This window comes from Amia ocellicauda, chromosome 1 (genome assembly GCF_036373705.1).
Source record: "Amia ocellicauda isolate fAmiCal2 chromosome 1, fAmiCal2.hap1, whole genome shotgun sequence".
NCBI lineage: Eukaryota > Metazoa > Chordata > Actinopteri > Amiiformes > Amiidae > Amia > Amia ocellicauda.
Window position 1 is genome coordinate 23,060,054 of NC_089850.1, and position 72,089 is coordinate 23,132,142.

At 42.7% G+C, this 72,089-nt stretch overlaps 1 long non-coding RNA gene across 1 annotated transcript; it reads left to right on the forward strand.

Annotated features, from left to right (window-relative positions):
• Positions 1-36,506: 36,506 nt before the first annotated feature.
• LOC136759881 (uncharacterized) lies at positions 36,507-46,621 on the forward strand. The gene is made up of 3 exons (XR_010820123.1): positions 36,507-36,583; positions 45,358-45,712; positions 45,924-46,621. It is a non-coding gene; the product is annotated as an uncharacterized LOC136759881 (long non-coding RNA).
• The last annotated feature ends 25,468 nt before the right edge of the window (positions 46,622-72,089 follow it).

Genomic DNA, 72,089 nt, shown 5'->3' on the forward strand with positions numbered 1-72,089 from the left:
CTGTGGCCTGAGTAGATGTTGGGGGGTCTCCAAGACCACCGTGGGGGATCCTCTCGGTGATCTCTCCGGGGAAGATGTTTGATCCCACTTAAATGGGGTAATTGTCCTCAATAGCTCATCCACAGAATGACTATCCCAAGAGTCTTGGGAAGAATAAAAATATACATTACATTTACATCTTTAAACGGCGACAGAAATCAAACTTAAAACATCATGTCCAGGACCTTCAAAACCTTTAGCTTTTTTAGACCTTTGAAAATAGGCTTAGACATTCACTACAACGCCTTATTATTTACAGACAATATATTTATTAGGACTTGATAATAAATGTAAAACAGAGAAGCCTCTGTAAATAAACTGTTTCTTAAATGTTTCTTTAAAAACTGTAATATTGTTAATAAAACACTTTTTATACACACACCACATTTCATTTTTAAACGAACCTTCCAAGTGTAAACGCTTCCTGATCCCGGGACTTCCTGTTTCACAAATGTTTTCATGATCTGTTTAAATATTAAATACAATGAACACCTTCAAGCCTTTTCCTACAGCCACTTTAAAACAGAAGTATAATTGCGGGAGATAAGCCAAACAACTTACTAAAACCTTTCGGACAGCTTTACTTCCTAACCAGACGGTCGGGTAATCGGTCATTTCTAAACACATGCCCCAGAAACAAGCCTAGACCTGTCCGGACTTCTAAAGATCTTTCCCAGAACCCCCACGTCCATTCAGGCAATGGGCACCCCTCGCTTAAATATTAGCCCTCAACGGGCAAACAAAGCCCTTTTAAAAACATTAAAGTTTGAAAGATCTTACTTACCTCCAAAGAATAATCGTTTCTTATGTTTTTCAGCTGGTTTAGCTTTTTGCACTTCTGTGAAGGTAAGAGACATGTTTAACCTTTAACCACCCCGCTTTATAAAAAGCTTTAACCTCTTACAAGCGGCAGATATATACTCACCGCTATCAGATACAGGGGCTGACGGCCTTTCAGATTCTTGAAAGGTTACGGTTCTCGAAGGTAAAACGAAACAAGCCCTCGATGTGGAAGGCCTTTCGTTGTCTCGAACCACGTTTCTTAATACTGTTAGAAAGGATATTTTTTTTTAATTAACAAAACGGGCCTCAAACATCTTACAGAAACGTTATACAAACAAACAGGGGTTTAGTTCTTACCCGGTCGGCAGACAGCCTGTCTAGGGACAACCACTTGTCTTGGTTGATCCTCGGAGACATTAATCACAGGCCTTTCGATAGTTTCTGTGTAATTAAAGAGACCGGCATTAATATATATTAAAACGTTTTCATAACTCTAATGAGCCGCTTCAAAACCACACACACACCCATACATAAGAACCCATGAGCGCAAAACACAAAAATCTTACCGTCGTTGTTCCAGATGATCTCCTCAGCGTTGGGAATTAACTCCTGTTGACTGGCTGAAAAATAATTTTACAGAACTTAAAACAGATGTTATAACCTTATTTACAATACATGCCCACAACCCGCTCTGAGTCAATGAAAATAATCTGAAGACTTACCTAAAAACTTGTTTAAATCGAAGTCGTTGATGTTGTTTCCGGACATTGTTGATCTTTAGGCTTAAATCGAAAGGTCAGTACGAGTCTGTCGAGCTGAAGACCAGACCTTCATACTTATACTGATGGCCAGATGCCGGATCTGCTTGTAAGGCATTGTTCTGGGCTGGCCTTTGTGCCGTCCTGTTACCAATTAACATATCAAAACCAACCAATAAAATGACCCTGCATCAATTTCAAATAGAAACCAAGATGGCGACGATCTCTCTCCTCTCTACTCTAAACTTTTATTAGAACCTTTTGGTCTCTCAAAAAACATTTTTAAGCATCAAGACCTATAGTCAATAAACACTAAGAATATTTCAGGCCTTTATACGCGCTAAAAAACAACCTGAGCCAAGAAAATAACTATAAAGATCTAAAATAAGTAGCGCTTTTACAGTGATTTTTTTTTTTTTTTTTTTTTTTTTAATAGCGATGCTTTGTTTGGTATTAAACAAGTCACAAACTACTCAGAACAGCGTTTATCCCCGCAAAAGAGATATTTGGGTTTATTTTACAAAGCTTATAAATTATATAGTTTAAAAGTATTCTGAATGTTTTGAGACCACACGCCATACCTACGTTTGTCTGAGCCCACCCCCGCCCCCCATGGTGTGAGTGATTTAGCCTTGAGTGTTGTGATCTATTTAGCATTGAGTGATCAGTTGTTTTTATTTTTTAAATGATTCCTTATCATCAGGGATTGAGACTGCTAAAATACCTTAAAAACATATCCTTATCTTAAGTCTAACTCTTATGAGCTTTAAGACCCTAGAATGTATTTAAGTAAAACGAATGAACACCTGATGTGTGAGATAAAATATAACCACCGCTTTTTTTTTTTTTTTTTTTTTTTTTTACAAAAACAATTAACCTATACACACAAACACCCCCCACACACACACATCCTCTTTTTTTAATTTTATTTTTAATTAAATTTGAGGGGAGAGACAGAGCCATATACATTGGGGTTAACATAAGTACCCTATGCAAAACAGGCATTGTTAGGACCTGTGACCATTACAGACAACAGAACTTGTTGATCTTATAAAATGATTGGGCGAGAGAGAGAGAGAGAGAGAGACAGACAGAGACAGAGACAGTGTGAATATGATAAACGCACTATTCAAAACAGGCCTTGTTAAGACCTGGGACCATTACAGACCACAGAACTTGTTGATCTTATAAAATGCTTGGGGCGAGAGAGACAGAGAGAGAGACAGACAGAGACAGAGACAGTGTGAATATGATAAACACACTATTCAAAACAGGCATTGTTAAGACCTGGGACCATTACATGTATATTTAAAAAAGACCCCCAACCACTACAGGAAGAGCCGACCCATTCACACTCTACAGTTGACCAACAAGAACAACAAGAACAACCGGTTATGGGTGGCCTTGTTGTTCAGGGTTTTATGGGTGTACACTTTCTGACGGATATGACATAGGAATAATTAAGGAAATAACTCTACCTAAAATCACGCCCCCCAATTATGACGTAGGAATATTAATAAGCTTAGGGCATACGTCATAACAAAATAGGCCGCGCCCAAAAAACCCTACTATCTACTACTGACCATGTTACATTTAGAGTTATTTTGGTAGAATAAAGTAATGGATCACACACCGCAAAATAGTGATCAATAGCTATACAAGCAACGTTCACTTCCCTCAGTCTCTCCGAGTAGGACTTTCCCTTTAGACCTGGAATAAGTCTGGTTGCTCTCCTCTGAACTGCCTCTAAAGCAGCAATATCCTTCTTGAAGTGTGGTGCCCAGAACTGTACACCGTATCCAGATGAGGTCTAAGTAGTGCATTGTACATTGTGCATTGTCTTAACATTTCTTCCCTTGTTTTAAATTCTACACTTTTGACAATATACCCTAGCATTCTGTTTGCCTTTTTTATTGCTTCCCCACATTGCTTGGATGGAGAAAGTGAGCAGTCCACATAGACTCCTAGGTCTTTCTCATGCATTACTTCATCTAGATCTGTTCCTCCCATAGTGTAATTATAGTGGACATTTTTGTTACCTGCATGTAATACCTTGCACTTGTCCACATTGAATTTCATTTGCCAGGTGTCAGCCCACAACTGAATATTATCTAAGTCCCTCTGAATAGCCTGTGCTGCCGAGATTGTATCTGCTGAGCCACCTATTTTAGTATCATCTGCAAATTTGCAAGTTTGCTAACTATCCCAGAGTCCAGATCATTAATATAGATTAGAAAAAGCAAAGGCCCTAGTACTGATCCCTGTGGAACTCCACTAACAACCTCACTCCAGTTAGAAGTGACTCCTCTAATCGACACCCTCTGTTTCCTATACATCAACCAGTTCATAATCCATCTACTTACATTACCCTGAATGCCTACAGCTTCCAATTTGAGGATCAGTCTTTGGTGTGGAACCTTATCAAAAGCTTTTTGGAAATCTAAGTACATCATATCATATGCTTTCACGTGATCTACAGCTGCAGTTGCATGTTAAAAAAATTCTAATAAATTAGTAAGACATGATCTGCCTCGTCTAAACCCATGTTGACTATCTCCAAGAATATGGTTTTCATTGAGATGCTCCTCTATTTTCTGTCTAATCATTTTTTCCAACATTTTACAGGTGATGCAGGTGAGACTGATTGGTCTGTAATTTCCTGGCTCAGTTTTGTCCCCTTTCTTGTGGATTGGTATGACATTTGCTGTCTTCCAGTCAGTTGGCACATCCCCTGTTCTAAGTGTCATTTGGAATAATCGAGTTAGCGGCCTATAAATATTTTCACTAATTTCTTTAAGTACTGTTGGAAATATCCCATCTGGCCCAGGTGATTTGTTTGTTTTTAATACTGCTAGTCCCTTTAGTACCTCCTCCTCATTTATCCTGATCTCTCTTAGGGTTTGACTGGACTGATTGTCAACCTGTGGCATGTCATCTGTTTTTTCTTTTGTAAAAACCTCTGTGAAATACTCATTTTGAACATTTGCCACATCTTGCTCATTTTCCAAGATACCTCCATTTTTGCCCTTTATCTGTTTCACCTCCTCCTTTATTGACCGCTTGCTGTTGTAATATTGAAAAAAGCTCTTTGCATTGGTTTTAGCTCCAAGAGCTATGTTTCTTTCTATTTCCCTCTTTGCTTTCCTGATCCCTTTCTTAAGATCTCTTTGCAGCTCAACATATTCTATGTATTTTGTTTCGTCACCATCCCTTTGGTTCTCTAACTACTGTCCCCCTAACTCTATCTTGGTCATTTGAAAAGATCAAGTCAATACATATGCTCTCTCTGGTTGGTTCCCTGACAAATTGAGTTTGAAAGCAGTCATTTACCATCTCAACCATTTCAATTTCTGCTTCTGTAGTCCCCACTGGGCTTTCCCAGTCTAAGTTTGGGAAATTGAAATCCCCCATTATAACAGCCACATCCTTGCTACATGCAGTCCTTATTACACTGTACAATGCAGCATCTTTATGAATATCTGAGTTTGGTGGCCTGTAACACACTCCTACCGCTAATCCTCCAGATCTCTTGTTCAAAGGTTTCACCCACAAAGATTCTGTTCCGTTACTGGGATCTAATACAAGTTCTTCTGCCTCAATGTCATTTTTCACATATAATGCTACCCCACCCCCTCTTCAATTTTGCCTGTCTCTCCTAAACTGTGTGTATCCTTTCAACTTGTATTCATCCCCATCATTTTCTGTAAGCCATATTTCTGTCACTCTTACAACATCGTAGTCACATGTTAGACTTGGAAGCCACAATGCTAGCATCTTGTTCCTTATACTCCTGGCATTGAGGTACAAACATTTCAGGACTTTCCTACTAGCTGTTTCCCTTGGTTTTCTTTCCTTAGAGGAACATCTCCCATTGTCAGAGCTCCCTGCCCCCCTGGTTCCTAGTTTAAATGATTCTCAATTTCACTGCACATACGCTCTCCCAATGCATTAGCCCCCCTTCTGTTTAGATGTAGACCGTCTGGTTTGTACAGGTCCCATCTATCCCAGAAGAAAGGCCAATGCTCCATAAACCTAAACCCCTCTTCCCTACACCAAGCTTTCAACCACGTGTTAAACTTTCTAATCTCTGCCTGTCTCCCTGGCCTGGCACGTGGTACCAAAAGTATTTCAGAGAAAACTACCATGGAGGTTCTGCTCTTTAGTTTTGTTCCTAACTCTTTAAATTTGTCTTGCAGAACCTCTGTCCTACCTTTTCCTATGTCATTGGTTCCAATGTGGACCATGACCAGTGGATTCCCCCCGGCTTTTGCCAGTAGCCCGTCTACTAGTTTAGGGAGATCTGCAACCTGAGCACCAGGCAGGCAAGATACCTTGTGGGTCTCCTTGTCACTAGAACACACTGTGTGATCTACACCTCTAAGAATTGAGTCTCCTACTATAACTACCTCCCTCTTCTGGGGGGGAGTGGGCACCATGGTGCTCTGGTGCTCAACTGCCACCCCATCACCCTCTGAGCTGTCACTGTCCAACTTGGTGTCCAGCAGTTGGAACCTGTTGGGCAATTCAAGCTCTTGGGGTGTCTCTAGGGGTTGTGCATGCCCTTTTCTGCAGTTACGACCTACTGTAACCCAGGAGTTCTCTACGCTGTCCTGCTCTAAGGTCTCAATTCTCCTAGGTTTTGGCGTGCACACCATCTCTCTCATGGGCTGATTGACCAATTCTTCTATATCCCTAATACAGCGCAGATCGACAAGCTGAGCCTCAAGATCACAAACCTTGATCTCTAGGATTTCAACCTGCCGACAACGTTCACAAATGAAGCCTTCTTGGATGAGTTCATCCAGGAAGGCAATCATTCTGCAAACCTGACACTGTAGTGGCCACATGCTTCTAAATGTTACTTTTTTTTCCAGTTTGTTTCTTTATACTTCTCTTGGTTCCTGCTGCTAGTCAACTGCCTAAATTTTGTCAGCAAGAAACAGCACAGCTCTTTCTCAACAGCTGCTTTAAGTAGCTTTTGTCTACCTACCCCCAATTCACACCTAACTGGCCCCACCTGGCTCCTCCTGCAACAGAATTCCAGCTAGTCCTAGACAAACTCCCTTCTACAACCTGTTTACTTTCACCAACTCAGCAGCTGAACTGAATTGACTTCAATTTAGGCAAACTACAGACAATGATAACGTCAATTTAAGGCAAACTTAAAACAAAATGAGCAATTCTAAGACTATTCTGAAACTAGTCAAACAACAAGATGGCTACCTCTCACCTGTACTCTCCTGTCTCTCTCTGTGACAACTTGTAAATACTTCTTGTAATGATGTCAACATATAATAATAATATAATAATATAATAATAATAATGAATATAATATATCATCTCTTATAGGACATTACTATGAATCATAACTATAGATCTATCAAGTCAACATTAACTTTTAATTTTAATAAAACATGTCTCATTTCACAACAGTATTACATAAGCATTGACTTATTTCAAAAGTGTATTACAATTGTATTTTCTTCTTCAACTGGAACGATAACTAAACTTAAATTGGCTGGATAGCCTACCAGTCACGCTCATAGCTGCAGTGGATTATTCTGCCACTTGTTGCAAACTATGTGCGAAAACTACACATACTCTCCATATCTGTCTGGTGGTCTGACAACTCTGCCACGAGACGTCATGTGCTCTGGAATATGTGGAACTGTGACAGGTGGATCAGCATCGGGAACAGGTATGGGCAACTTTGTGTCACACTTGGGCTGTTCCTCTTCCCCCTCATGAGAAGACTGGAGCACGGGGAATGGCTCTCAGGGGTCGCCGGTTCCTTCGTAGCACTCCCCTGTCGGTCTGGACCGCGTATGACCTTGGTGTGTCACACCGATGAAGAACCAAGCCTGCTTGGTCCATCCATGTTGATCATCCAGCTTAATGGCAACACAGACACCTGGCTGGAGCTCTGGAAGGCCTCTAACCTTGTTTATGTTGTTGTATACACATCTGTAGCTCTGCTTCACTCTCTCGTCGGCTTGTCTCACCTGCTGGAGGTCTGGCCATGCTGACTGCAAGTTAGTCTCCAGTGTGGGAACTGTTGTACGGATCTGTCGACCTAGCATCAGTTGTGCTGGGCTCACTCCTGTGGCTTGCAGTGGTGTTGCTCTGTAAGTCATGAGGGATAGAAACAGGTCAGTTTGTTTGAGGATCTTTTTAGCTGTCTGAATGGCTCACTCTGCCTCACCATTTGCCTGGGCATAATAAGGGCTAGTAGTAATGTGCCAGAAGTCGTAGTCTGTAGCAAACTTTTTGAATTCTTTGCCTGTAAACTGTGGACTGTTATCTGTTATAAGCACATTTGGGCACCCCCACCTGGCAAAGGTATTCTTCAGTTTAGCTCTGACCATTTCCCCTGACATGTCAGTGAGATAGGCAATTTCTATATATCTAGAAAAATAGTCCACAACTACTAAGTAGTTTTGCTTGTTTACTTCACAAATGTCAGCTGCAACCCTTTCCCACGGTTGACTGTGTAGTGGAGTAGTAATCAGAGGTTCTCTCCTCTGTGTAGGTTTAGATTCCTGGCAGTCTTTGCATGTACTCACAACTACCTGGATCGGTTTTTGATCACTATGTAGAGTGAATGAGTCTAGGCCAGGGATGGCGAACCTGTGGCACATACGCCCAGAGTGGCATGCAGAGCCATATGAGTTGGCATGCCAAGTGAGCGACTATCTGCCTTTCATTTGCCTAAACTGATTGGCACTTTAGAAAACTTCTAAACTTAGAAAACCAAGTAATTGAGCAGCACTGGGGTGTGGCTCTGAATATTCATGTCTTAGGTCGGGTTCTTGTGTGCAGATTTTCACAGTTATTCACAGAACTGCAGATCCTCCACTCCCATTCGTGGAGCTGCGCAGATCCACGCAGAACTGCGAAAATCTGTTGAGATGTTAATGCTATGATGACTGTTTGTGCTGTGGTGCGGCACTCTGGGAGCAGAAGAGGATGACCAAAATTGTAAGTCTGTGCTGTTGTGATTCAAATGTGGTCAGCAATGGATGTGTCTGTTGAACACGCGGGTGGAAAGCATTTTGTGTATCGTTAACTCCTGTATCAGATGGAGAAAAGGCCACAATCATTCATATTAAACTCTCCAAAAATTTAAAAACTTAATAAAGTTGGCAAAAGAAAGCTAAATTCTCAAAAAGAAATATAGAGTACATTTGTGCACACTCATACTCACGGTAGATTGATACCACTGCATTATTTTTGTCTTATACATTGTGTGGCACTTATGTTTTACTAATTACCAGTTTTAGTTATTTTACAAAATGTAAAAGCAGTAGATATTAAATAAATATATGTTGGAAAAAATGACGATGCACTGGTAATGATTGAGTGCAAGTACAAACAAAATGCAACGCAATATGGAAGGGTTACTAATGCAGCCAAATGAACAAACTTCTACTTCTTGTATGTAACAGCAGGGCAATGGGAGAATCTGTGGGACTTTATTTTGGGGGTAGATTGTGATTTGAATGGGGTTTTTAAATGTACTTTAGCATTATGTAAGTCTCAAACTTAATGTGTGATGAAATGTGATTCATGCATTTTACTGCACTGTTTCAGTACTGCAACATTTAAATTATGTATTAATTTTATGATGCACTTATTCTTTATTCTTTAATGTTGTGACATGCTTGGTTTGGTGTTCCACTATATACAATTAAGAGTGATTGATTTAATTTGAATGAGGATTAAAGATTCTCATTGTCCAAAATAAAAATGATCAAGCTAGTGAAGAGCTATTACTATTGCTTTTTATATATTTAAATTGACAAACTGTGACCAAAAATGGAACCTGCATATTTATAGTATTTTTGGGGAAGAATATGTGCCTCGCTTAATTCAGCATCATATTCCGCAGCAGACTCCCAGACTCTGCACCTGTTAAAGAGCTATCAGTCACTTTGGCGCTTGTAGGTAGTTTGAAATGTCAGAGCTTCTAGTGTTATGCTTCTCTTTCACCTTGGGAAGCATAGGCACTGACACACATCTAGCTGTGTGGACACTGTATGGCAAGGTATCTTCTTTTGATTGGTTTTATTTTTAACACGTGCAGTTCAGTATTGCATGTGCTGTTCAAGCCTCATTACCAACCCCATTGCAACAGCTACATTGTGGCCTAGTAGGTTACTCACAGCAGATCCTGATATTACATATGCTTTAAATCTAAACCACTGCCTTTTTACTGTAGTGGGTTGCAGTAAATTGTCCAGTGCAGTTCAGTTTCCCCCCTGGGCTCTCTAGATTAGCTGCAGATTTTGTTAATTGTGGTGGATTAGCTAAATTAGCTAAAGTCGGAAGCACTGCCCAAGTGGGAGGGGTTTCTGTGCACTGCCGTAGGTACCTGATCGAAACGTCACTCTATCAAAGCTGCCATTGGCCCCTGCGCTCATCACTCAGAACAGGTCCCTTCCCACATCCTGTTCCATAAAACATGACGTCAGTGCAGGTTCTTCCACTTTTGCCACTTCGCCTGGACAGAGAACGTGAGCTCTCTGTGTCTTGTCTGTGCATTAGACATTATTATTATAATTGTTTTTACAATAATTATTATTATCTGGTTGGTTGACTTCACGGCTGTGCTGTCACCACCGTTTACTTCTGTATCCATTTGTATTGTTTAGTTATTATTATTGATAGCTAACCTGACTCTGTTCTGTCCGCGCTTCGGTTTCAGTTTCGGCCACAAATAGCACACTTTAAAATAATAGTCGTGTTTATATAGTGCATTATATATTTTCCGACTGCTTGCTGTGTTGGTTTTTTGTCCACAGGGCTTTTACCTCCATAGCAGGAGCGCTAGCAGTGGCAGTAAAATCCGAGGCCCGGCTGCCCGGCCTGAGCCTCGGTGTGCCGTAAGAGATCTCACCCGCGTGAGGTGCTCCTCCGCCGGCTTGTGCCCGCACTACAGACTGCGATTGTGGCTGTAGGAGATCTCGCTCTCTCAATTCGCTGAGAACGAGCACTGCTAGCCCTCCTTGTCCGTGCATGTAGGCCCGCCGCTGCCAAATATACGGATTTTCTAAAGTCTAGTTTTCTAAAGTGCCAATCAGTTTAGACAAATGAGAGGCAGATAGTCGCTCACTTGGCATGCCAACTCATATGGCTCTGCATGACACTCTGGGCATATGTGCCACAGGTTCGCCATCCCTGGCCTAGACTCATTCACTCTACATAGTGATCAAAAACCGCTCATTCCACTTATTAACTGATAAGACCTTGACACAGTCCCACTATGGTGCCAAAGACTTTTAATGAGAATGATGTGTTATAACCCTACAGCCCGGGCACACACGGTGTGGTTAAGCCTACGGGCCTACACAACGCTTGTATCCAGCACCTGGTGTTTGGTATACACAGTGTTCAGTCTGGCAACAGAAAAGTTGCATGTGGTTGGTGTCGCAGCACCCCCATGTATATAAACGTTGCCGGGTGGAGACACTAGGTGCTCCACTTATTGCAGAGGCATTCCAGTTGTTGTGTTCCCCAGTGCAAACACTGATCAGCACCACTGCACGTTTCCCTGTGCAATCGCGTGTGTGCTCGGCTCAACGATGATCTCCTGTCGCCCCCGCCACTGTGCCGCTTGCGGCCAGCGCACCTTGCCCGCCTGGAGTGGGGAAGTCTTATACCCCGTCTGTCTGGGCACCGACAGCGGGCGCAATTTGGCCGCGACTTTCAGGTCTGCTACGGCATGCCCGCTGTCCCCCGCGGCAGCCGTGCCCCTCCTGCCTGCAGTGCCGCTACAGCTGCGCGCACCCTCCCCGGGAGTGCACGTGACCGACAAGGAAGAGCGGTGGAACAACTCCCCGGGGCTCCCTCCCCCTCTTCGGTGTCATCCCTCGCCTCCTCCCCGTCACGCCATCAGCGACGGAGGTCTGGCTCTGCAGACAGGAAGTGCGATCAGGCAATCCTGGCTTTGAATAGCAGGATGGACCAGATCTGCACTCTCCTGGCCAGGCAGGCAGCGCAACTGGTGCCGCCCCCCCCCACACCATGACGCTCCACCGTCGGTTCACACTGCGCCAGTGGAGACTGAGGGGAGTCTATCTGCCCCATCCCAGGACAAGGGCAGTGGACAGGCCACCTGAGAGGAGTACCGCCTGTCTCACGAGGACTCAGAGCTGGAGCCGGAGCTCATGGAGGAGTTGGTCGCTTCTACCCCTCCTCCTCCGTTGAGCATGGATATCCCTCCTGCTCCCATGGGACAGGACAGGGAGTTCTGGGTGGTCATTCAGAGGGCCGTGGAGTCTCTCCAGCTCCCCTGGCCCTCTGACCCTGCACTGCCACGCTCCAGGTTTGAGGGGTCAGCGCGCACAGTGGCCCACAGAGGCCCTGACTGACCTCCTTGAGGAGCTGAGAGCTACCTGAGACCCAGGCAACAGCCCCCACCCTGGCCAGGAGAGGGTATGCTTATGCCAGGACCCAGGGCATGGCAGAAGCTGGTTTGGTGGAGTTCCTGCGTGTGAATTCCACCATAGCCGCGCTGGTCTCCCTACCTCTGCTGTCTGCAGAGCCACGCGACCTGACCTGCCCCAACAGGCAGTGTTGCATCATGGAGATGCTACTCCGGAGGGCGTATGAGGCTGGAGCTCAAGCAGCTCACCTCTGAAACACCGAGAGCCTTCTAGCCCTGTACTTGGCACAGCTGGAGGAGCCCTCGGAGAAACATGGCACAGGAGGAACAGGGCTCCTGCTCTCCCCTTCTCTCCTCTGTCCCCCCCTCTCTCTCCTCTATCATGACCCACAGTTTTGAATTCCATGCAGTGGAAATCACCTCTCCCTCTCACCTCTTCCATCTAGTTCTCTACCGTCCACCTGGTCCACTCACCTCCTTCCTGGATGAAATTGACGTTCTTCTCTCCTCCCTCCCCTCGCTGTCCTCACCTACCATCCTCCTGGGAGACTTCAACATCCACTTCTCCAACCCTTCCCACTGTGCCGGACTTCTTCCTCTCCTTCACTCCTTTAACTTCGCTCTCTCCCCATCTCCCCCCACTCACAGGGCAGGCCCCCAGCTAGACCTCATCTTCTCTAGAGGCTGCACCCCTTCAACACTCTCCGTGACACCCATGGACATCTCAGACCACCACTTCATCTCCTTCTCCCTCTCCCTCCCCTCCCTCCACACTCCACCCACTCCCTCTGTCACCTTCCGCCGTAATCTCCGCTGTCTCCCCCTCCACCCTTGCCTCCACTGCCCTCACTCTCTTACCTTCCATTGACTTTTTCCCATCTACACTCACCTAAAGGATTATTAGGAACACCATACTAATACTGTGTTTTACCCCCTTTCGCCTTCAGAACTGCCTTAATTCTACGTGGCATTGATTCAACAAGGTGCTGAAAGCATTCTTTAGAAATGTTGGCCCATATTGATAGGATAGCATCTTGCAGTTGATGGAGATTTGTGGGATGCACATCCAGGGCACGAAGCTCCCGTTCCACCACATCCCAAAGATGCTCTATTGGGTTGAGATCTGGTGACTGTGGGGGCCAGTTTAGTACAGTGAACTCATTGTCATGTTCAAGAAACCAATTTGAAATGATTCGACCTTTGTGACATGGTGCATTATCCTGCTGGAAGTAGCCATCAGAGGATGGGTACATGGTGGTCATAAAGGGATGGACATGGTCAGAAACAATGCTCAGGTAGGCCGTGGCATTTAAACGATGCCCAATTGGCACTAAGGGGCCTAAAGTGTGCCAAGAAAACATCCCCCACACCATTACACCACCACCACCAGCCTGCACAGTGGTAACAAGGCATGATGGATCCATCATCAGACTCATCAGACCAGGCAACATTTTTCCAGTCTTCAACTGTCCAATTTTGGTGAGCTTGTGCAAATTGTAGCCTCTTTTTCCTATTTGTAGTGGAGATGAGTGGTACCCGGTGGGGTCTTCTGCTGTTGTAGCCCATCCGCCTCATCTCTCAATTCTCGCCAGTACACTGAGAGGTAAGCAGCTCGTACTGTTCCTCTTTTTAAAAAATGTAAAATTTCTGTATTTTGAATTAATTTGGATGTGTAACTGGGTTTGGAAAAGGTTTGTTTCGTGGGGTCATGTTACTCGGTGTTGTGACTGTTTATTTTATTATTTTTCTAGAAATGATTTGTGCATTTGCTGTGTGATGTGGGGGAGGGAGAGGAAAATGTTAATTTATTTTGGTAATCTAAAAACATTTTTATTTTAATTAGATTGTATTTTCAAATCCAAGATAAAGCAAATGTTGTGTCAAAAGAAAAATGTAACCTGGTATTTCCTTTGTATTATTTTTAATGTATTAATATTGTAAACCCACCATAGTTCTTCCTGAGGAACGTTTGGTATGCTTGATTTAAAAGTTGATGTATTGGATTTATTTAGTTTGTTTAAAATCTGTTAACCCAGTCTGAGATGTTTGAATTAGTATTTTAGTGTATTGACTTGTTATGTGCTCCTTGCAGCCTGTGACATGGAGAGGTTGGAGCGCTGTCTTGAATTCCTCATTTGAATGTCTCTATAGGTATGTTATAATAATATTCTAAGAAAACAATTATATGTGTATATACATGTAAATGGTGCACGTTTTGAGCTTGCACAGTTCGCGCCACTACACTGAGAGCCTGTGACATGGAGAGGTTGGAGCGGTATCTTGAATTGCTCATTTGAATGTACAGAATACATATTACAACAAATAAAACCAGAAGAACCAGACTCAAAGTGTGCGTGTCCCATTCTTGTGGGGTGCCGTCTTGTAGTCAGAATGAAGGTGGCTATACCCTGTTACACAGTGAAGTAACCCCTCAGTAAAAGTAGTACAGTGTTGAGCCTCCCGTGGTGATAGACCCTGTCTTTTGGTGTAGAGGGCTTAACACTGTACTGCACTGGAGCTGCTGTGGAGGGGCGCCAGTGGTGCATGGTTCGAATCCTGGGCAGGGAGCTCCAACCTCAAACGGCTACATTTGTGTCTACCTTAGATGGAACTAAACAGAATCATATCCCTTCTGACCACACTATGCCTTCCAGTCAAGCACCCATGTGAGCTGCTCCTGAATTTGGTGACTGCCCTGTTGAATCCATTCCAGGTATGTTGCATGTTATTGCATTGTGTCACGGGTGTGCATGCATGTGGCCTGTACCATGCTGTGTATATACTTTGTGCAGAAGGCTGGTCTTTGGACATGTCCTAGCTTGGTTAGTGGAACAGAGGGCTGTTGCCGCTGTCCCCAATGCATGGCACTGAAGCTGATTCTCGCTACCTTGCTGTGTGGATAGTTTTTGGACACCAGGTCTGTGACCGCGCTCTAGCTGTGAGCTAGTAGAGCAGTGGACCACTGATGCTGTCCCTAGCGGAGGGCATTCAAGCAGGCTCTTGTGTATCACTGTCTACGTAGTTAATTTGTTACAACATGTGTTCAGCTGTGGCTAATCCATTGCTCTATCTAGCCCGCTCTGTATATTTGTGAGTCATACAGTGGGTCTGTGGACCTGATCCTGCAGGAGCAGTGGTCCACTGCCACAATGTAGCGTGGAGGGCACAAGAGTTGCTTGGCTTGCCTCACGCCTAGCTGCACTAGTAGAGCAATCAGCTTTTGCTACTGTGTAAGCTGAGGGGTAAGCTGAGGGTGTAAGTGTTAACCTCTGTAGCCCCTCTTTGTACATGCTGGTTGTAGACAGTTCCCAGTAAGAGTGTGGCTGCGGTCCTCACTCCTGGGTAGCCCAGGTGTGGCCCCAAGGGGGCCCTGTGGCTCCTGTCTAGAGTTGTGTTGACGAGGCCCCCCTAGCAGGTACGCCTCGGGGCACACTCCCTTATCAGCTCACTGCCTCCTACTTTGCGATGGTTTTGTTATAAAGTAACCCCTCCCCCTTGAGCATTGCTTCCAACTTGAAATATAACAATAGGTTGCAAATGCAACCCCAGTTACATGAAAAAGGAAGCACTGCCCAAGGGTTGCAAGGTCGTGTGTGGGAGTTCAATTCTCCTGGCAAAAGTGTGCACATCACTTGTCTGATTAAGGAACTAGTGTGATGGAAGAAAGTTTTGGAGTCAGCAAATTTATTTACTTATTATTCAGAATGTATTAATTTATTAATGAGGAACAGCACAACACAGAACTCAAAAGAGTTAGCATGACACTGTTCCCCAAAATTTTCAAGATAGAACAAATCTTATACCACTTCTGGGTTCCATCTTCAGAACAGCTTATCCTGGTGAGGGTCACAAGGAAGCTGGAGCCAATCCCAGCAGGCATAGGGTGCAAGGCAGGAATACACCCAGGATGGGATGCCACTCCATTGCTGGGCAACACACATGGCAGTCAACCTAACCTGAAAGTTGTTGGACATTGGGAGGAAACCAGAATACCTGGAAAAAAACCCATGTGCTGAAAGGAGAACATGCAAACTCCACACACAGGCCCCCCCCAAGCCATGCCTCAAACCCAGGACCCTGGATCTATGAGGCAGCAGTGCTAACCACCACACCACTGTGCCACCCCCCTGATTGTTCATTTCTAATAACTATAGCAGTGAAAATATGAGGAAGAGTATTCTCTCTCTCCTTCATAAGAAGGGAGATCCGAGAGATGTGAGGAACTGGCGGCCGGTCAGCCTCCTGTGCACCGACTACAAGATAATGGCCAAAGCACTGACACTCCGGCTGCAGCGGCCACTCCCTCAAGTCGTGGGTCCCGACCAGATCTGTGGTGCCTGGGGGAGATCGGCGGCCGACAAAGCCATGCTGCTCAGGGATGTCGTGGCCTACTCGAACGATAGAAGGCTTCCCCTGGTCCTAATCAGCCAGGGAGAAAGCCTTCGATAGAGTGGGCCATGAATACCTGCAGCTGTTTATGGAGAGGATGGGTCTTGCTTTTGGCTTGAGGAGGTGGTTTAAGATAATTTACAGTGGCCTAAGCAGCAGGGTCCTCGTGAACCGCCACCTGACCGAACCATTTCCGGTCAGGTCAGGGGTTCGACAAGGTTGTCCCCTGTCAGCCCTGCTGTACGTCCTCTGTTTGGAGCCGTTCATGCAGGCGATCTGCCGGGACGTCTGGGTGACAGGTTTCCATCTCCCGGGTTCCGGCAGAGAGCAACTGAAATGCCTGGCTTATATAGACGACGTGGCCGTGGTCTGCACAGACGCGCCGTCCGTGGCCAGGGTTGAGGAACTGCTGGATGGCTTCTGCAGGGCGACGGGGGCCGCTGTCAATAAGGCCAAGAGCGAGGTCTACCTCTCTAAGGCATGGCCTGTTGGCTGGGGCCCGCCGACCGTGTTCCCTGTGAAGCCGTCCATCAAGGTTCTGGGGATCACAATCGACGGGACCAAGGCGGGCACCCGGTGCTGGGAGGAAGCCTTATCCAAGGTTCAAAGGAAGATCCACGGCTGGAGCACAAGGACCTTGACGATGGCTGGTAAGGTTCTGGTCGTAAAGGCCATCCTCTTCCCGATACTTCTCTACATTGGTATGATTTTCCCCCCAGACAAGGTCGTCGCAAAACTAGTGACCAGAATTATATTTCAGTTTGTCTGGGGGAGCAAAATGGAAAGGCTGAAAAGAGTGCAGATGGTGAAGGGTACCCTGGATGGAGGCAGTGGCGTCCTGGACGATGTGCAGCTTATGAAAGCGCAGGGGATGGCATATGTTGTCAAGAATATCCAGGCTGCTGGCAAGAAAGTGAGTTTTATGAACAGACCATTAAAGTTACTAACGTGAACACGAGTCATGGCACACAAAATACAAAGAAAGATTAGAATATATTTTTCCCCCACATTAGAAAGGGACCTGTTTGAGTGATCGACACAGGGGCCAATGGCAGCTTTGATACAGAGATGTTTCGATCAGGTTCCAACCTTTATCATTTTGCTGCATTGTGCATTCTAGTTTTAGGTCACCTTCATCAGTAACGACACTGTGGGTGTTGAAAAAAAATGTGTGTTGTTTTTCATGTTGTACAGAATTGGTATCTTATTATTGTGGTTGTAAAATAAGCTGACCAATTAATTAATTCAGGACTGTTTAGGCAACGTCTGGTGGGAGTTGAAGGATCGATCAAATCTACCTTTTGAAAGTGGCAACTGCAGATCATAGTAAGAGGAGTTATGTTTAACGCCTCACGACGAATATAATGTATCCACTTTTTGCTAGTATCTTCCACGTTAGGGAAAGTATGAAAGCTCAACATGGAGTTGAACTTAGAGGAAGCCTCACACAATGGGACACAGCCATGTTCAGCCGTAATATTGCCCACACATCGTAGATAATTTAATTTTCTGGAACTCATGATGACTCACTATACGGGTGATGTGAAAGATTAATAATGTCTCAATCCTAACAGTGTTAGTAAACAATTTCAATAGCTACAATAGCTATCGCAGATGTGGAGAGCCCGGAACCGGAAGTAAAAACAGAAGTATTTGCAAGTTCCCAAAGACCCGACACAGGACAGGTGAGAGGCAGCTATCTTGTTGTGTTCGTAGTTTCTGCCAGTCTAAGCATTCCTCATTTTGTTTTAAATTTGCCTTAAATGAAGTTAAGCTTGTCTGTAGTTTGCCTTAATGTAAGCAAATTCAGTACAGCTGCTGAGTTGGTGAAAGTAAATTGATTGAAGGAAAGGTAATTTAATCAAGGAATAGTGGGAATTCTGTTAAGTATCTTGTGCCGTGTGGAGCCAGGTAGGTGTGAATTGGTGGCTAGACAAACAGTACTTAAAGCTCTTACGCTGTTTCTCAAATAACTAAAAGTCAAGCAGTTGACTAGGGGACAGAACTAGAGACCAAAAAAAAACCAAAAAAAACTTTGAACTAAATTTAGAAGCATGTGGCCACTACAGTGTCAGGTTTGCAGAATGATTGCCTTCCTGTATGAACTCATCCTGGAGTATTTAACCTGAGAATGTTGTTGGCATGTTGAGGTCCTAGAGATCAAAGTCTGTGATCTTGAGACTTAGCTTGGCCGCCGATCTGGAAGAATTGGTCAATCAGCCCTTTAAAGAGATAGAGTGCACACAAAAACCTAGGAAGGTTGAGCCCTTAGAGCAGGCAAGTGTAGAGAACTTCTGGGTTACAGTAGGCCGTAACCACAGAAAAGGGTGAGCACACATCTTAGAAGAGATGACCTAAGAGCTTGAAATGCCCAACAGGTTCCAACTGCTGGACACTGAGTTGGACAGTGACAGCTCAGTGGGTGATGGGAGGGCAATTGAGCACAAGAGCACCATGGTGCCCACTCCCCCCCCCCCAAGAACAGAGAGGTAGTTATAATAGGAGACTAGATTCTTAGAGGCTGTGAGCCAGGTGGGTGGCCTGGCAGTGAAAGAGGGACAAGATGGTGTACAGTGAAAAGTAAGCATAATTTGCCTTGTTTTATTTAAAGAAAAAAGTTAGGCTCTCTTTCTTCAGGTCCTCTTGGGGGCATGAAGAGAGTGTCTTCTCTCCTGTAGAGTTCCCTTCTGGGTTGTAGGTTCTTCAAGGGCTGGTGGTTCCCTCCAGGTCCAGAGATCCTCCCAGGGGAAGTCATCCAAGGCTGTCAAGGGTGTGGAAGGAAAGTTAGAAATTCCTATCTCACACCTGTTTTACTTAATTATATGCTTAAGAAAGATAAGGTCAAGCTAGAAGGTCAGGCCAGAAGGTAGTTTGATTTCTGTTTGTTATTTACGGTGAGAACCTTGGAGACAATGTAAAATGGTATGACTTAAGTGCCTGTTCCCTAAAACCATGTGTTGACCTATGAACTCTGTTCTATAATGATATATGTTCTGCTTAGTTAGCCTTTAAGATAACATAGTAATGACTTTCTAATGAGAACCAGATCTTTGTCTTCTGTGTGTATAAAAAGCTGACTGTTAAAATGAAGGCAGAACAACTTTGCATTCTTCTTGATTCACTGCTGTTCTCCACGTCATGTGTAATAAAGTTCCAACCTGATTGAAGACCGATTGTTCTTCAACATTACTTGCCGACAAGGATGGGCCACTAACCCTGATGGAGAGGACCGGAGTGGGTCAGACCAGTGACCAGCAAAGCTGCGCCGGCAAAAAAATAAGGTAAGGGAGCCTTTTAAATTCCCTACTGCGGTGCTTTGCTTTCACTTGTCTGCTTGCCTGGCCCTCTGACGATCAGGTAACGTGATCTATATTTTAAATAAACATTGTTGCTTGCCATATATCAAATACTTAGGAATTGTTTTCCTGCTTTATTTTTCCAAGCTTCACTGAGTTTTCTTGCTTGTAAAGATATAAGGTATTTTTTTTAAGTTTTTTTATATCTCCTTAAAATGAAAAATACTATGATAAGGGTATTTTTTTTTTAAAGTTTTATTATATCTCCTTTAAATGTAAAAAAAACTTAGGACTGTGTTTTTCCTATTTGGGGTTCCCACAAACAAAAGTGTGTTTGTAAACTGCAGCATAGGTTTGACCTACTATTAGAAAAATAAAAAAATAAATAAAATAAAAAAAGGGAGTGTATTAATAAGTGCTAAATATTGTTTAACATCTGATTCACCGGTGATAATATAAAAGCACGTGTTTATAGAACCATAAATAGTATGGTAAATGGAGAAAAGTCATTAAGTTATATACATGTTCTATAAATGCAAACATATTGAAAAACATGTTTTTTATAATTCCTATATAGGATTTATTATTATTTGTGTTTTGGTTTATTTTTTGTTTGTTTTGTTTTCTCCCCTGTCGTTTAATTGTTATTTTGCGGGCTTGCACGCCTTGGTTGTTGTGTACAAAACGATACATAGAAAATGGGAAAATGTGCTACTGTGTGGGAACAGCTCTAGTAAGACGGGCGACCTGCCACTTAAAGGTACAAATGTAAGGTATATGTATGATAACTATGGAGTGAAGCTGTCATGGTTTCCAAACCTATACCCTCTATCACCGCTAGAGGCCATTGTTTCCCTTGCCTTTTCTCTTCACTTCTCCGTTTGAGTGGACAATAGGTGACAGAAAGTTAAGGTTTCCAGAAGATGGGACTTTTGATTCAGATAGACTTGAGCACCTAAAAACGGTTTTGCAAAATAGGAATACAAAACCAGGAGAAGTAAATTAGAAAGTGCTTATGATGTGGAATGATGAATGTACATTAAGAAATGAGAAACCAAAGCTAGCTATCTTAAAACATTTGTTAGAGAAAAAGAAAGAAAAGACAAAAGGCATAATTCAATCTATCCTAAGCTGAATGCCCCAAAGACAAATACATAAATACATAAAGTTTTCAGTATTAGTGAAAGTCCTCAAGATACTGAAGGAAAATGACTAGATAAGTAATAAATAAGGGTAGTTTGAGACACTGCAGGTCAATATAACATGCCAACCAAAACCATCCAATTTACTTTGGATATAAATTAATAGGTGTCTCATTGTATGTTTGTAAGTTTAGAGTTTGCGCAAGGTAAATGTCTGTATTTTGATGGTAATTTAATTTACTGTACTGTATAGTCCAGAATAAAACTAAGAGTTATAAGTAACAAATAGTTACAGAATGATAGCTATAAACACTAATTAACTATGTTGTAATAATAGACCTATAAGAAAGTAAGCATTTAACTGTACACAGAATGCAATTCAAAATAATAATACATAAAGCTATTTAAATAGGTCTTACGAATACAGACGTTAAAGTCACATGTTAGAAATTGAACTAGAGCAGAATTTAGAAATCGGCCAGGCATCTTCACAAGTGCTTGTCTTATCTGGATCCGATCGAAACTGTATGTATAACCAAATGGCCTGATTTCCACCCCGGACTCCGTATTTAAATAACGCGGGTTGTAAACCAGTCTTCGTGGCAGACGCATTTCGCGAACCCTTCAATACAAATAAGTATTTGATCCCCTATCAATCAGCAAGATTTCTGGCTCCCAGGTGTCTTTTATACAGGTAACGAGCTGAGATTAGGAGCACTCTCTTACAGGGAGTGCTCCTAATCTCAGCTTGTTACCTGTATTAGAGACACCTGTCAACAGAAGCAATCAATCAATCAGATTCCAAACTCTCCACCATGGCCAAGACCAAAGAGCTGTCCAAGGATGTCAGGGACAAGATTGTAGACCTACACAAGACTGGAATGGGCTAAAAGACCATCGCCAAGCAGCTTGGTGAGAAGGTGACAACAGTTGGTGCGATTATTCGCAAATGGAAGAAACACAAAATAACTGTCAGTCTCCCTCGGTCTGGGGCTCCATGCAAGATCTCACCTCATGGAGTTTCAATGATCATGAGAACGGTGAGGAATCAGCCCAGAACTACACGGGAGGATCTTGTTAATGATCTCAAGGCAGCTGGGACCATAGTCACCAAGAAAACAATTGGTAACACACTACGCTGTGAAGGACTGAAATCCTGCAGCGCCCGCAAGGTCCAAGAACACCATCCCCACCGTCAAACATGGAGGTGGAAACATTATGCTTTGGGGGTGGTTTTCTGCTAAGGGGACAGGACAACTGCACCGCATCAAAGGGACGATGGACGGGCCATGTACCGTCAAATATTTGGTGAGAACCTCCTTCCCTCAGCCAGGGCATTGAAAATGGGTCGTGGATGGGTATTCCAGCATGACAATGACCCAAAACACACAGCCAAGGCAACAAAGGAGTGGCTCAAGAAGAAGCACATTAAGGTCCTGGAGTGGCCTAGCCAGTCTCCAGACCTTAATCCCATAGAAAATCTGTGGAGGGAGCTGAAGGTTCGAGTTGCCAAACGTCAGCCTTGAAACCTTAATGACATGGAGAGGATCTGCAAAGAGGAGTGGGACAAAATCCCTCCTGAGATGTGTGCAAACCTGGTGGCCAACTACAAGAAACATCTGACCTCTGTGACCTCTTGTGCCAACAAAGTCGAAGGGGTCAAATACTTATTTCACTCATTAACATGCAAATCAATTTATAACTTTTTTGAAATGCTTTTTCTGGATTTATTTGTTGTTATTCTGTCTCTCACTGTTAAAATACACCTACCATTAAAATTATAGACTGATCATTTCTTTGTCAGTGGGCAAACATACAAAATCAGCAGGGGATCAAATACTTTTTTCCCTCAATGTGTATATATATATATATATATATATATATATATGGCACAGACACTTAAGCCAGTGGAAATGAGGCATATGTTGTCACGGGAGTGCATGTGTATCACTCTACTACCCCATTGTATACAATTCACTGAGCCATGTATTAAGCAGAGGGCATGGAGCTGGTGTCCACTTGCCCTGCTTTGTGTATACTTCTTGGCTACAACACAGTAGAGCTTGCCATTGCCCATTCCTTGCTGTGCTGGTCGGGCCAGAGGGGGCAGCTCCTGTGGTAAGCGAGGGTGGATGAACTGATCTCCTGTTGCCCCGCTTCTTTATTTAGCCTTGTTGACACAGTAGAGCTTGCTGTACTTGCAGCTCCTGTGTTAAGTGAGGACACAGGAGCTTGGCTCTTCATGCCCCGTTTTGTATGTTACAGCACAATAGAGCTTGCTGTTGCCCGCTCCTAGCTGTGCTAGTGAGCAGGAGTTTGGGCTTTGGCTATGTGTTATGTTCTTGTCTTTCGAGTCTGGTCCATATACCTTTTGAATATTCGTATTTCGTATCAAGGTTGGCAATGAGCACCACGGACAGAGTACAAGCACTCCGCATAGTCATTCCTGCCAGGCCCAATTCTGTTAAGTCGCACCCCTCCCTTTATTTTCAGCACCCCTTGTTCAGAATAAGTTCCCGCAAAAACAACATAGAATTAAGAATAAGACTTGTAATCCAGACATTCTGTTATTATTAAGTAGCTTTGCATTTCTCTAAATATTCCATATAAATGTGGTATTCATATACATACATACACATACATATTTAAAACATTTAGGGCATCTATTAAACCAGTTTTGTAAATGAAATGTTAAGGGCAGAGATGATAATCAAGCAATTAAAGATCTTTTAATAAATGCTGATATAAAAATCATATATAAGAAACAATTAATTGGTGTACATGAAAATAAAACATCTGTATTATTTTTTTGTATATTTCACTTACTATTCAGTCTTATATGTATCCAGAATACTGTTTGGTTGATGTTATTGGTTCATGAAAATGTTATAAAATATGTAATATTATATTGCCAGTCTTAAACTTTCATCAGACAGTATTCTCTTTTTTTGGGCCAAACCTGGTAGAAATAAACAAAACAAAACAGAATTAGACATTTAAAAAATATATAGCTCAATTCATACTGAGTCATATATTAGGGTGATATAAAGTATAAAAATAACAAATACTCAAGTAAAAGTTTGAACACATTGTTAATAACAACAACAAACAATATTACAAAAACAAAATAGCTGTACCTGTACAAACCCTCACATTTTGTATGCTTTACTTTTTCAATTAAAAAACATTATTTAATAACACACACACATTCATATTAAGCATATAAAAAATATACTAAGAAAAACACACATATATAAATACTTAAATAAGCCTAAAACATTACATACCATTATAGACATAAAATACATCACTAAAGAAAACAATGTAATGCTGGATTTAATACAAATGTAAATTATAGACTATTTACATGACCAATATTCTCTGTGAATGTATTTTTCCTAACAGCACCTGCAAAATAATATGAAAAGAAAAACAGAATTCAGAAACCAATTAAACTCACTTAAAGCAGGGGTTATCAAACCTGTCCTGGAGGACCCACTACCCGCTGTTTTTTGTTTCAACTGAGCTCTCAATTACTTAATTGAACCCTTAATTGAAGTAATTTAGAACATAAGAAAGTTTACAAACGAGTAGAAGCCATTCGACCCATCACACTCGTTTGGTGTCCATTAATAAATGAGTGATCCAAGGATCCAAGTCTGACTTTAAATGTTCCCAAATTTTCAGCTTCTACCACATTGCTGGGGAGTTTGTTCCTGATTGTGACAACTCTCTGTGTGAAGAAGTCTCTCCTGTTTTCCGTTTTGAATGCCTTGAAGCCCAAATTTCCATTTGTGTCCCCGGATGCATGTGTCCCTGCTGATCAGGAAAAGCTCCTCTGGTTTGATGTGGTCGATGCCTTTCATGATTTTGAAGACTTGAATCAAGTCATCACGTAGTCTCCTCTGTTCCAGGGTGAAAAGGTTCAGTTCCCTCAGTCTCTCCAAGTAGGACATTCCCTTCAGACCTGGAATAAGTCTGGTTGCTCTCCTCTGAACTGCCTCTAGAGCAGCAATATCTTTCTTGAAGTGTGGAGCCCAGAACTGTACACAGTATCCAGATGAGGTCTAACTAGTGAATTGTAAACTCTTAACATTACTTCCCTTGTTTTAAATTCTACACTTTTGACAATATACCCAAACATTCTGTTTGCCTTTTTTATTGCTTCCCTACATTGTTTGGATGGAGAAAGTGAGGAGTCCACATAGACTCCTAGGTCTTTCTCATGCGTTACTTCATCTAGTTCTATTCCTCCCATAATATAATTATATTGTTACCTGCATGTAATACCTTGCACTTGTCCACATTGAATTTCATCTGCCAGGTGTCGGCCCACAACTGAATGTTATCTAAGTCCCTTTGAATAGCCTGTGCTGCCGAGATTGTATCTCCTGAGCCACCTATTTTAGTGTCATCTGCAAATTTGACAAGTTTGCTAACTATCCCAGAGTCCAGATCATTAATATTGATTAGAAAAAGCAAAGACTCTAGTACTGATCCCTGTGGAACTCCACTAACAACCTCACTCTAGTTAGAAGCGACTCCTCTAATCAACACCCTCTGTTTCCTATACATCAACCAGTTCATAATCCATCTACTTACATTACCTTGAATGCCTACAGCTTCCAATTTGATGATCCTCTTTGGTGTGGAACCTTATCAAAAGCTTTTTGAAAATCTAAGTATATCATATAATATGCTTTCACATGATCTACAGCTGCAGTTGCATGTTCAAAAAATTTGAATACATTAGTAGTATTCTAATACATAAGACATGATCTGCCTTGTCTAAACCCATGTTGACTATCTCCAAGAATATGGTTTTCATTAAGATGCTCCTCTATTTTCTGTCTAATAATTGTTTCCAACATTTTACAAGTGATGCAGGTGAGACTGTGACCACTGTGATTGGTCTGTAATTTCCTGGCTCAGTTTTGTCCCCTTTCTTGTGGATTGGTATGACATTTGCTGTCTTCCAGTCAGTGGACACATCCCCTGTTCTAAGTGTCATTTGGAATAATTGAGTTAGCGGCCTATAAATAATTTCCTTCATTTCTTTAAGTACTTTTGGAAATATCCCATCTGGCCCAGGTGATTTGTTGGTTTTTAATTCTGCTAGTCCCTTTAGTACCTCCTCCTCATTTATCCTGATCTCTCTTAGGGTTTGACTGGACTGATTGTCATCTGTTTTTTCTTTTGTAAAAACCTCTGTGAAATACTCATTTCGAATATTTGCCACATCTTGTTCGTTTTCCAAGATACCTCCATTTTTGCCCTTTATCTGTTTCACTTCCTCCTTTATTGACCTCTTGCTGTTGTAGTATTGAAAAAAGGTATTTGTATTAGCTTTAGCCCCAAGAGCTATGTTTCTTTCTATTTCCCTCTTTGCTTTCCTGATCCCTTTCTTAAGACCTCTTTGCAGCTCAACAAATTATTTGTATTATGTTTAATCTCTATCCCTTTTGTATGCGCTATACAACATACAAGTTCTGCCTCATACCTTCAAGGTTTGCTTTCCTAAAATTGTAGACCATTGTTTTAGACTTGGTCCTTGTTTTTTTTAAAGAAAGCTTTTCTCAAAGCTAACTATATTGTGATCACAGTTTGCCATTCTGTGTCTCTACCTAGATACCCACTGACTATATCTTGGTCATTTGAAAAGATCAAGTCAATGCTTGCGGTTCCCTGACAAATTGAGTTAGAAAGCAGTCATTTACCATCGTAACCATGTCTATTTCTGCTTCTGTAGTCTCGACTGGGCTTTCCCAGTCTATGTTTGAGAAATTGAAATCCCCTATTATAACAGCCACATCCTTGCTACATGCAGTCCTGATTATGTCATTTTTGACATTGAGGCATTTTGACATTTGCTACCCCACCACCTCTTCGATTTTGCCTGTACTTCCAAAACTGTGTGTATCCTTTCAACTTGTATTCATCCCCATCATTTTCTGAAAGCCATGTTTCTGTCCCTCCTACAACATCATAGTCACATGCCAGGACTGTGACTTCTAGGTCTAACATCTTGTTCCTTATACTCCTGGCATTGCGGTACAGACACTTCAGGATGTTCCTACTAGCAGTTTCCCTTGGTTTTCTTTCCTTAGAGGAACATATCCCATTGTCAGAGCTCCCTGCCCCCCTGGTTCCTAGTTTAAAAGATTCTCAATTTCACTTCACATACGTTCTCCCAATGCATTAGCCCCCCTTGTGTTTAGATGTAGACCATCTGGAATGTACAGGTCCAATCTATCCCAGAAGAACGACCAATGCTCCATAAACCGAAAACCCTCTTCCCTACACCAAGATTTCAACCACGTGTTAAACTTTCTGATCTCAGCCTGTCTCCCTGGCCATGCACTTGGTACCAGAAGTATTTAAGAGAAAACTTACATGGAGGTTCTGCTCTTTAGTTTTATTCCCAACTCTTTAAATTCGTCTTGCAGAACCTCTGTCCTACCTTTTCCTTTGTCATTGGTTCCAATGTGGACCATGACCAGTGGATTCCCACCCTGGTTTTCGCCAGCAGCCCATCTAATAGTTTAGGGAGATCTGCAACCTGAGCACCAGGCAGGCAAGATACCATGCGGGTCTCATCACTAGAATACACTGTGTGATCTGCAATTCTAAGAATTGAATCTCCTACTATAACTACCTCCCTGTACTTTTTATTTATTGCAAGAATGAGTTCAACATATACAATCATTACATATCGTTTGTTGCATATTGCTCTCGCTTACTTTTTTTGTTTTATAATAACAACCGTGAAAACAATTATGTACATTGTGCCAGCATTAGAGAGAGAAGAATATTACATACTATGTAAAGAAGAGATTGGGTGGGGAAAGAAAGGGGGGGAGGGGGTGTATTTTTTAAGCAAATCCAGTTATCCCAATACCTTTTAAATGTGTCTAATTGTAGTCTGAGACAGAAGGTTAATTTTTCCATCAAATAGATTTCATTTACAATGTCAATCCACTGCTCATACGTTGGAGGGTCCTGTGAGAGCCATTTTCTTGTGATAGCTTTTTTGCTAGCTACCAAGAAAATACCTAGTATGTATCGTGTTTCATTCTCAATTATTTCACATGGGAAGCCTCCCAAATACATTGAAAGAAACTCAAAAGGTACAACAGATGGTATTAAACGGTTATAAGTTGTATTCAGGGACTGCCAAAAGCACTGCAACTTTGGGCAAGACCAAAAAATGTGTGCGCTTTTTGTTTAGGACTAATAAAGAAGCGTGTTATATTCTTCCAGCCAAATTCCTTCCAAATTTGTGAATTAGTGGATCTCCGTTGAAATTCACATATTCCTTCCCATTCTTCGTCTGATATTATAATTTTGTTTTCCATTTCCCATTTGTTTTTAATATATGTTGTTGTTTCTTGTTTCATGGTCTGGATGCTGTTATATAATTTTGATACAATTTTTGTCTGATTATTCTGTTGATAGGCAGCAATGAATATATCAAGAATGTCATTGTTCTCTAATCTAGTTCTCCTTGTTTTTATACGTTTACTTAAGTAATCTTGCACTTAAAGATATCTAAAAATATCCTGTTTTTTTAGATTAAACTTGCACATTAGCTCTTCAAAACTCTCCATTTGACCCTGCTGTATCAATGTGCATATGGCAGTAAGTCCCCCTACAGCCCATAATTTAAATCTATGGTCATGTTGAGCAGGGAGGAAATCTGAATCAATAATCCACTTTAATAATGCTGCATCTGACTCTAGGTGGTATATTTTTAAGAGTTTAAACCATCATTTAAAGGGTAGAATGACCCATGGGACTTCAGATTTATTTAGGTATTTATTTGTATTGGAATTCCGTGTATTATTGTGATCTCTATATCTTTCCATCTTGCCACATAACCCAAGTTACACCAACACACCAGAGGCCTCAGTTGGGCAGCACAGTAATAGGTCTGGAGACAGGGAAGGGCCAATCTACCCCTTTATTTAGAAAGCTGAAGTGTTTTAAATCTAATTCTTGGCTTTTTGCCATTCCAAATACATCTTGAGATGAGTCTATCCCACTCATTAAACTGCCCCAATGGCACCTCTATAGGCAACGTTTGAAATAGATATAGCAGTCTTGGCAATACATTCATTTTAACAGCCTCCACTCTAGAACTCAAAGACAATGGGAGTAAATTCCACCTTGCAATATCATCTTTAATTCTTGAGGTCAGTGGGTTGTAATTTAAATTAAATAATTTTGAGAGGTCTTTTGGTAAGTGGACACCTACGTTTTTGATTGATATTGATTGTTTACATTTTTCTTTTAACTGGGCTGAAGGGTTGAAATTGTATGATAATATTTCAGTTTTTTCCATGTTTAGTCTATACCCCGAGACCCTACCGAATTCCTCCAGAAGAATCAATACCTTCTCAAGAGATGCGGCTGGTTGCTCCATATATAACATGACATTGTCAGCATGAAGTGCAATTTTATGGCACTGTCCATTTAATTGTATACCTTTAATTTCTGGTGTCTGTCTTATCAATTGTGTAAGTGGTTCAATGTATAATGAAAATAAAAGTGGGGACAAAGGGCAGCCCTGTCTTGTACCTCTCTGCAGTTTGAATCTATCTGAAATGTAGCCATTGATTTTAATTTGTGCATGTGGATCTGAATATATTGTTTGAATTCCTTTAACAAATGTATGACTAAAACCAAATCTTTCTAGTGTTTGATATAGGAAATCCCAACTAACCCGGTCAAAGGCTTTTTCTGAATCAAGACTAACCAATATCACACTTGACTTTTTTAATTGTATATGTCTCATTATATGTAATGTTCATCTAATGTTGTCCTGTGTTTGTCTGTTTAAAATAAAGCCGGTTTGATCTAAATTTATTAGATGGGGTAGAACTGTATCTAGTCTCTTGGCTATAATTGAAGTGTATATCTTGTAATCTACACAGAGAATGGAAATTGGGTGAAAAGATCCACATTTAGTCTGATCCTTACCTTCCTTAGGGATTACAGAAATAATGGCATCCCTCCAGGAAGGTGGAAATTCTCCCCCCTCCCATACACGCCTGCATGCGGAGAGCAGCATAGGGGACACCTGATCTCTGAACACCTTGTAAAATTCAGTGGGAAAACCATCAGCCCCTGGGGATTTATTTGATTTAAGATTTGATATAGCTTTATTAAATTCCTGAATAGAGATTGCTTTTGTCATTTCTATGTTTTGTTCCACATTTATATTAGGTAGTTTTAGTGAATTTAACAAGGAATCAGTATATTGTTTGTTCAATTTCACAGGTTGTGCATATAAAGTTTTATAATATTCTACACAGGTTGTTTTGATTTCTTCTAATTTGGAGCACAGTTGCTTAGTTTTGGGGTCTTGTATTTTATGAATAGTCACTCTAGCCTGCTGTTTACGTAATCTTCTTGCTAATATTTTTATGGATTTGGTTCCAGATTCATAATATTTTTGCTTTACAATTTTTTTTTCTCTCCATACATCTAGAATGCCCAATTCATCCATAGATCTCTTGACATATTTGATCAAGGATTTGGGGAATTTTGAATTATTTTTTGTGGTGTCCAGATTGGGGTTCATACAGTATATATATTTAAATCACCCCCGCATATTAATACTCCCACTGTTTCTAAGGCTATTAAATCGAAAAATGTTTTATAGAAATTTCTGTCACTTCCCGGTGGGGCATAGATATTTAATAAAGTAACCAAAGACCCTGATAGTTTCCCTTTAACTAGAATAAATCTACCTTCTTTATCATTAATTTCTGAATGATATTCAAAGTCGGTATAATTCGGTATCAGGATGGCAACGCCACGTCTGTGTCCCGATGCATGGGAAGAGTAAAATGTTCTCTGGTACCCCATATGCATCAGTTTGTCATGTTCACAATCTGAAAGATGAGTCTCCTGGAGGAACACTGCGTGCCATCTCTATCTCCTAACCTTTGCCAAGATCTTTCCCCTTTTTATAGGATTGTTTAACCCATTCACATTGTAGGATATTATTTTAATCTCTCTATTCATCTTTTAGTTATTTTTCAAAATCTCTTTACACACTGAACCACTCACTGCCTTCCTCTCTCTGAGAACTCAAAAATGCCGGCATGACAAGAAAACAAAAAAAAGAACAAAACTAACAAGTATTAATAAAAAGGAACTAATAATAAGGACTTCAAAGAGGGGGTCAAAAAGTATATCAACCCCTTTTACCCCAGAAGTAATTCGGGGTAGCTAGGGAAATCCTCTTCTATTTAAGAGAAGAGGACCCTAGTAGATGGCATGCTTAGTCACCGCTCCCGGTCTATGCATTACTACATTTGTTTAAAGTTGCGGAGAAAAAAAACATTAGTATTATTTTTTGTGTACAAGCTGTACTTAATACAATAATATTCAATAAGAACAACTTCATATTTATATCGATGCAGAGAATGTTATATATTTCTAGAAAATCAGACCTGCTTTACCTGTAGTGTGTTGATAGATAATGTAAACAAACATTCTGAGTATAGCATTTGGATGAGTCTTCATTATATATTTTACCTAACAAAATTAAGGAGATATAGGAACAGTCTCACCAGAGTATTGTTATCTGCTTCAATTGTACTGTCCAAAACACTGTCCATCACAGTCCGAACATGAAACTCAGTCTTCAGTAGGTGGGCAGTGTCGAAAGGCCTGGAGTGCTGTTTTGTATTGTTCATTCGATTTTTGTCGAATGCCAGGCATTGCGTCTGATTATATCTTCCGTTGTGCCAGCTTTCTTGGTTCGGACATTAACAGCAAAACCTCTGTCTGATAAGTCCCTTGCTGCAGCATCTGCCGATGTGTAAAGTTGTGCTCCAGAATCGAAGAAGATCCTGAGTTTCACTGGGAATGTAGTCTGGAATTTGATTCCGATTTCTTTTAGGATTGACTTCACTTCTTTGTATTCCCTGCGTATCTGCAGGACCTCGGGTGCATAGTCGTGATCAAAGTATATCCTTTTCTTTTCGATGAAGACTTCCCTTTTTCCCCATGCTTTTATCAAGATTTCTTCCTTGGTTCTGTATCTCAGGAATTTGATCATTATTGATCTTGGTCTTGTAGAGGGGTCTGCGGGTTTAGGACCTAAGGATTGGTGAGCTCTTTCAATTTCAAGATTCATGTCTTTGGGAAGGTCCAGTTCCTTTTTAAGAAGTTTGTCAACAAAAGATACCATTGAGTCTCCCTCAAGTGCCTCTGGTACACCGTATATCCTTAGGTTTTGTCTCCTCGATCTCCCTTCTAAGTCCGTCACCTTCGCCTCTAGCTGTGTCTGTTTTTGAAGGAGCTGTATCAGCGTGTTGTCGGTCCGCTCTGCACAGGCCTCAGTTTGTACAATGCGCTGCTCTGCTTCGTCAGTTCTTTTGTTGGTATGTTTAATACCTTCGGTAATGTCGGATAACTTTTTGTTGATATCTCTTCTGAAATCAACTAGTTCAGCGTATATATTTTTTCAAGACTCACTCCAGGGGGCTCGGTTTTGTCGCTGGAGCCACAACCCGTCCCCTGGTGGGCTACAGGTGAGCTGCTGCGGCTGCTTTCCTCATCGTTGTATTCGTCTCTGTCTTGTTGTTTTGTGGATTTAAGTCCTCCGCATCTTGTCTCCATTGTCTCCCAACGTTAGGAACTTCGTTTATGTCGTAGTTTTTGAATATTTAGATGGTTTTGTTGGGTGTTTTCTAATTAAGACCAGAGAGCTACAGGTTTAGGCAGCCATTAGCTCGATGACGTCACCAGAAGTCCCTGTTGGGCATTTCTAGTGTGAAGAACCCAGTCTTGATACACAGAGGATAACATGGATTTATTTAACATACCAGGCCTGGAAGGGCCCGACATGGAAGCTCTCCAGCAGAGTCTCTCTGAACAGCAGAAGTTAACAGCTTTTTATACAATTCATGACATGTGGGTCTGTGGGCAGGGTCAGTCACAGGTTTCCCAGAGTGATGTCTTGAGGTTAGATTTCTGACCCTTGTAATGTTCATGGTTGTCTTCCTTGGGGGAGGTGTGGAATCCAGGGAGAGGTGGCTTTCTTTGATATACACCGGGGAGGTTCGATCCCATGGGTCTTCATTTAACAACTGTCAATCAATCATTAACAAAGACAGTCCCTACCAATCTGGGGAAGCAATTTAGGTCCACAAACAGACTTTTAACAAACAACTGTGGGCCCTCTCTGTCTGCTGTTTGATCCTTTTATTATCGACAAGAATGTCTAGAGGGTATGCCCTGAACAACTGCCTTAGTGGCTGTTGCTCGCTTAATCAATCTACTTTGCTCAGTCTGCATACTATTATTAAGATAAAACATAATACAGTCTCTTCAGTCCCACCTGTTGGCAATAGAGCAAAGCATAAAGAAGCCAAAACAATCATGTTTGTCAGTTACAATAATTTCTTCCATCTGAGGAGCAGGTGGGATGGTGCTGTGTTTTCAGCTCCCATCCAGCCCAGTCTGCCACCTATGAGGTGTGTATGTATGTATGGCAAGTGAAGAGTCATAGAAATACAGAGAGAGATATATATTTCCAGTCAAAGGTTTTAATTACAAGCAACTGCAAGGAAGAAGTTCAAGAGGCAATCTTAAGAACAGTCTTGTAGAAGTTACAAACTACAGGCACTTTTATGCAGACCAGACAGAAGAGAAAGATAACAGGACCCACATGTCTGTCCCATTATGAGTGCAAGTTCAATTTCTTCCTGACAACTTGTTAGGAAAACCCATATATGGTGTGGCGGGGTAGCCAGTAATGGAGGCTTGGAGACGGACCGCAGGTACAAAGTAAGTCTTTATTAAATAAACAAAATAAACTGGCACGATGGCCAAACAAAAAGATACACAAAACTCAAAGAATAATACACAGAGTGGACCTGGTCTTCAATGTGTAAACACGTAACATACACACTCAAACAACACAACACAACACAACACAACACAACACAACACAAATCTGGGCAGGTTTGTTCCCACACCCAAATAACTCTCCAACACCCTCTACCCCCAAAGGGAGGCTGAGGCAGTTGGCTGGGGTTGAACCTTAATTGATCAATCACTCCAGCCACCTGCAGTCCATGAGCAGGCAGGGAGGGACAATTAACCCCCTCCCTGCCACATATGGTTAAACTGGGGAGAATTAAAGCATACATAATGTTTAATATAAGGGGGGTTTGTACGATGTATCAAGCCCAAATTGCTGGAGAAAACTGGTTCTTATCAGACTCTGTTCCTCTGGGTATCAGGGTTGCACTATTGGTGGTGATTAAAGGCCATCATATAATAATGGAAAATGTGTGTTTAAGGGTTATAATAGGGTGTAGTTATATCTGTATTTCTGACAACCTGGTATAACTGTCCGGATTCTTGGTGCAGAGAAAATAAGACATTGGAAATAACAACATTGACAGAAAGCAGAAACTCTACAAGAGACAAAGAACATGCAAACAGTGCTCGAACTAATAGGTCTTTGACCTGTGCAGATCCCAGCTGCACCTCATATTGTCCTTGCTATATTTCCACCCAGGTTCTGAGCAAGGAATCAGAAAGAGTCTGTAATGTAAGTCTATGTGCCAGGCAACAGGTGCAATGTTCGTCGCTAATGGCCCATGCCACCGAACTGCGGTCACCAGACCATGCAGGATGCACCCGGGTCTCCAGTGAGCAGGGTGTCATTCACCGGAAGACACACTGTTTGTGTTTTGTAGGGCACATCAGTTGGCCGGGAAAGGGAGCAAAGAGGAAAACAAATCGAAAACACAAGAAGCATAATAAAACTGTGAAGTGCTATCTAGCGGAGATAAAAGGACTAATATTACAAGTACTGTCGGAAAAGATGTGTCTTGAGTAAGTGCCGGAAAGAGGTCAAGGACTCTGCTGTTTTGACTTCGGTGGGCAGGTCGTTCCACCATTTAGGTGCCAGGGATGAGAAGGAGCGGGCTCTGGAGGAAGGAGAGTGAAGAGGAGGTAGAGTTAGTCTTCTTGCGCTGGAGGAGCACAGTGGTCTGGAGGGGATGTATGGAGAGACGAGTGTCTGAATGTAACTTGCTGCAGTGTGGTCGAGACAGCTGTAGGTGAGGGTCAATGTCTTGAACTGAATGCGTGCCGGTATCGGGAGCAAGTGGAGGGAGCAGAGCAGTGGAGTAGCGTGTGCGAATTGTGGCAGAGAGAATACCAAACGAGCCGCAGAGTTCTGGATGAGCTAGAGCGGCGGGTAGTAGATGCAGGGAGGCTGGCCAGGAGGGAGTTGCAGTAGTCCAGGTTGGAGAGGACCAGTGACTGGACAAGCAGCTGAGTCGAGTAGTCGGTGAGGAAGGGACGGATCCGGCATATGTTGCTCAGGAAGAATCTGCAGGTGCGTGTCAGCGTGGTGATGTGCTGGGTGTAGGAGAACACAGGATCGAGGGTGACTCATAGATTTTTAGCGGAAGAAGAAGGAGAGAGTGTGGTGGATTCCAAGGGGATCAAGATGGGGAGGTCAGCAGAAGGTGAGGAAGAGTGGGGGAAAAACAGGAGATCCGATTTGGAGAGGTTGAGCTTGAGGTGGTGTGAGTGCATCCAGGCAGAAATAGCAGACAAGCAGGAAGAGATGCGAGAGGGTATGAGAGGGTTGGAAGAGGGAAAAGACAGGAAGATCTGGGCATCATCAGCGTAGAAGTGGTAGGAGAAACCATGGGATGCAATGAGGTGGCCCAGGGAGTGAGTGTAGAGAGAGAACAGGAGCGGGCCCAGGACGGAGCCTTGGGGAATGAAGTCCAGCAGCACCATATGTGTAGTAGACACCTGTTTAGCCTCCTTGGCATCCTGTGGATAAAGCGCAGTGATGACGGAAAAGGGTGTGTCGCCCTCGGAGAATGGAACACGAACAAGCCATAAAAGACAGTTTAGTGCAACAGTCAGTTGTTGTAGTCATAAAGGCTGTCTGGAAATGACAACATGTAGCTAGGAGTTCTAAAGCAATACACAGCCATTGTGAACTGCTCCTGTGGGTTTAAACCTAAAGCATTATGAAAGTTTAGGGAGAAATCATAAATGATCATCAGTGGAATGGAAACACAATGTAGCATCAGCAGAGATAAAGATGGGAGGAGTTCTCATACAAATATTCAACATGTCATATTAGCCATAATCAAGAGGCCTCACACACCCAGGGGACTGTTATTTGGGAATCCCTCCAACAGACTCTCCCAACAGAGGCCATAGGGCAGTCCTTCCAAACATGTAATTGATTACAGCATTCAATAACATGATAGTTGCAGAATAAGAAAACTTGAAAGCGGAGTTCTAAGTGTCTATGGTAATTCAACAGTCAAATCCGAAGTTAGGTTTCCGAAATCCTAATAAGAAATCAAGTGGGTTTTCGTTCGGTCAAGCAAAGCTAGTTATCTCAAGAAATGAAAACATTAGTAAAGAAATTAAAAACATGGCAGACTGGAAAGTCCTGAAGGACACAAAGCCTCATCAGCAGAGTACCCTGTGTACAAAAACAAACTAAGACAGGGAGATAGAAGAAGGAAGGGAGGGAAGAAAGGCAGATAATATTACTGCCTGAGCAGTATGAAAAAGACAACATACACAGAGCATACTCAATCACCTAGTAACATTTTAAACAATAATTCTAGGCACTTCTTAGTAATGGAAGAGCCACAAACAAATCTAAACCCCTACTAAAATATGGATCTCTCTTACAGGAGGAGCAAGACGCATTTGCTAATCCTTGGAGATAAAAATACATCTCTTTCACCTCTTCAGCAGGGAACCAGGAGCAGACAGAATGTAAGTACATGTGTGCATGTAAACCATGAAATGTAGTCTTCAAATGCTTGTCCTAAACAGAAACACATGCCTATATTGATTATCAGTATAAATGTGAAAGCAACTGCTACACCCCAGACAAACCAGTCCCTCCTTTAGTGCCGTGATATCCTCTTTGTCCACACTACTACCCATGCACTCGCAGTGATTGTAACAGCGTTCAACATTATTCTGGCCCTCTGACAGTTAATGTCAATGTTCATGTCCTTCGCCCTTCTTTCGTTCAGAGTATTCTGTACTACCTATGCCATACCCTCCTAACCTCGTGTTGGTCTCGGAGATGGAGTTATGATAGCAGTCTGTGTGGGGGAATATGTAGATTCCCTTGATGAATTCATCCATGAATTCATTGGCAATGTAGACCTCCTTAGAGGTACTGTGTGACAGGGGACACAACACACCACTAGGCACTAGGTCACAACTACTACTGCCCTACCCTCTCATCATGAGGGAGACTCATGGCAGCAAATCGGCAGTGGGCATGAGTGTGACCCCCGTCTAATCAGGCGTGCAACCTGGAGTTCTCGACTATACCCACAGTGTTGGACTGAGCTGCTTCCAGTAGGCCACGGCACTAAACTGGGCCTCAGTGAGTGAAATGCGATTGTCTCAGGGGAAGAGGTGAAACGATGTTGAGTCTTAGCGTATCATTCTAGAATGATGAATAATATAATGCTGGATAATAGGATTGACCCTTGTGTAGTGTGGAGAGGCACAATCTCTCAGGCACAGAACTAACAAGTAGATCTCAAGCCAAGTCTCGACAGGCTTGTGGTCAGCATGTCTCATGTAGTGATATATGGTGTGAGCTATTGTGTATATTGTAGTGTGAGTGCATCTAATGTTTTGTTTCTGCTTCTGCCAACTCACAGAATCCCAGATCTGAAGTGTGTGCTATCCATTCTGCATACTCCCTTCTGTACCCACCTGTTGTGCTTGTGACTCGTGACAGTCTGCATTGAGCTGTATTTGATGGAATCGGTTCAGAACGCTCGCCAACCATTTGCATAGCGTCTCATGCATAAGACATGAAACATTCAAAGATTATATAGAAACATTACACAGTTATTACATTCATTATAAAGCACTTCTATGATGAGCGGTAGTTCCTGAAGTTTAGTTAGGCCTGATCATGTCCACTGCGCCTGAGGCAGAAGGTTGAAAAGCTGTCCTTCCATAGGCATTGAGATGTGTTCACTATAGTACTGGCTGGGAGCCACACATGGACACATATAACTGCAGGCAAAAAGGTGAATGGGATCAGGGTCTGTTTTTTGCTAGGAATTCATTGGGAAGAGAGGTTGCTAGCACTTAATTCCCTTCGAGACCTCTCAGTGGTCTCTTTCCCTATAACAATTCAAAATGATTGATGATCTTCATGCTGGTGGTCACCAACCTGAAAATAAAAGTGTTAATGGGGTGACACCATGGTGTATCAAATCAAGGAGTGGGCACAATCTGAGCCAAGGCATCACTGCCTGCTAGATGGACATTACTGTTCAGAGTAGATAGCCAGGCATTAAAGTTATTTACCTTTGTCTCCCTCTGGCTCCTTCTGGGGCTCATTAAGCATTATCCTATCTCATTATTATTATTATTATTATTATTATTATTATTATTATTATTATTATTTCTTGGCAGACGCCCTTATCCAGGGCGTATTACAACATAAGTGCAAAACAAAGTACAAAAATACAGTTAAGTAAAAGGCATCAATCATTACAAATTCAATTTAACTAAAACATAGAAATTCAAAATATAATACATTTTACAAATTCAAATTTACAATTTACACAGGCATGTACAATAAGTGAGGTCCTACATGCTGGACGGTAAAAGCTAGGTGCTGTGAAGATGTAGGGTCACAGTCAAGGGCTACGGGAATGGGAGCAAGGAGGAAAACAAATCAAAAACACAAGAAGCATAATAAAACTGTGAAGTGCTATCTAGCAGGGATAGAGGACTAATATTACAAGTACTGTTGGAAAAGATGCGTCTTGAGTAAGCGCCGCAATGAGGTCAAGGACTCTGCTGTTTTGACTTCGGTGGGCAGGTCGTTCCACCATTTACGGGCCAGGGATGAGAAGGAGCGGGCTCTGGAGGAAGGAGAGTGGAGAGGAGGTAGAGTTAGTCTTCTGGCGCTGGAGGAGCGCAGTGGTCTGGAGGGAATGTATGGAGAGACGAGTGTCCGAATGTAACTTGGTGCAGTGTGGTCGAGACAGCTGTAGGTGAGGGTCAATGTCTTGAACTGAATGCGTGCCGGTATCGGGAGCAAGTGGAGGGAGCAGAGCAGTGGAGTAGTGTGTGCGAATTGTGGCAGAGAGAATACCAAACGAGCCGCAGAGTTCTGGATGAGCTGGAGCGGCGGGTAGTAGATGCAGGCAGGCCGGCCAGGAGGGAGTTGCAGTAGTCCAGGCGGGAGAGGACCAGTGACTGGACAAGCAGCTGAGTCGAGTAGTCAGTGAGGAAGGGGTGGATCCGGCGTATGTTGCTCAGGAAGAATCTGCAGGTGCGTGCCAGCGTGGTGATGTGCTGGGTGTAGGATAGCGCGGGATCGAGGGTGACTCCTAGATTTTTAGCGGAAGAAGAAGGAGAGATGTGGTGGATTCCAAGGGGATCGAGATGGGGAGGTCAGCAGAAGGTGAGGAAGAGTGGGGGAAAAACAGGAGATCCAATTTGGAGAGGTTGAGCTTGAGGTGGTGTGAGTGCATCCAGGTGGAAATAGCAGACAAGCAGGAAGAGATGCGAGAGGGGATGAGAGGGTCGGAAGAGGGAAAAGACAGGAAGATCTGGGCATCATCAGCGTAGAAGTGGTAGGAGAAACCATGGGATGCGATGAGGGGGAGAGAGAGAACAGGAGGGGGCCCAGGATGGAGCCTTGGGGAACGCCTGTGAGGAGAGGTTGGGGGGTGGATGAGGAGCCTCACCATGTCACTTGGTAGGACCAGTCACTGAGGTAGGAGGAGAACCAGGTGGGAGCAGTCCCGTGGACCCCCCGCTCAAGAGTCTTTGAGAGGAAGGGGAGTAGGGAGACAGGGCGATAGTTCTGAGGAGAGGTGGCGTCAAGGGTTGGTTTCTTGAGCAGTGGGATGACAGCAGCTTGTTTAAATGTAGAGGGGAAACAGCCAGAGAGGAGTGAGGAGTTGAGGAGGGAAGAGATGAAAGGGAGAAGATCAGGAGCGGTCGCTTGGAAGAGGCGAGAAGGGAGAGGGTCCAGGGCACACGTTGTAGGTTTGTGACGTAGGAGGAGAGCAGAAACTTCAGCATCTTAGAGAGGTGAGAATGAAGAAAAGGAAGCTTGATTGGTGGGAGGTTTGGGTGTAATGGGAGAGGAGGGTGGAGTATTGTTGAGCCTGTGGATGTCTGCAATCTTGGAGGAGAAGAAGGAGGCGAAATCATCAGCAGTGAGAGATGAGGGAGGTGGAGGGGGGGGCAAGCAGGGAGGAGAAAGTGAAGAAGAGTTTGCGGGGGTTGTTGACTGTGGATTTGAAGAGAGATTGGAAGTAAGACTTCTTGGCTGAGGTGAGTGAGGAGGAGAATGTGGACAGTAGAGAGTGGTAGACTTCGAGGGCAGCTGGGAGTTTGGTCCTTTTCCACTTCTGTTCGGCGGCGCGCAGACTAGTTTGGGTTGAGCGGAGAACAGCAGAGAGCCAAGGCTGAGGAGGGGAGGGACGGGCAGGACGAGACATGAGAGGACAGAGGGAGTCAAGGGAGGAGGTGAGGGAGGAGAACAAAGAGGAGGTAGCACAGTTGACAGATAGATGGGAAAAACAGTCAATGGAAGGTAAGAGGGTGAGGGTAGTGGAGGCAAGGGTGGAAGGAGAGACAGAGCGGAGATTACGGTGGAAGGTGACAGAGGGAGTGGGTGGAGTGGGGAGGGAGGGGAGGGAAAGAGAGAAGGAAATGCAGTGGTGGTCCGAGATGTCCATGGGTGTCACGGAGAGCGTTGAAGGGGAGCAGCCTCTAGAGAAGATGAGGTCTAGCTGGGGGCCTGCCCTGTGAGTGGGGGGAGACGGGGAGAGAGAGAAGTTGAAAAAGTGAAGGAGAGGAAGAAATCCGGCACAGTGGGAAGGGTTGGAGAGGTGGATGTTGAAGTCTCCCAGGAGGATGGTAGGTGAGGACAGCGAGGGGAGGGAGGAGAGAAGAAAGTCGAGTTCATCCAGGAAGGAGGTGAGTGGACCAGGTGGACGGTAGAGAACTAGAAGGAAGAGGTTAGAGGGAGAGGTGATTTCCACTGCATGGAATTCAAAGCTGTGGGTCGAGATAGAGGAGATAGAGGGGGGGACAGAGAAGAGGAGAGAAGGGGAGAGCAGGAGCCCTGTTCCTCCTCCCTGCCCAGTAAGACGAGGGGAGTGAGACAGGACGAACAGAGAGGATAATGCAGCAGGGGTGGTAGAGTTTTCTGGGGAGATCCATGTCTCGGCCATGTCGGCCTTGTTGGAAGCTGAGTGTCAGTTCCACAGGCCCCCAGAGAGTGGAATAGAGGGGAGGGAGGAGGAGGGGAGAGGCAGAGAGATGAGGTTGGAGGGATTAGGGAAACAATGGCGCACAGGTGCATGCCGAAAAGACGGAGAGAGCAGGACGGGAATCGGAGAGATCGTCATGGTTGTCTGTTGTTGCTGAGCAGCGTCTCCTCGCTGGAGTCCCCGCAGCTCGAGTCCCTGCCCTTTGGAGATGGGGCCCTTCGGAAGGGGGGCACTGAAGGCTGCTGGCGCTGACTGCTGGCACAGAGGTGTGGGGGGTGGTTAAAAACGACACCTGTAACTAATTAGGACAGTGCACACCTGTGTTGCGTTGAATGACACAAGGCTGGTCAGGATGGCCCTCCCTCCCACGCAGGACTGCTAATAGCACAATTAATGGCCGCTTTATGTCTGAATACAGACAAAGACAGTGCCAGACACATGCAGTTACACTGAACAATAGCTCGTAGTAATGCTAAATTAATGCTAAATAAATGCTAAATAATTACAGTCTGCAGTTTAACGCTTCTGGTTTACAGAAAGTGTGTGTCGAGTGTGCTAAGTAAGTTGCTAAATTAACTAACAAACAGTCGCTGCTCTTACTACAATACAGTTGCAAGATATATAATTCATAGCTAAACAAGTAACCACGTAAACAATCAATGTAACTCTTAACTAAACTAGGAAACACGAGAGAAAAAAGCGATACTTAACTGTGGTGACTTAAGCGACTCCTCAGCTGGCTTGCCCGCGTGTCCAGTATATACATTGTGCAGAAGGCTGGTCTGTGGCCGTGTCCTAGCTGGGCTAGTGGAACAGAGGGCTGTTGCCGCTGTCCCCAATGCATGGCACTCAAGCTGATTCTCGCTAGCTCGCTGTGTGGATAGTTTATTGGACACCAGGTCTGTGACCCCGCTCTAGCTGTGAGCTAGTAGAGCAGTGAACCACTGATGCTGTCCATAGCGGCGGGCACTCGAGCTGCCTCTCGTGTATCGCTGTGTACATATTTAATTTGTTACAACATGGCAGAGCTGTCATTGCTCTGCTAATCAGCAGGTGTCAACTGTTCATGTGTTGCATGAGAGCTGACTTCTGCACCCCACAGTGTATATAGTTTGTTTATCACAACATGACCTACAGTGAGGGGAAAAAAGTATTTGGTCCCCTGCTGATTTTGTACGTTTGCCCACTGACAAAGAAATGATCAGTCTATAATTTTAATGGTAGGTGTATTTTAACAGTGAGAGACAGAATAACAACAAAAAAATCCTGAAAAACGCATTTCAAAAAAGTTATACATTGATTTGCATGTTAATGCCATAGCAACTGCTCCCCCCCACTGGAGCCTGCCCCCCCTGCCTGACGTCCCTGCAGTACGCGCCGCTAGGCAGAGATGAGGCAGAGATGAGGCAATCCTTGCCCTGAATAGCTGGATGGACCACACCTGCGCCCTCCTGTCTGCACAGGCAGCGCAAACAGCAGCCAAGACCCTGACCCCCCCACATCTCAAGTCTCCACTGCTGGCCCATGTACCATGGGATGTTGACGAGAGCCTCTCTGCCCTGTCTATGGACAAGGACAGCAGACAGGTAATCTGGGAGGAGGACCACCTGTTACTCGTGGGTTTGAAGTCAGAGGCGGAGCTCATGGAGGGGGAACCAGCCTTGTCCCCCCTACTCCATTGAGCAACAACACTTCCCCTGTTCCTGTAAGTCAGGACCGGAAGTTTTGGACAGTGATCCAGAGGGCCGTGGACTGCTTGCAGATCCTCTGGCCCTCTGACCCTGCCCCCTCACACTCCAGGTTCAAAGAGAGACAGCGGTGGCGGCCGACCTGCTGGTCAATTTGATGCATCACAGCGCAAGGGCAACTGGACACTCCTTGGCAGCTATTGTGGCTGCACACCGCCAGCTCTGGCTGTCACAGGCAAGACGAGTAGATGGCGCCCATATCGCCGGGCTTTACTTTAGGCCCCTCCATGAAGGAGATGCTGACAGGAAATTCCCAGGAGAGGGAACAGTCCCTGCAGTGAGCCAGGGTCTACCTGGTTACACCCTTGGCCCAGCCTTGCAGGCAGCCTTCAGCCTGTTCGAACCCCTTGTGTTGCCAGGGGCTCCATGTCTTCAATTATGCGCTGGCGCCAGAAAGAGTTGTCTCTATACACGTGTGTCTCTCCCTCTTCTGACTGAGAGCTCACCTCAGGGTGTCCCCTTGCCAGAGGCTGCTGGGCCTCCTAGCGATAGCATCACAGACCCTCCTCCTCAGCCTCCTCCGATTGAGGATGCTGCCGCGGTGGTTCGAGTCTTTACAGATGAATCTTCACCGCGATTATGCACGCCGAGTCACAGTCACTCCGGCGTGCTGGAAGGCGTTCCGTTGGTGGTGGAGCCCTCACAATTTGACCCTCGGTGTGCCCATGTGGCCAGTCTACCACCGAGCAGTTATGATGACAGATGCCTCCAAGCAGGGTTGGGGAGCAGTCTGCGATGGACGTGGAGTCCGAGACAGATGGACGGAGCCTAGCCAACACAATAGCGGACCTCCTCTCTCGTGGAGGCCCCCCGGTCTTGGAATGGCGCCTCCACCCATCTGTGGTACAGCAACTGTGGAGCTGGTTCGGCAGGGCGGACGTGGATCTCTGCCTCGGCAGAGTCCACACTCTGCCCACTATGGTTCTCCATCCAAGACCCCTCAGGAACCCTAGGGATCGATGCATTAGCCCACATGTGGCCGTGCTGTCTCCTTTACATGTTCCCACCATTCCCCCTTCTCCCAGTGGTCCTGGAGAAGGTCAGGAGAGAACGAGAAACAGTTCTGCTGATAGCCTAATTTTTCTAATACAATCACTCTTTCTACATATCTACTATATTACCAACAGTGACATTTTTTTCTAGGAAATCCAGTGCCCTCCATTGTCTCCCCAGATCCACTCACTCACTCTCCTCCACTGTGACAGCAACATCATCACAAGGACAACAGGCCCATCCTTTCACACCCACAGATTCTAACATGCCTTTCAAGAGATGGCATATGAGGAATTATACCATTCTACAACCACATCTCTACAACACAGGTTCACAACACACCGTTTCACAACATACTGTAGCTTCATCCACTGTCTAAAACATTGACCACATTTCACATGCAGCAAACGGTAATGTCACGTGGGGTGACAAGGCTCTGTATTATAATTTTATTTATAAAGTGGTTTCTTTTTTTTCCTTTGTGGAAAAGTAGAGAGATCTGAAGGCAAGGTGGATGGAATAAAAGCCGTCCAATAAATCCTTTGTTAATGTGCAAAGAGTTCTTACAAACAGTGCAGCACTCCACACAGGAAGATGAACGCAGTAGAAAATAACAACAACAAAATAAATAGTCTTGTCCTAAAAAATGGACTTCCTTTGAATTGGAGATATTTAAAAAGTGACATAGTGCATAGTCCTCCTGTGCAGGTCCTCCCACTTTGGGTTCACCATCACTCTAAATAAACAAACAGACATTTTCTGGCCAGAAATAAACATACAAACAAACACTTTAAATAAAGTTATCAAAATTAATTTTCCACAATTACATATTTATCATATCACAACATCTCTTAATACTTTAAACACAGAAAAGAAAACCTTACTTTCATGTTATGTAGGTGATACCTTCATAAGAGTGTTTAGTGCGCTGCTGCCTGTCCTATAAGGTGACATCACGCAGCTGCCATGAGTGCCAACACACGCACGCACACGCACGCACACAAAGATACTGCATAACGCTTACTTCAATTACACAAACAAATGCATGTAATTACTTTATACCAGTTAGCACTGGACAAATACACAGTGATATTAGCATTGTATTCAAACCAAGGAATCACTAAACCTTCAATAACATTTCAACACGCATTTACACTTCCCCTCAAACTGCAATCCCCGATCTTCCTCTCCATTCAAATTCAAGAACGAACGGAGCGCAATAGGTACGACTTGGATGTATATGTATATAAAACGGTTACAGATATAAACAACTTAATCAAACTTTTCCCTTTCCCCCCTCGCTATGCCGCTGTAGATCTTCCTCTGATTATTATTTAAATGCAGATCATTATAGCCACATTTGTGATGAGTACCCGCGTTGATTGATGTGATTTTATTTATTATTATTATTATTGCCATTGTTCTCATTGATTATCACTATTCACGTGTGGTTTTAATTGATTGGTTTATTGGTTCATTATTATTCACTGCTTGCTGTTTAATCACATTGTTTTCCTTTTTAATTTAGCTAAATTGCCAAATGTTGCACACCTGCCTCAGATCAAAGAGAATCGCTGCTCAAATCAAATCTCTATCACCCGAGCTCCCAGCTCTAATGAGGGGTGAGGGGAATTAAAAGACTGCCTGAGCCAGAGAGGAGATTCAATCGTGGGATTCATGTTAGTTACAAGGAGGAGTGTGGAGAGACACAGAAGGCTGAGTCTTTTGAGAAAGATTTTGTGGACTCGTATTAAGGCGATTTTCAAAGCCGCGGACGGAAGATCCCAGCGTGGAGTGTGTCAGAGACTGCTAAGGGGGATAAGGATGTATCCGAAGACAAGCAGTGCCAGAGATGGGGAGACAGACTCCATAACCTGACATAAGTATATGATAAATGCTATGAGAGCATAACATGCATTGTTTATTAAGAATCTGTTGATTATACTGTATTGCCTGCTGCCCTGCAGTCCCTGCTGTAACCTGCCATTTGGTGCACTAGCCTGGAGATCTGAAATAAACCAGAAAGGAAAGGAAATAGTCAGCTGAATTGAATCACAGTAATAGCACATCAGTAACTGCAACATTTACCTGCAGATCTATTGGGAGTGGTGGTGCAGGAGCCTCCCCCCCTGGTCCCAGTGAAGGTGTTTCGAGCATACCTGGAGGGAAAGAGTGCTGACCTGCTGGACTGTAGGGCTGAAAGAGAGAGACAATAAACGGATTTCCCTAAGCAGAACTCCACAGGGAGAAGATTCCACAGACATGAGCAACCAAATAATTGCAGGATTTCTTCTGTGTTATACTAATCGACAAATGAAGCATAGGTTTTATTAGATTCGTTTTTAGTTATCTTTGTTATTGTTAGATTAGGGAAAATAGTTTTAGGATATTTCAGGATTTTTTATAATACTGTGTGTGTCTATGCCAGTAGGGCAGTCAAAGGCAGTAAAAATGTGTATTGTGGGTGGGCGGGTCAGTTCGGGGACCCTGTTTGTCTGTGTGGGTGTGCATGAGTGTGTATGTGTGTTGCATGTGTGGTGTTATTGTGTTGGGCTAGGGAGGGATGTTAGTGGGTTAACAGTGTTTGTGTGGCTCCCCTGTTTCCGGGTGGTATAGCTGGAGAGTGATAATTGGACATGTGGGAGTCACCTGACGGGGATATATAGAGGTGTGGTGCCACGCCGCTCAGGCAGTCAAGTTGGAGTTTACTAAGGAGTCAGACCTGTATGTGTTATAATCTGAATGGAAAAAGGGGGAAAGTGGAAGTACCTCTGAGAGAAGATTTAATAAATGACAGTTTTGTTTTGGAAAACTCTGCTTCGAGTGACTTAATTTCCACAGCGACCAAAACAGGCAAGGTTGCTGTAAAGTATGCTACTCATAACTGTTGTATTTAGTAACTGCAAACTGGCTTTTATTTAACTCGCCATTGGAACATGCTGTACTACTAATGCCATCTTTTTACTCCTTTTCGTTCCTCCTTTTTCCCCACCCCCCTTAAGCCTTTTGTCATTTGACGTTCTCCTAAGAACTGTGTTAAAGTGGTAAAACCCCAATATTCCACATTCCTCTCCCTTTAATTAATCTCCCATTCAATTTTTTTTTTTTTACATATAAAACAAAAACGCAAACAACTCATTCTTTTACTCTAATGACAGGGGTGGACTACCCTGTACCTCCAGGCAATTATGAGGGATTATTCTGCCCTCTCTTCCTTTAACTACCTTTAACTATAATGTTTTAACTCTTAACTATCCATCAGTACACGAGGCTTCGGAGTGCGGCTAGAGCGGTGCAAAAAGACTGTCTTCAGTTTGGACTTCCGTCATACTGTCCCGATGCTCTGGACTGTTGTTGACACTCCCCTGTTCTTCTGTGTTACCAGCTGATCCTGTGCATTTGTCTTTGAATCTCCCAGGCCTTCCTGGCTCAACTGGGGTTGATCAGCAACTGTGTCCTCTCCTTCAGGCTGTGGCATGTTTGACTCGAGTATTTTAGATGAACACCACCTGATATGGTCCACATGTCTCCGGCAGGCTCTGCCATCATGCAATTGTACCACGTATGATACTGATCCTGTCTTTTTGATTAAGATACCTAGTAACCACGGCGGTCCTGTGCCAAAATTGTGAGCAAACATTCTGTCCCCCACTGTATAGGACCATTGTCTGGCATGTCTGTCATGATATTCCTTCTGTAGCTCTTGTTTCCGTTCAACCCTGGTTCTTTCATCTGGGTAGAGGGCTCGGCTGGTGATTTACCAGTGGTGGCTTGGGGTGTAACTGTACTTTTGAAACTGTATGGTATAACTGTACTCAGTTTTGACTCCATATTTCCCTTTTCCATGTTCTTTAACACTAGAAGCGCTGATCCGGTCAATTTGACAGATTTGGTTATTAAAATTTGAATTACTCTGTGTTCCTAAATACACTGCGCATACCCGTTCGTGACTTTTCCTAAATATATGTATTAAACATGCCTACAGCGTTTTAGCTGGCTAAACGCGAAAATAAATAAGTTATAAACACATTTACCTAGAATAGACAAAATTGGGTTATTTTGACTGGTAATTTAAATACATAATAAATCAAATATAACGCACAATCCTGCCTACCCTTTACAAATACAGTCAGTCCGCCACTCAAGTGGCGATCTCTACCTGTCTACAGTCTTTCATGTGCTTAAACACACGCATTGTACAGCATTACAGGTGTTTTCTTACAGCTGTAGTCAGATTGAGTGGATACAGTGATTAACCACAAATAAACATGAATTGGAAATGAAGTTTGAAGAGAGCAAGTTTTGGACATGCTGTGTATATGAACATGACTGATTCAGGGGAATCAGTGATACTGGCAATGACAGATCATTCGTGGGTTTGTGCCAGTGGTGTGAAAACACTGCGAGTGAAACGCCAGGTACAAATGGCACAGAGTGCTTTTACTCTACTGATCAATATGCAATTTCTATGCACAGTACAGAGTGCAATAGCACAGGCACATCCACCAAAATAATGATTCATGGACATTATCAGCGGAGGAGCATTTATTGTGATGCTATATATTCAGACTGTACCAAGCTGTCAGGTATGCAGGCTAAATATATAGTAAATATTTTATTGAAACACAAAGCTGCAGTGAATACAAGCACTGTATGCTGAAAACAAAGTTTACGGTGTTGAAAATGTTGACTTTAGTGTACAATTATGTTTTGATAAATGCAATACTTATTTTTGAACTATACAATTGCTTTTGAGCATTATTCCAATATTTACGTTCACACTTGTTTCATTATCTTATTGTATGCCGTTTATGAGCTTTTTGCTTATTGTAGGCTATATAGTTATTTATGTTTTGACTGCAGTGTGTGAGTTTAGAAAAATGTGCGTTGTTATTAATAGAAATAATATTAATGTTTTATGGTCATATTTCAATTTGTGCTATGCAAATGTTGGATTTGAAGTTCATGAATAAAACTGCTGATCCATTTTAGGCCACTACACATAGCTCCATGCCAAACACTTCATGTGCACTATACCTGGATGTGCCTCTTGCAGCAATTTTAAAACTTGCGGTCTCATTGTAGGTGGAATAATGACACAAGCTCCCCACATAAGACATCCCTCCATGAGGCTTATTTCTTCTTTCCTTCAATCATAAGGCCTGGTTTCTTTATTTGGCACCCCCGCCCAACCATTTGTAAGTAGCCTGCCTATTTTTGATAACACAGGGTCTCTTTCAGTAGCCAGGCTGACTTGTTTTGCATCTAATGGGGACATTGAAAGCCATTCCATTAAAATGACTGTTTTGGTTGGCATGGGCACTTTTAATGGGCATTCCGGTAAGGGTAGTCTGCTCAGTGCATTAGCATTGCCAAGGTCCCCCACTGGTTTATATTGAAAACTAATCATATGCAGCCAATGTTAGGGCCCAGTACTGAATTATGGCTAAGGCCATTGGGGGTATTGGTTTATTTTCATTAAACAAGCTTTGGAGGGGCATGTGATCTGAATTTATTGTAAAATGCCGGTCCAGTAGATAGCAATGGAACCGCTTCACACCAAAAATCACAGCAACCCCTTCCTTCTCCAGTTGGGAAAACATGTTCTCTGCTGGTGCATGATGCATAGCTGATGGGTCGCTCTGAACCATCCTGTGTGCCAATACTGCTCCCAATCCATATGGAGAAGCATCACAGGATAACAACAGGGCTTTTCTACAATCATAATGCACCAGTACATCTGAGGACTGAAGCAAAGCCTTTGTCTGTTCCCGACCCCACTGCCATCTGACCTGTTTCTGCAACCGTTTCTGCAATAGCGCTTGGTACCCTGTACCTAGTGTCCAGAATAACTCTGCCCAGTTTAATTTCAACTACTTTAAACAGTCCCAACCCAGCAAACTGAGGCCTTCCCCCTTTACTACAGTGAGTGGTTAATGTATCTCTTGTCCTTGGAATTTAACCACAATGCTAATGGACCCCAGTATTGTTCTCCTGTATAACTGCGCAGAACCACATCTGATGTGTTAAACGCAGGTGTGCTATCCAAGGGACATTTTCTGCTAAAGGTAGCTTCACCAATTATTGATACTGAAACACCTGTATCAATCTCCTTAGTGATTTCCTGGTCAATAAAAATAACTTCCAAGGCTTTTCCCTCTGTTGTTGGCTTCTCACATTGAACATTATATACACTTCACTTTCCTCTACTAAGTGTGTAGACTCCTCCCCAGTGGCGATTCTAGTGTATGTGGGGGCCCCAGTAAAAATAATTCCTGACGGTGTTAGTAGTAATATAGGGCACTTTTTCGAAAGGGGGGGCTGCGGGGGATTTGACCTTTGACCCGAACTTGAGTTGAACTCGGGGTGGGGGGGGCTTCCTAGGGGGTGGGGGGGGCTTCCTAGGGGGTGGGGGGGCCCTTCCTAGGGGGGTTAAGTGGGATTTGACCTTTTGACCTTGAACTTGAGTTGAACTCTGGGGGGGTCCCTTCCTAGGGGGTGGGGGGGCCCTTCCTAGGGGGTGGGGGCCTTCCTAGGGGGGTGCAGGGTGCTTGTACCGCGTCACAGAATAATTACCATATTGATGGGTTCCGAAGGAATGTGCAGGGTGGTGGGGGTCTTCAACTGTTTTTCAAACCCACCAAAAGATTTGTATTTAAACCAGACTGATTCTTTAGTAAAATAGCTATCTTTCTCTATACGTGTGAAGCTCCAAAAGAGCGCTATATATATACCCTTCAGATTCTTTAGAAAACATAGATATTTTTCCCTACAGTAATGAAGCTCCAAAAGAGTTGTATTTAAGTCCTCCTGATTTATTTAGTAGAATAGCTATTTTTCCCTATGCGAGTGAAGCTCCAAAAGAGTTCTATTAAAGCCCTCCCGATTCTTTAGTAACATAGATACGTTTACTTAAGCGAGATCCGCGAGGCTGTCTCTTCAACAGGGCCAAAGCTGTTACCTCTTTCAAATGGACAAGGGTTATGTCAGTCTGGAGCTTTTTGAGCAAGTGGGGGTGGGGAGGAGCTGTCTACGTCTTTAGTAACCTTTAGTAACAGGTGGGGTCTGTTTTCAATTTAAGAAGCGGCTCTGTTTACATTTGAGGTGATGGGCCCCCCTAGCCCCGGATAATGGAATGTGTTGAGAGATAGCGATCTGTAGAAGCGGTGGGGGCTGTGGACAGCTTGAGAGACACAAGATGGACTGAACTTTAGAAAATCCTGAATATGAGCAAAATGAAAAGAAATGTAATACAGAAAATGTAAATTAAAACTTTCAGTAATCAGCATAATCTCAGTAAATACTACACCAACCCAAGACCAATATTTTCTTACATTTCAGAATATATATCAAACGTATTATTTAAAGAACAGATACAATGTAAAGATTGAATAAATTCAATTATGAAGTTTTAAAGGTGTGTGTGTGTGTGTGTTCACAACACCCGGTGATGTAAAAGCAATGTAACGTTACTAAGTTAAGAAATCCTTAAATATAGAAGAGTTATAGAATATATATGTTATATAAGAAGCATAGACTATATATGTAGAAACTGGGACATTTCAATACAACTCAATAAAAGCAGCATTTGTAATAATATTAGTAATCAAACATCAAATTATTATGTAATATAAACCATTCACGCGTTAAGATTAAGTAAATACACTCAATACGATCTCAGAACATTCTGTGTGTGTGTGTGTGTGTGTGTGTGTGTGTGTGTGTGTGTGTTTACACATATACCGAGTGCAGGCTGGAACGCTTATCTCAAGGGCTCAGATTCTGATGAGAACGAGCTGTTATCTAGACGCTTGTATTAAAAAAAAAAAAAGTTTAACTTAACACAATAATGTGATAAAGAATCCTACCTGAAACAATGTTGGAAACCTGTAACTATAATCAAAATATAAGAGTTATTCTTAACCATTAGGCCGTATGAAGATATAAAAACATGATAACTATTTAATTAACGAATGATGGTTACCACAAAACATTTAGGAATCTGGTGGTACATACAGCCGCTATGTGTTAAAAGATAACACGTGTGGCAGTGGTGGGGGATGTTGTAACATCAATCACGCGTAGAGAGAGAGAGAGAGGGAGAGAGAGAGAGAGCACTTAATAAGCCCCCTTGTCTAAATACGTATTTTGGTTCTAAAAAGTAATAAAATATAATAAGAGATGTATACAAACCTAGAAAAGACGACTTTATTTATTTCATTTTAAACGTGTGTATTTAATGTTGATGTCACAATGTTTAGGCTCGACTGATTATATAAATATATTCTTTACACAGTTTTAAACACGTAGGGATATATATATATATATATTATATATGAAAATAAATGGAAAGACCTACAGAAAACTTTATTAAACATATGTCAACAACAAGCGTTGTACATGATGTACAACATACGATAGATACGTGTAATTTACAGAACATTTAAAGATATTAAGGTTAAATAAATCTAATAAACCCGATATTTTCATGAACAAACTTAGATTACTTATCCTCGAGCGCCACCCTACGGATTGTCAAAGACATTTTTTCAAGCATGTGAACGCGAATTTGGAGAGCGGACTAATAGAATAAACACTACCTTGATTAAAGATCTGTCGCAGTTTCTTCAATTTCTGTTTTCCAAAGAGTATGATGTGTCACACTTTAGCTTTGTAACTGACAGAGTAGCTCAGGTTCAGTGGTGACAACCTCAAGATTTCCCGACCAAGCCAGGGAATGTCAACGTTTTTATAGCTGTTTTTACAACAGCTTATGCTAGGAGCGAACTTTATATCACGATACGGACTCTGTAGTCTTTGTCAGCAGACCGGGTGATTGGATGCCGCCGCTTGGAGATTATCTGGGCGAGTTAACAAATGAGCTAGACCCCATCACATCGTAGAGTTTGTTTCTGGGGGTCCAAAGACATACGCTTATAAAACAGCTTCAGGAAAGAGCTGTATGAAGGTGAAAGGTATAACTTTGAATCACACTAACAAGAAACTGATCAATATCAAGTCTCTAACGACTTTGGTTCAAAATTATGTTGCAGGCCTAGATCAAGGAATTCAACCTCAAGAGGTGATTACTTCCGGAAATCAGATCGTCCGAAATAATAAGGTGTACACTCTCGAAAACAGGCCACTACAGAAAAGGTTTTGGGTAGTGTACAAAAAAAGAGTTATTTTGCCAGACTATAATACGCTACCCTATGGATATTGACGGGGGATTCGATAACAGACTTCAACACCCCTTTTCATGTATTATATCAGGTCCTTCCAATTCTGGTAAAAGTTTTTTTCTTAAAAGGCTTTTAGAGAATTCTGCAATGGCTATAACACAAACTCTCGATAACATAGTTTGGTGTTACTCATGTTGGCAACCTCTGTACGATGAGCTAATGGTTAAAATTAAAAATCTTAAATTTGTGGAAGGTGTCCCCGCATCGCTTTGTGATGATGATTTGTTACCCAGTGACAAATGCAATTTAATAGTGATAGACGATCTCATGGAAACGGCTAGTGACAATAGCGAAGTGGAGAAAGCTTTTACAAAATATACACACCATAGAAATTTGAGCATCGTCTATCTAGTTCAAAATTTATTTTTTCAAGGTAAAAAGAGTCGAACGATCAATTTAAATGCTAATTATATTATTCTTTTCAAAAATCCTAGAGAAAAGCTGCAGGTGAACACTTTGGCCCGGCAAATGTACCCCAGACAATCTAAATTCTTTTTGGAATCGTTCGAAGACGCGACTAAAAACGCTTATGGATACTTGCTAGTGGATTTAAAAGCGCAAACTCCCGAAGACTATCGACTCAGAGCGGGTTTGCTGCCCCCAGATTGGCCTGTAGTCTACGTGCTAAAGAGAAGAAATAAAAAATAGAATGTCGGCTAGGATAAGTAGAAACCTACCGCTTTTAAAGATATTATATGAGGGTAATCCTCGTCAGAGGAAAGCTGTGTTGTTGGCCGCCCCTTCTGATCTGATAGAAACTTTATGTGAAATCGCCTTAAACGTTCTATGGGGCAATATACCTTTAACAGCTTTTCAACTGGGTGAACTAACAAGAAGTTATCCATTAAAAAGAAGAGAAAGGCTATTAACCAGAAAGGTGGTTTTATCGGCCCCCTCTTGAGCATAGCCTTGCCTTTCTTAACCAACCTTCTAGCTTCCAGATCTGTATAGTAGCGATGGAATACACCCAAAAAATGTTTTAGGTACCTCAAGAACAACTTGACAAACTAACAAAAACCCTGCCGCCTCCAGAATCCCTCCGACAGACTGTGGAAAATAATCTAGACTCTGAAAAGAAGTCTATATTATCGCGATGCGATTTAAACCCTTATGAAAAAGTACAGCTTTATACAGCCGCCTTACAGAGATATCTGAATATCGTTAAACAGGGTGCAAAAAGCCAGAGTACTCTAACTTTAATGTTGCCTTCGGAGAAAGAGCAGCTTTCTGAAAGTAGTGAGGTTATTGAAACAGAAGAAGAAGAACACCCTGTAGAGGCAGATGTGGTTTTATCAGATGTATTGAAAAGCATGCCTGTAAGAAGTCAAAGAAATGCAAAATATATTCTACATAAAATGTAGAGTGAGAGTGATTGGGTTGAACCCCCCGCCAGAAAGAAAAGAATGAAACCTGCATCAAAACATAGATGGATACCTTATTAACGGTCTTTGTATGTAACATTTGATACTTTTATTACGTTGTATATCCATATTTTGACATGTATTACACCATTTTTACAACATGATATATTCTTATTTTGTAATGTTTTTTTTTAACATTGTATAATGTAATGATTATATAGGATTATGTCAAATAAAAATGCTTTTGTATTAAAGCTTTTCTTTTATTTAACATGCATGACATTTTTTAAAATATTTACAAGAACAGACATTCTGTATACATGTTAGGTATTTAACATAGTTATTATTAGGACACAATGTTTGAACAAACCAGGACACAGTTTTATTGTTTTTTCCTAAATCAGGGCCATACAGCGTCATAACATTTGTGTAGGGGAGACCTTTAGCTCTATGATATAAGAAAAACACAGTGTTGACCGCAGGTTGTAGTCTGTAGACTTTGCACTTGGTGACAGTTATAAACCGGTTCTTTACAATTGTTTATTAAAAAGTTGTTGATCGTAGCTGGAAAATGAATAAAATCTGGAGGGTTTCCGTAAGAATCAAAAAATTTGCCGCGATGATCTTCCGTCAGATAAATAGCCAGCCAGTGCTCTCCAGGCATGGTTTCAGGGTGAGTGTTAATTATAAACATGGCGGGTAAGTTCTTTAGCTTCAATTCAGGTAATTGATCGCAGGCATAGACTCCGTGAAACAGCTTCTTAGTGTAGGGGTTACAGTTCATGACAGACGTGAGCTCTCTGGTGTTCATGGTTAATAATAATCATAGAGCACATTCCTTCTCTGATTCACTTCTATAATATTGTCAAACACGGCGTACACAACCATATTTACAGTACCGGCTAGGGGTTGCTTAAAACATATTTCCAGTCTTATGTTTCCTGTTTTCACCAGGGAGAAATGTTGCCCGCACTCTTCATCGGGGGTTAGGTTGAAGGCGTACAAAGTGTAGCCGTTGATGTATTCAGCGCGGTTTATCAGCAGAGGCTGGTCCTTCAGATGTCTCCCTGTAGCGAGAACTAGACTGTAATATTCACGGACCGCGCAACCATTTTCAAAATCGGGTTGAAAAGGTTTGGCGGGGACTTGCGTGCCATCAACGTACAAAGATATAAATTCTGCATTATAATGTTTAAAATTAAATGGATTCTTTGTATATGACCCTGTAAATGCGTTAAAATTATCCACCAGCCCGATAATGACATGTTTTAGGAGCTGTCCGAGGAAGAGGTTATCCTGATTCATAATGCGAGTTCCTGCCGCGATGCTGTGCACTTTCAAATAGACTCTTTCAATGGGGTACTTGGCGTTAGTGGTCATTAGAGCCTGAGCGTGGCCTAGTTTAACAGCCGGTGAAACAGACACCTTTTTAACAAACAGAGAGGCCGATAAAATAATGAGTTTATATTTTTCATCATCATCGCTCATCAGACAAAATTCATTTTTGTTCCAAATCATTTTTATCTTAATATCAACCCAATTGAGCATCAGTTTCTCTTGAAAAAATATGTCTGAATGAACATGACCAAAAAGCTCAATTGTTTTACTTGCTGTAGAAAATGTTGCTCTTTTTTTCAGACCCGCGTTGGTGGATCCTTGACATCCATGGCGGCCGGTGTGTCTTTGGCAAACAGCCCGGGGCTGAACTGTTTGTTTAGAGTCTCCTCGCTATAATTAAGAATACATTCCATCAGTGCTCTATAGGGGTATGTATTACTGCTTTGACTTATCAGTCTATCCCCCAGGGTTACATCCACTTGCAAGAAGAAGGTGGCCACCGGGTAGTTGATAACCCCCACTTTGGCCTCCCTCTCGATAACCTGTCCTCCTTCAGTCACAATTTTACAAGTGAGTAAAATAAGGGTATTATTCAAATCTAAATAATCTTCACCATTACCGGTTATGAAAAATTCCAGAGGGGCGGATTCTGAAATGGCAGAAAGAGGCGGAATCTCCACATAGATGCTTTTATCGATACTCGTTTGTGTGTAAGGGACCGTAAATACATCCAGTTCCGATTTCACACATTCTTCCGACATGTTGTGTACAAAAGCCATTATTAAAATATATATCCCGAACAGGTTCTTGACTTTCTTTTAGGTTTTCTTTTAACTGTCTTCTTCTTCTTCTTCTTCTTTTTTGGCTGCCTACTCTTACGAGTTCTGCTACGGTCTGTCGCTGAATAAGTAAGTCTCTGTCTTTTGTTAGCTACCACTCTCTGCCCTCCGGGTGGGCGTCGTCTTTTACGAGAGCCTCTGGCCAGGACCATTAGACCTGAACCCTCCTGATTATCGTTGTTGTTGGATCTGGCCATAGCGCTGCTGATCACATCGCTTACGATGTGTTTGGCGGCTGATTTAAGATGCGGTTTCACTATATCAAAACCTCTCCTGAGAAGAGGCACAGCCATCCTGAAAAGTCCTCGAAAGAGACCACCTATTCCACTCCCATACATCACATTAGCCCCAGCGAACCCTGGCAAACCGTTACCGGCCTGCATTTTGTAATAGTTCACATAGTCTTTAGGATCGACATAACCCCTCATGATAGTCATTTTAGCCGTGTACACAATGTTTCACAGGTCGAAAATGTAGTTTGTTATAACCTTACCAAAACGGAAGGGTATGTCAATATTCTGATCCGATTTCACTTCGATCGTAATATTGTCAAAATGAGTCTTGGAGACAGGTACGTAGTGTGGCTTGTCATAAGTAATTGTGACCACATCGTTGTTTTTACCCTTAATATGTACATTTCTTAAAAGGGGGACGTAACTATCCCCCACCCTCTGGTGTGAAATTATGTCCGTGTAGATATAAAGGGTGTAAAATCCTGCGCGGATATCCGCGGGGTATGGAGCTATTATATCCTTAAATTCATTCTCCTTGTTGGCGTAAAACCCTAAAATCCGGCCTAGGTTACCGCTGGTTTTAATTCTTATCGTAGATGCGGACTCCATGTAAACTTTATTTTTAATCGAACTGTAATGTAATCTGACAGGTTGTTTCCCTCCAGAGATCTGTTTGTTCATCTCTTCTAATAATTTTTCAATATTTTCATAATAACCGTCTTGTAATGTGAAAGTCCACTGTTTTTTAACTCCGACGTCCAAAATTGAAAAGATCGTGTACTACAGCCCAAGTGTGGGGGTACTGTATTTCCGACAACCCCACCTCCCAGGGCCCCCGCAGTTCTATAGGTTTTACAAATTTGACTGTAAAACTAGAAATGGTGTTGTTAGGATAAATGTCGAGGGACACGTTACTAGGCAGCGTCACATAGAATCCTACCTCTTCCATCTTCATGACCCATAATGAAAGATCCCCCATGAGCTTTCACTTGTATACCGGCTGTATATCCCGCACCGCACTAGCCAAAACCCAGCTATTGAACTTTTCAGGCCACCCCACCCATTTTACCAGCAGATATTTTTTCCTGTTTTCAGTTTTTTTCCCTAAAATCTTTTCTACTCTGAATATGCTATTATTCCCCACTACAATATTTTCTAACTCCTCCACATAAAAAGTACCTTCTATAGACTCCCTGTCATAGTCTTTTAACCTGTACACCGGCGGGGTTCGAGGCACATGTTCGGTAATGGTGAAATATTCATCCAAAAAAGTTTGCTCATAACCTTTTACAAAGGGTCTCTGTAGCTTTGAAACTCTTACAACATCTCCTACTTTGAACTTGTAAACCTGTTTCTTTGAGGCTTTAAACGGACCATAGACATTTTTAAAGACCTTAAAAGAATTACTCTTATCCACATCTACAGGTCTCATTTTAATGATAACTGTGGTTGTAAGCATTCACAAACTCTTGAACTCTATCGAGATACGTTTGAGTATTGTTAGCTGTGAAGTATCTCCACATTTTTGTCTTTATAGTTCTGTTAAATCTCTCCACAATCGACGCCTTAAGCTCGTTTCCTGTGGTGAAATGATGTATTTTGTGTCTTTTCAAAAGATTCTGGAATTCTCTATTGAGAAACTCTTTACCTTTATCAGACTGTAGTTTTTTAGGACAGCGCCCATGCAAGAGTATATCTTTAAAGGCCTGCGTAACAACAACGCCGGTTTTATTCCTCAACACTCGCACCAACGCATATTTTGATAATATATCTATACACGTCAACATGAATGTGTGCCCTTTATTATGTTTTGATAAATTTGACATATCCACTAGATCCACCTGCCATTGTGAATCTATGTCTGAAACATACACACGATTTCTTTTAAAGTTAATTCTAGCCGGTTTATGTAGGGTGTAAGCATCTTGCGCAGACAACCACTCGGCCACACTTATCTTATCTGCCTTAATACCCTGCTCTGACAACCCTCTCCGGAATCCCTTCCGATCCCCCAAACTCCCTACTTTGGCGGGGTTGTAGTACAAATCCTTCATCCTAGGAGCTTGTCGAGACATTCTGTAAGAGCACACAAAAACAATGACCAAAGTATTTCGAAAATGGCTCTTTTATTCATTTTCAGAGTACAAACCCATTTTTAAGCAATTGAGAAAAGTATAACACATACAGCAATTTTTCCCATTATTTAAACAAAAAGATATCAACTGATTGGTTACTTGCTCTATATCCACTACTACACCGGCTTTTATTTTATAAGTACACACATCGATTACATACATGTATAAAACAATAATATGTGCTATTTTAAAAATAAACAACCGTTCATTAAACATGACTTGTAAAAGATTATATAAATGTTGATGAAATGGTCTAACATCGTTCCTTGCAACAGCGATCATAGCCGCCCAGTTTTCATACCCCTCAGTCTTTTTCACATCATCCATTAAATGCTCCAGGTTTGAAAGTTGAGCATCGTCGACAGTCAAATCTGTAGAGAAAAGGCACTCGTCGGCCACTTTCTTTTCCAATACTTTGTACAATAGGGCCCTCAGATTTGTCGCGGTTTGTTGGTGACAAATCTGGTTACAGAAACAATCCTGAACATTCCCCATCTTCAGGTGCTTTCAGTTGCTTTCAGCCTCTGAGTCGGTTTCATACAGATCAAATTCCTTGTCCTTGTACTCTGCTTTACTTTCTTTACGGAATAAATATTCCTTCAGCTTGCCGGAGGTTTTTCTGCTGCTCTCATCCAACTCGTCGAACAGCTGGTTGAGTTTCTCTCTGATGTACGGCTCCTTTTTCAGCTCCAACAAAATTTCATCTATACTTTTCTGGACCTGCATGGGACAAACATGCAGATGATGATAAGATAATGCTTTGACTAGCACTGGTTTCAACCAAGGTTTGTTCAGTTTTTTGTAAATATCCTTGAAATAGAAATGGAAATAATATGTTTCTGGTTCAAACAGACAGCTGTGTCTCATCTGGCTAGGATGATTCACTTCACACCCCAGGCAGACTTCTTTCAGGGCTCGATCGATGAGAGCATTCAGTATATACACCAGGGCGTTCTTAATAATTCTACTTACTTCAGCACGGACCTCTGGTCTAAAACCGTCGCCTTTGTCACGCCCCCCGGCAGGTTTGATGATCATTGGTTCGCTCAGCGCTGGTTGAGGTGTTTCTAGAGCCATAGTACATCTCTCCTGAGACGCCGCCGCAAAAGCAGCGATGTTCGGGGTCTCTTGAGCCGGGGAGTCGGTGTTGTTAGTCGTTACTTCCATTGAACAGCGGGCTGTTTCGTCTTGAGGTAGGGCGGGTAGCCGCGGTAAGAGCGCTCAGGCTGGTATAAAATGTCAGGATTGTAGGACCAAGGGAGGTCCTCGTTCGTAAGAGGACTGTAGAGTCTCGTAACAGACATGCTCTTTTAATCTAAACCAAGAGCAAGGGGGGTGGCTACTTTTATACAATATTTTTACTATGTCATGTATTACATCACAATTATACGGGTGGGGGCGTGGGGGTAATGTCGACAAAGTCCTTGTCGATATCTTTGGCAGCATACAACCAACCCCCGCCACATTTTTGCCCGTCCTCGCTGTTGAAATAAAGTCTATTTTTAACAGAGTCAAACTCTACATATTTCCTCAAGACCTCAAAACCCTCATTAATTTCTTTTATGACCATTTTCTTTTTCGACCAATCCTGGGCGTAGAAATCATTTTCGGTAACATATTCATTTTCATCCTCAGGATCCATAAAAATAGGTTCAGCATCGTAAAAAAAGCTAATTTGTTTGGCATAGCGTGTTTTCCTAAACACTATTCTGTTGTACCCTGTCATAGTTAGAGTCATTACAGTTCTACTATGATTCACAGATAGAGTGCTTTCCCAGTAGTGACGATAGACGATCTCTATTCCCCTGTTTCAACGCCTTCCCTTGTCCAGTCCTTTACATGCATCCAATCCTCGTAAGTGTACTCAATTCTTGTTACAAAAGGCGTAGACATCTCCTCACCAGCTCTTAACTCAAAAAGCTCCAGACCGACATATCTCTTGTCCATTTTAAAACGGTATCCACGCCTTGTCTCATCATCCTCCAGAACCCAGATTCGGTCGAGTCTCACATCATATCGTGAAGGAACCCTAGCCCGGGTTTTCCTCTCGGGTGTTTTCTCATAGATACAGTCGGACATGCTGAAGTCCCAGAATCACTTCACACGTGTAAAGAGAAAAATATCTATTTTACTAAAGAATCAGTCTGGCTTAAATACAAATCTTTTGGAGGGCTTGAAAAACAGTTGAAGACCCCCCACCCCCTTGTACATTCCTCTGGTGCCCTGTTAGCCCCCCCCACATATTTAAATTCTTGAGACCAAACTCTAACGTGATAGGCTATTTCTTCAGTGCCCTGTCAACTCCGCCCCCAAATATACTAATTCTTCACCAATCCGAGGTTACTAAAGACGTAGACAGCTCGTCCCCACCCCCACTTGCTCAAAAAGCTCCAGACTGACATAACCCTTGTCCATTTGAAAGAGGTAACAGCTTTGGCCCTGTCGAAGAGACAGCCTCGCGGATCTTGCTTAAGTAGAAGTATCTATGTTACTAAAGAATCAGGAGGGCTTTAATAGAACTCTTTTGGAGCTTCACTCGCGTAGGGAAAAATATCTATGTTTTCTAAAGAATCTGAAGGGTATACATAGCGCTCTTTTGGAGCTTCACACGTATAGAGAAACATAGCTATTTTACTAAAGAATCAGTCTGGCTTAAAGACAAATCTTTTGGAGGGTTTGAAAAACAGTTGAAGACCCCCACCACCCTGCACATTCCTTTGGAACCCATCAATATGGTAATTATTCTGTGACGCGGTACAAGCACCCCGCACCCCCTAGGAAGGCCCCCCCACCCCCTAGGAAGGGCCCCCCCACCCCCTTGGAAGGGGCCCCCCCGAATTCAACTCAAGTTCAGGTCAAAGGTCAAATCCTCCGCAGCCCCCCTTTCGAAAAAGTGCCCTATATTACTACTGGTGTTGGTATTTTCTCCCATGAGAGCGGGTGGGGGGGGGGGGGTGGGGGTGGTTGATGGAGTTTCCTCCCATTTGGGCCCCCCTCCCAGCCTTTTATAATCCAAAGTAGATTCTTACAGAAATTGGTGTTGTATGCGTTCATCATTAATTCCACATACTAGTCTGTCTCTCAGTCAGTCATTCAATGTGTCTCCGAACTCGCAATGCTCTGAAAGTGCAAGAGTTCAGCCACGAAAGCAGCTACTGATACCCTTGGCTTGTGAGAGTAGTTATCAAATTAAAATGCATGTACTATGGATACATTTTTCAGGTTATAATGTGCTGTAAGAGCTGCCACTAGCTCGTCAAAGGTTTTTTCACTTGGTTTAAATGGAGCCACTAAACTTCTCAGAAGGCTGTAAGTTTTTGCCCCGCATACACTAAGGAAAATTGCTTGTTGCTTCTCCGTTTCGGTGATATCATTAGCAATGAAATATTGAGACAGTCTCTCCGTATACTGAACCCAGTCCTCTTGTTCTGCATTATATTTCTCGATTTTACCGTAAGCAGAATTTTTTTTTAGTAGCTACCGAACAGTTTTATCCTCATCACCAGTGTAAAGTATGCTACTCACAACCGTTGTATTTAGTAACTGCAAACTGCAAACACCATCATTTTACTCCTTTTCATTCCTCCTTTTTCCCTGCCCCCCTTAAGCCTTTTGTCCTTTGACATTCTCCTAAGAACTTTGTTAAACTGGTAAAACCCCAATATTCCACAGTCACCACAATACTTTTATTCGACCGCATTATATTAAAGTTGATTTGAATAACTTCTATTGTTTTTCAAATGGACTTCCTGCCCTGTGTGTATTCTGTAAAAAATAGAATTGATTTGTACCAATTCCCTAGTGTCTATGGTGGGTGTACTGAGATCTGTGTCCGAACCTGCTTGGGGGAATGGGGAATAGAGGTTAATGTGAGTGCCCCTCCTCTTTAAAATACTGGTGTGGCATAGCTGTGGTGCTTGCTGTCAGAAGACCACCCGTGACAGGTAACACCAACACTTCAAGGCAACAGACAGGAAAACATTTCTTCCTTCCCAGCAGAGAGTGAAGATCCATCAGGCCTGAAAACACTAGTAAACAGGGGTCCTGAGGTGGAGAGTGCCAGTGCAAGCATCTCAAATACAGGGAGAGCAGGGCCCACAGCACCAAGTTGGGTAGTTCTCCAGTATGCTCTTCCTGAATTTGAGAAGAGGATGTTAGAACTTTCTGATAGGGAATCTGGTTTTAAAATAAAATTAGTAGCATGGGAGGCAAGAGAGAAAATATTTATTTGAAGAAAATACTAATGTCACATGCTAAGGTTGGCAATAGTGTGTGAACACAATCGCCTACACCACTCTGGTTTAACGAGGACGGTTTCCCCTGCATAGGCATGGCTCAGCCCGGGCACTATAAAACCCCTACCCCAATGATACACAAAAGCCAAAATAAGGAAAAAATAATAAGGATCTTAACTAAAAGGGTGTTAAAATATTTTAGCCTGCCCCCACAGCCAGAAACACCACACACCACCACCACTAGGCAAGTATGGTATCGGGGCTCTGTGGGATTTAGTCTTCACAGCCTATTCACAAAAAGGACAACTTTGGTAAAATAAACGAATGTACCCGATTGTCCAGAATATGAACATGGGGAACTGACTATGAATTATACAAACATTTTAGAGTGACTGGGGGTGGCACTCAAGGGGTCAATCAGATTTCAGCAGGGGCCAGTGTTCCAGTAGTCGGTGAGGAAGGGTTGGATTTGGCGTATGTTGATCAGGAAGAATCTACAGGTGCATGTCAGCATGGTGATGTGCTGGGTGTAGGAGAGTGCAGGATCGAGGGTGACTTCTAGATTTTTAGCAGAAGAAGAAGGAGAGAGTATGGTGGATTCCAAGGGGAGTGCATCCAGGCAGAGATAGCAGACAAACAGGAAGAGATGTGAGAGGGGATGTGATGGTCAGAAGAGGGAAAAGACAGGAAGATCTGGGCATCATCAGCATAGAAGTGGTAGGAGAAACCTAAGGGATGTGATGAGGGGGCCCAGGGAGCAAGTGTAGAGAGAGAACAGGAGGGGGCCCAGGATGGAGCCTTGGGGTACGCCTGTGAGGAGAGGCTGGGGGGTGGATGAGGAACCTCGCCATGTCACTTGGTAGGTCCGGTCGCTGAGGTAGGAGGAGAACCAGGTGAGGGCAGTCACAGAGATTCCAAGGTGAGCGAGGCAGGAGAGGAGGATGGAGTGATCGACGGTGTCAAATGCTGCAGAGAGATCAAGGAGGATGAGGACTGAGGAGAGGGAGGCTGCCCGAGCACAGCTGAGGGAGTCATTGACTGCCAGGAGAGCCGTCTCAGTAGAGTGAGCTGTGCAGAAGCCGTATTGCAAAGGATCAAGGAGCAAGGGTTCACTGTGTTCAAGTTTAAATGTTCTGTCTTCCATTATTTTTAATAGTCTTGCTTGGTTTCTGGCAAAAGTGCAAATGTGAGCATGTATCCCAATCATGACAAAACAAGGAACAAGTTGCCACAGACAGACACAGGAGAATACAGGTGACAGGCAGCCATCTAGTTGATTGACTAGTTTCAGACAAGTCTTAGCATTCCTCATTTTGTTTTAACTTTGCCTTAATTGAAGTCAATTCAGTTCAGCTGCTGAGTTGGTTGAAAATAAATAGGTTGTAAAAAGGTGATTTAGTCAAGGACTTGCAAGAATTCTTTTGCAGGAGGAGCCACGTGGGGACAGTTAGGTGAATTGGGGGCAGGTAGACAAAAGCAACTTAGAGCTGCGCTGTTTCTCAGTGACAAAGTTGAGCAGTTGACTAGGGATCGGGAACCAATAACCAAAAAACAAAACAAACAAAAAAGAAAAAAAAACATTTAGAAGCATGTGGCCACTACAGTGTTAGGATTGCAGAATGATTGCCTTCCAGGATGAACTAATCCAAGATTATAGTGATGAGGAGACCCACATGGTATCTTGCCTGCTTGGTGCTCAGGTTGCAGATCTCCTTAAACTAGTAGACGGGCTACTGGCCAAAGATGGTTGGGAATCCACTGGTTATGGTCCACATTGGAAACAATGACATAGGAAAAGGTAGGACAGAGGTTCTGCAAGACAAATTTAAAGAGTTAGGAACAAAACTAAAGAGCAGAACTTCCACGATAGTTTTCTCTGAAATACTTCCGGTACCACGTGCATGGCCAGGGAGACAGGCTGAGATTAGAAAGTTTAACACGTGGTTGAACTCCTGGTGTAGGGAAGAGGGTTTTAGGTTTATGGAGCATTGGTCTTTCTTCTGGGATAGATTGGACCTGTACATTCCATATGGTCTACATATAAACAGAAGGGGGGCTAATGCATTGGGAGAGCATATGTGCAGAGTAATTGACAATCTTTTAAACTAGGGACCAAGGGGGGTAGGGAGTTCTGACAATGGGAGATGTTCCACTAAGGAAAGAAAATAAAGGGAAACTGCTAGTAGTAAAGTCCTGAAGTGTTTGTACCTCAATGCCAGGAGTATAAGGAACAAGATGTTAGACTTAGAAGTCACAGTGCTGGTGGGTGACTATGATGTTGTAGGATTGACGGAAACATGGCTTTCAGGAAACGATGGGGATGAATACAAGTTGAAAGGATACACACAGTTTAGGAGAGACATGCAAAATTGAAGAGGGGGTGGGGTAGCATTATATGTCAGAAATGACATTGAGGCAGAAAAACTCAAATTAGATCCTAGTAACGAAACAGAATCTTTGTGGTCAGGAGGATTAGTGGTAGGAGTGTGTTACAGACCACCCAACTCAGATATTCAGAAAGATGCTGCATTGTACAGTGTAATCAGGACTGCATGTAGCAAGGATATGGTTGTTATAATGGGGGATTTCAATTTCCCAAACATAGACTGGGAAAGCCCAGTTGGGACTACAGAAGCAGAAATAGAAATGGTTGAGATGGTAAATGACTGCTTTCTAACTCAATTTGTCAGGGAACCAACCAGGGAGAGTGCATGCATTGACTTGATCTTTTCAAATGACCAAGATAGAGTCAGAGGGACACCTAGTTAGAGAACCAATGGCAAACTGTGATCACAACATGGTGAGCTTTGAAGCATTTAAAAAAAAAATAAGGAGCACATCTAAAACAACTTAGAAGAGGTAGAATGGAGCACGCTGGCTACAGATTCAGTTGAAAATGGATGGATGAATATTTTAAGAATATTGTACTTGAGGCTCAGGAGAAATTGGTACCAACACTTAGCAAATTGAGGACCAAAAAACATTGGGCAAAATGGTTTAATAGAAGTATGCAAAAAAATATCAAGAGAAAGACAATGTTGTATAGCGCATACAGAAGGGATATAGATTAAACAAAATACAAAGAATATGTTGAGCTGCAAAGCGATCTTAAGAAAGAGATCAAGAAAGCAAAAAGGGAAATAGAAAGAAACATAGCTCTTGGAGCTAAAACTAATGCAAAGAGCTTTTTTCAATACTACAACAGCAAGGGGTCAATAAAGGAGGAAGTGAAACTGCTAAAACAGGTGAAAATGGAAGTATCTTGGAAAATGAGCAAGATGTGGCAAATGTTGTAAATGAGTATTTCACAGAGGTTTTTACAGAAGAAAAAACGGATAACATGCCACAGGTTAACAATCAGTCCAGTCAAACCCTAAGAGAGATCAGGATAAATGAGGAGGAGGTACTAAAGGGACTAGCAGAATTAAAAACAAACAAATCACCTGGGCCAGATGGTATATTTCCACTTCCACTTACTTAAAGAAATGAGGGGAATATTTTTAGGCCACTAACTCAAATATTCCAAATGACACTTAGAACAGGGGATGTGCCAACTGACTGGAAGACAGCAAATGTCATACCAATCCACAAGAAAGGGGACAAAACTGAGCCAGGAAATTACAGACCAATCAGTCTCACCTGCATCACCTGTAAAATGTTGGAAACAATGATTAGACAGAAAATAGAGGAGCATCTTAATGAAAACCATATTCTTGGAGATAGTCAACATGGGTTTAGATAAGGCAGATCATGTTTACTAATTTATTGGAGTTTTTCGAACATGCAACTGCAGCTGTAGATCATGTGAAAGCATATAATATGATATATTCAGATTTTCAAAAAGCCTTTGATACCAAAGACTGATCCTCAAATTGGAAGCTGTAGGCATTCAGGGTAATGTAAGTAGATGGATTATGAACTGGTTGATGTATAGGAAACAGAGGGTGTCGATTAGAGAAGTTGCTTCTAACTGGAGTGAGGTTATTAGTGGAGTTCCACAGGGATCAGTAGTAGGGCCTTTGCTTTTTCTAATCTATATTAATGATCTGGACTCTGGGATAGTTAGCAAACTTGTCACATTTGCAGATGATACTAAAATAGGTGGCTCAGCAGACACAATCTTGGCAGCACAGGCTATTCAAAGGGACTTAGATAATATTCAGTTGTGGCCAGACACCTGGCAGATGAAATTCAATGTGGACAAGTGCAAGGTAATACATGCAGGTAACAAAAATGTCCACTATAATTACAATATGGGAGAAATAGAACTAGATGAAGTAACGCATGAGAAAGACCTAGAAGTTTATGTGGACTCATTTTCTCCATCCAAACAATGTGGGGAAGCAATAAAAAAGGCAAACAGAGTGTTAGGGTATATTGTCAAAAGTGTAGAATTGAGAACAAGGGCAGTGATGTTCAGACTGTACAATGCAGTAGTTAGAGCTCATCTGGAATACTGTGTACAGTTCTGGGCTCCACACTTCAAGAAAGATATCGCTGTTCTAGAGGCAGTTCAGAGGAGAGCAACCAGACTTATTCCAGGTCTGAAGGGAATGTCCTACTCGGAGAGATTGAGGGAACTGAACCTTTTCACTCTGGAACAGAGGAGACTACGTGGGGACTTGATTCAAGTCTTCAAAATCATGAAAGGCATCGACCAAATCAAACCAGAGGAGCTTTTCCAGATCAGCAGGGACACATGAACCCGGGGACACAAATGGAAATTGGTCTTCAAGACATTCAAAACAGAAAAACAGGAGACACTTCTTCACACAAAGAGTAATCACAATCTGGAACAAACTCCCCAGCGATGTGGTAGAAGCTGAAGGTTTGGGAACATTTAAAAATAGACTGGATAGGATCCTTGAATCACTTAGTTATGAATGGACACCAAACGAGCACGATGGGTTGAATGCCCTCCTCTCATTTGTAAACTTTATGTTCTTATGTAGTGGTTAACAAAATTTGAGTTGCACTGCATGGTTTTGGTGGGTTTCCTAGGTATACTTTATGCGGTAAAAATGTTTTTTTTTTTTTTAATCCTTGGTGAACATACTGTTGTAAAAGTAGCTTATGTTTTACATTCTAGAATCGGACCAACGAGACCTGTCCTGATGCCAGTGACCGGGTCCGGGCTGATTCAGGGCTGTAATACAATTTGACACCGAGCCAATTTGCAGAAACCGGCATCGGGCCAACTCGCTGACAGAATTAGGACAGTACTGGGCTGGAATCAGTGTGCTGTCTGGGCAAGCCTCAGGCAAAGAACACACTTCACCACAGGTAAGTACACTTCTCAACCATGCAATGAAGATAGACTGCTCACATTCTTTTCTCAACCTTTCAATGCACTTCTCTCTCTCCTAATGCTGCCCGAGTCCAGAATCCAAAGCACCAATCACTACAGAGGGACCCTGTCTCACCAACCCTGTGAAGTAAGTATCAATTAATCCTTAATTGCATATGTCAATGTATTAATTCTCTCTCGCTTTCATCCAAGTAATCCCCCGCCTTGAATTGGTTGTTAGGGTTCAGCGCAAGTGGAAGACAGGTTTTGGGGGCCGGACTCACATAGCTGCAGAAGGCTTGTCAATTTAACTGAAGCATGGATATGAACAGAATTTTGTTTACGAACGAGAGGAGGCCATTCGACCCATCGTGCTTGGTTGGTGTCCATTAATAACTAAGTGATCCAAGTATCCTATCCAGTATATCCAGAATACTTAGCTTTGTTTTTCGGCTCATACCCTCACAGCCAACATGTCATTCAGACTCCTGACTCTCGGCTTGTTTCTTTTGTAACAAAAGAAAGGGGTATTTTGTTTTTAAATACTGCTATCAACTGGGTCTGTGTGATACTGGGGTGCTACAGGGAGAAGAACTTGGTCTATTGTTTACTTTATAAATTTAAAGCATTGTAAGATATTATTTGTTAGAATATATTTTTCTATGGGAAATTCTATACCATCTGGTTTGGTAGAGGAAACAAACTTCCTTCCTTTTAGCTAGTTCCCTGGTAGCCACTGGTAGCCCCTGGTAACCTTATCTATATGTCCAGAGACCAAAAGGGTACCTGTCTTCTGATTGGCTCCTAGCCAAATTCCAAAGAGCCCCCAGACTTCTAAATTACATTAGCATAAAGCACCCAAGTCATGGTGGTGGAAAAATGTGATTGGTTGGAAGGAAACCTTATAAAAGGAAAACAAAGAGAAGTTTATTTCTCTTCATTCTTCAACGAGACAACAACAAGAAAGAGCAGGAGGAGGGACAGAGAGAGAGAGACACACCACTGACTGACCCAGACTGACCTAATGCTGCCCTGTGAGAGGAGAAAGGAGAAATCGGATATTATCTGTTTCTTACTGTAATCCAGCAGAAGCTTAATATTACTTATTTTCATTAATATAATTGAATTATATTAGTTTCCTATTTTTGTCAAAATAAATGATTATTGCACATCTGTGACTTGACTGCAAGTAGAATGGGGGCTCCATAGGTGTTTCCAGATATTTTATGGCATGTTACGTCACTTGTTTATTATACCTACGTCATATCCTGACGGAAGTGTACACCCATAGCGCCCTAACCCCCCAAGATGACCCCAATGACCTCTCTTATCCTACTGTCCTTGTCTCGCCCCTAGTCCCCCTCCCTCCACCCACACTGATTAGTTCTGCAGGCCTCTCAGGCAGGTTCTTGCCAGAGAGTGTGAATGTTCAGAGTGTGAATGTTTCAGGTCCTGGGGGTTGTGACCCCCCTATTAAGTTAGAATAGCTCCATTGTTTCAGTAATAGTTATCTCTCTCTCTCTCTCTCTCTATTTATCTTGTAGTGAATTCATTCTTTTTTTAGTTAAACACCTTCTGGTAAAGGCCTTCTAACTGTCTTAAAAGTTCATAAGATTTAAACTTAAGATATTGTTCAATTTCTTAACAGTCCCTTATCCTGGCTTACAAGTGTTACGATATACCACATTATTTTCTTAATCTTTAGAACTCATTAAATTACTCTAGCCCTCTAAGTAAAGTGCTTTGGGGGAAAGTTATTTTTCATTTATTTTAACTCTCTCTCTCTCGCTCTCTCCCTCTCTCTCTCTCTCACGAAATGCATAACGTGAAGTCTGAGTTTAAAATGAATGCTCGGGGGTTTGGTAGTGGGTCCGGAGCCACAGGGGCCACTCTCATCTAAGAGGGCGGGTTATCGTGACGTGGTGAAGAGACAGTGTAAAAAGCGCATCACCCCCCGATCAATGTATAAAGAGAATGTCTTACCCAAAAGCTATGGATGTCGACAGGCTCTACACCCCTCTCCAATCCCAGGATCACCCTTGGTTCTATTCACCCGATTTTGTATACATGCCTGAAACCTCTGACTGCAGCCACCCTCTGGGACCTCAACCCCCGATTCCGCAAGACGAAACAGGACACTTTGTGATGGACGTCAAAGCTAGTCTCTGGGATGCACAGGCTCAGGAGATCCTGAACGGTTCTGCGTTTGCTATCTATCTATCTATCTATCGCGGACTCGTCTCAGGAAGGGGGCGTTCCAGCAGCTGTAGAAACAACCCACAGCCCGCCAAGCGACCCAATGAGCAGTGAACCGCCCCAGGGGCGTGATGAAGATGATGGCTTTATGCCCGGCATCCGGGTCGATGTAAGCAGAGTTGTTAAAAGCGCCCTGGTGTATATTCTGCCAGCTCTCATCACCCGAACCTGGAAATTAGTCTGTCAGGGTTGTGAAGTGAATCACCCCAGCCAGTTGAGGCACAGCTGTCTGTTTGACCCAGATGCCTATTATGAACAAACCGTGGCTGAAGCTGGTGCTAATCAAGGCACTATCTTACTCCCACCTGCGGGCCACCCCCGGGCAAGTCCAGAAAATCATAGATGAGATTTTGCTGGAGTTGAAAAATGAGCCGTATATAAAAGAGAAACTTAATCAGCTGTTCAATGACCTGGATGAGCCGAGTAGAAAAAACGCCAGGAAGCTAAAAGAGTATTTCTTCCGTAAAGAAGTTGAAGCTGAGACCTGCAAAGAATTTGATCTCTACGCCACCGATTCAGACTCTGACCTGAACTGAGGGACCTGGAAGATGGGAAATGTTCTGGACTGCTTCTGCAACTGGCTCTGCCATCAACACTCGGTGGATAGCCTGAGAGCTCTATTACACCACGTTCTTGACAAAAAAGTAGCCAATGCGAGCCTTTTCTCTACAGATTTAACCGTAGATGATGACCAACTTTCAAACCTGGAAAAGTTAATGGCCGCCGTAACAGATACTAGGGGGTACGAAAACTGGAGTGAGATTGTGGAGGGCGCCCAGAAGGATGTTAGTCCTTTTCATCATCATCTGTATGAACTTTTACTGATTATGTTTAACAAACCTTTGTTTACTTTTAAAATAGCCCATATTGTTGTTTTATTTGTGTATGTAACCGATGTGTGTGCCTACAAGATAAAAAAACATGTTGTCGATATAGAACAAGTAACCAATCATCTGATTTATTTTTGTTTGGACCATAGAAGAAATTGTTGTGTATGTTATACTTTTCTCAATTGTCTAAAAAGAGGTGTTTGTTCACCTGAAATGGAATTAAAAAAACATGTATAAAAAACTTTGCTCATTGTGTCGTGTGATCTGACAGAATGACTCGGCAAGCTCCCCAGATGAAGGATCTGTTCTACAACCCAGCCAAGGTCAGTGGTTTGGCTGGTAAGAAAGGTTTTCAAAGAGGACTAACTGAAGCTGCGGTTAAGGCTAAGGATGAGGTTGTTTCAGAATGGCTAAGGGCACAAGATGCCTATACCCTACATAAACCACTCAGAGTTAACTTTAAAAGAAATCGCGTCTATGTGACTGACATAGACTCACAATGGA